The sequence below is a fragment of the Hibiscus syriacus genome, unplaced genomic scaffold, assembly GCF_006381635.1.
Source record: "Hibiscus syriacus cultivar Baekdansim isolate YM2019G1 unplaced genomic scaffold, ASM638163v2 tig00112344_pilon, whole genome shotgun sequence".
Classification (NCBI taxonomy): Eukaryota; Viridiplantae; Streptophyta; class Magnoliopsida; order Malvales; family Malvaceae; genus Hibiscus; species Hibiscus syriacus.
The window spans coordinates 2,074,885-2,146,973 of record NW_024063307.1 but is presented as its reverse complement, the minus strand read 5'-3'; the positions used below and the strand labels follow the sequence as shown (position 1 = coordinate 2,146,973).

The following is a 72,089-nucleotide window of genomic DNA, read 5'->3' as shown; positions in this document are numbered from 1 at the left end:
GCAGTTTCAAGGTTGTTTGGAGTTCGTTCTAGTGCCAAGATTTCTTCTCTTAGACATAGTTTGCACTCTCAGAGGAAAGCTGGATTGACTGTGAGTGATTATTTAGCCAAGATCAAGACAGTTTGTGATTTGTTGAATGTTGCTGGTTGTGATGTACCTGAACAAAAACAAGTAAGTGTGATTCTTGCTGGGTTGTCAATGGAATTCGAGTCCATTATTGCTATAGCGTCTCGTGATGTAGTATCCTTGGATAGTCTCACTGAAATGCTTCTGAACTGTGAGGCTAGGCAAAAAGCTTTTTTAAGCGATGGTATTGCTGCAAATATGGCTTTTTAACCAAACGGAAGTCAGCAGAAACAATTTATTCCGTGAGAGGTCAACAAGGAAGTCAGCAGGGAGGCTATCGTGGTCGAGGAAGAGGAAAGTTTAATAATTCGAATCGACCACAGTGCCAGTTGTGTGGAAAGTTGGGCACATTATTCAGCGGTGTTATCGTCGTTTTGATCGAGATTTCACTGGAGTTGCCAATGAAGATCAGTCTGCTGAGCAGTGGAAGAAACCGTCTGAACAGATTGTTCATGTGAATGGACATGCGTATAATCACACGCTGAATTCTCCTGTTTTCTACCACTATCCATCCAGCTCGATGCAGGTTATGCCCTATACTTTGACTCGTCAAGGACTGTCTTACTCCTCGAATCAGGTAATGAATACCTTTTTTGGGGACTGTGTAGCTCATCATACATTAACAGAAGGACAAGATTCGTTTGTTCATATTGCACCTACAACATTTGTATCCACTGTGCCTAGTGTCGCAACCGTCTTTGGGTTGGGTCCCGCAATTGGGCTTCGACTTGAATTAAATGGATTGGAGTCGCCACCGACCACGTTAAAACGAATTTAGGTGGGTCGGACACCATCTTATCTGATCTGCGTTTTTACCAGAAATGTGTCGAGTTCGGGAGTCGGTTACGATCAAGGAAGGATTAGCACCCTTGAACTGCCCTTTCGGTACCAATTAATTTTTCGGTTGTCTTAGTTGCGAAAATTCGAAATTAAAATTTAAAAATTAAATTCAAATTGCTTACCTTTGATCGATTGAAATTATCCCTTAAAAAGTCAAAAATGTTAAATTGTAAAAAAAAAAAAAAAACAAAAAGTATTAATATAATAATAATAATAATGAAATCGATGAAAAAAATAAATATAAAAAAAGTAAAAGTAAAAGAAATAATAAAATAATATATATATGAATAAAGGAAAAAATAGTTAAATGAAATAAAAAAACCTAAAAAATGATTATCTAAATAAAACTAAAAAATAACAACTAATAATAATATCTAACAATTTTAAAAAAGGAATAAAAATGAAAAATGAAATAAAAAAAATAAAAGAGAAAAACGAAATTACCAAATAAATAACCCACTACTTATTAAAATAATCAAACCACTACATATTAAAATAATCAAACCACTACCTATTAAAATAATCAAACCGCTACCTATTAAAATAATATATATATATATAACATAGTATTTAATAATGGAAATAAATAAAATTAAACAAAAAATAAAAAAAATAAAAAAATAAAAATGTAATATATTTAATTAGTGACCAAAATAAAATATGCACAAATATTAGGGCCAAATTCGGATATTAACCAAAATGCATAATATGTAGAAAACATGACTAAAATATAAAAAATGAAACCTAAGTGCTTGAAATAAAATAAAATAAATTTTATTAAATGTCTGAAATAAAACATTGCAAGGAAAGAAGGGCTTAAATTGCCATTTACCCCTAGCAGGAAAACACGCTGGAGATCCTTGACAGAACGACGTCGTTTCATGCGAGTTATATAAGTCCCAAACATGGCTAAAACAAGCCATTTTCTTCATTTTCCTCCATTTATGCGTTGAAAGAGAGAGAGAGAGTCAAGGAGAGAGTTTGAAGAAGCTTCCACCGGAGCTCTCGCGTCTCCAGACTTCGGTGGCAAGCCACCGTGTCGGCCGCCACTGACCGGCGGTGATCGCTTTCCGTCGACAGCGTTTGGGGACGAAATGACCACCGTTCGACGCGTCTCCTCGACCTTAGTAGGGATCTGGGGTCGGTTTCTCGAGATAGGGCTTGAATCGATGCAAATCTAGAGAAATAGGTAAAAGTTTTTCCTCCTCTTTCTCTTTTCTTTTCCTTTTTCTTTTGTTCGTTGCTTTCCGAATGCTCTCTGGCTTTTCCTTTCGTACTCCAAGGATTTTCTCCGTATTTGGCATGTAACTTTCCAATCCCCTCCTTTTCGTGAGATTACATGGTTATTTATAATCTGAAAAAAAAAACCTATTTTTAGCATCCTATTTGAACTAGGATTCTAATGCTTGTGGTTGTCCTTGTTTCATGCGTCGGATGTTACGGGGTTACTGGTGATGAGACTTGCGGCCGTGAAACTCGTTCATGGGAGGTTCCCTGCGGCGCTGGTGATGACTGCTGGAACAAGATGGGCGAGCTAGGGTTCGAAAACCCTAGCTGATCCGGGCTTGGAGGCTGGTTCGGGCCCTGAACCGTTGGGCTACCTCTTTTGTAAACAGGCTTGTTGTGTATTGGGCTTAGCACTTGTTGTAATATAGGACCTGTTACAAAACATGTAAAAACATGTGTTATACATACCATATAATATAATTATAATGAGATAAATCAATATATAAATATATTATAGTAGTATGATCGTAATAATATGAGGGCGAAATTAGGTGTCTACAGCTGCCCCTCTTTGCTCATTATCGTGTAACGAAAATAGAGCAAATATTACAAGACACAAATTTCATCCATATCGAATATCCTCTGTCGTAGAGTTGAAATCCGATATGAAGACTGATTTGTCAATTTGAACTGAAATATGAAATAACTCCATCGTCGTGAGGTCAAGTCGGAACGAAATCCTTTGTCGTGAAGTTGAAATCGAACTCGAAGCTTTGACCAGTAGTTCCTGGATCGTCTTCTGGCTCAAGATACTTCGTCGTGAAGATGAAACTTGACCTGAAGACTTTGGTGATATTGTGTTACAGATGACTCATTCGTCGTGAAGTTGGGTCAATCTGTTTGTGAAGTTGGAATCGTATAGGGCCCCTTCGTCGTGAAGTTGAGCCTAGGTATTGGATATCCTTCGTCGTGAAGTTGAAATCCAATGTAAGTTGCGTTGTTTCGAGGCCAACATCCTTCGTCGTGAAGTTGAAATTGGCTCTGGAACCAGGAAATTGTTTGTTGACAACCAGCCGTCCATTCGTTGTGAAGTTGAACTTGTGTTGTCTCGAGTCCAATATCCTTCGTTGTGAAGTTGAACTTGGCTCTGAAATTGAGAAGTTGGTTATTGACAACCAGCGGTCCCTTCGTCATGAAGTTGAACTTACGTTGTCTGGAGTCCAATATCCTTCGTTGTGAAGTTGAAATTGGCTCTGAAATTGAGAAGTTGTTTGTTGGCAACCAGCGGTCCCTTCGTTGTGAAGTTGAACTTACGTTGTCTGGAGTCCAATATCCTTCGTTGTGAAGTTGAAATTGGCTCTGAAATTGTGAAGTTGGTTATTGACAACCAGCAGTCCCTTCGTCGTGAAGTTGAACTTACGTTGTCTGGAGTCCAATATCATTCGTTGTGAAGTTGAAATTGGCTCTAAAATTGAGAAGTTATTTATTGACAACCAGCAGTCCCTTCGTCGTGAAGTTGAACTTGCGTTGTCTGGAGTCCAATATCCTTCGTTGTGAAGTTGAAATTGGCTCTGAAATTGAGAAGTTGTTTGTTGACAACCAGCGGTCCCTTCGTCGTGAAGTTGAACTTGCGTTGTCTGGAGTCCAATATCCTTCGCTGTGAAGTTGAAATTGGCTATGAAATTGGGAAGTTGTTTATTGACAACCAGCGGTCCCTTCGTCGTGAAGTTGAACTTGCGTTGTCTTGAGTCCAATATCCTTCGTTGTGAAGTTGAAATTGGCTCTGAAATTGAGAAGTTATTTATTGACAACCAGCGGTATCTTCGCCGTGAAGTTGAACTTGCGTTGTCTTGAGTGGTACGATATCCTCCGTCGTGGAGTTGCAATCGCGGGTGGCCCCTTTGTCGTGAAGTTGAGCCTTGACTTGAATATCCTTCGCCGTGAAGTTGAAATCCAAGTATTGTATGTTGCGGGTGGACACGATTCCCTTCGCCGTGAAGTTGAAACCGTTGAGACCTCTTTACTGTGAAGTTTGGCTCCGAGTTAGATATCTTCCGTCGTGAAGTTGAAATCTACTCTCGAGAAAATTGTGTTGTTTCAAGAGAAACTGTCTCAAGTGAGATAAAACTTAGTTCAAAAAGAAACTGTCTCAAGGGAGACAAACTTTGTTTCAAGGGAAACTATCTCAAGAGAGACAAAATTCATTTTAATGGAAATGTTTTTAATGTTTATGTTTCAAGAGAAACTGTCTCCAGGGAGACAAAATTTTGTTTCAAGAAAAACTGTCTCAAGAGAGACAAAACTTAGTTCCAAAAGAAACTGTCTCAAGGGAGACAAAAGAAACCGTCTCAAGGGAGACAAAATGTGTTTTAAGAAAAACAATCTTGAGTGAAATAAATCTTCTTTCGAGTGAAATGAAATGCCTTATTTATGGTGAAAACGGTCTCAAGCGAGACAAATCTTGTTTTAAGAAAAAAAAATCTCAAGTGAGATAAATTAAATGAGATTGTCTCAAGCGAGACAAAATTTATATTGGAAATAAATGTCGATCTTTCAATCTGTCGAGTTGGTTGAAGTGTAGCTTCTTGCTGCCGAGTCAAGCAACCAACATCAATCTTTAAAGGTGCTTTTGAATCGAGTATCCTTCGTCTTGAAGTCGAAACTTGATTCTAAAAGCTGCAAAAAATTATGTATGTGGAAAATGATAAATATGATGCTCTAAAATGTATGCAACATGAATGAATTATGCTTTATCTCTTGGACTAGAGTCTCGTGTTTTGTCTGCCAATCTGGTCCATGGAATCAATCGTGCCCCATTTGCTTCTCAAGCTTGGGCTTTACAGACATTTCATATCTGAGATTGTTCTGTTTGAAAATGTTTTTCTCATTTTTCTTGTTTCAGGAGAGAAAATGATAAAAATGCTGTAAAATATTATTCGCAATTGAATCAAGTTATAAACGTGAGTTCAAAGAATATCAAAGGAATCAATAGCTCTTTTAATGTTTTCAGAGTTACAGCTCTTTGACAAATGTTCAAATAGATGGGTTGGCTTTAGCTTGACCTCATTTCTAAGGTTTTGGAAAAAAATGTCATTTTTTTTTAAATATCTTGACATGCTTTGGCACTTCAATTGGGTGCGGACAAAATGACGCAACTAGCATGATCACTTACTAGACCTTTTATTTCAGTCCTCTGAAATCTTCTATTTGTTCAAGCTTTGTAGGCTCCTCTAACAAAGGCAGTGCAAAAACATCGGTCTAAAAATGAAATTCTTGAGTGCTCATGTGTAGTTGACTATAACAGGTGTTCCTTAACTCCCTTAGTCCATTTTACCGAAAATTTCTTGCTTAGATAAATTTGATTTAATTTGTCGTTATCTGACTAGCTGAATCCATAAAGCCGGGGCGTTTAACCAATTGCTTTAGAGGGACAGCTTAATATTATAATCACAATTATCAAGTTAACTGAAGGGTTCATCTCATCACAGAGTCTTCAGCCTGACAAGAGCAGTGGAGCAAACACCGAATTGCCAAGTGTCCGAGCAATGTCATGGTTTGAACGTAATCTACTCATAAGGCCAGTGCTTTCAAGTTTCCTCTATAACCAATTGCCTTAGCGGAATAGCTCAGTTTTTACGGATTTAATTTCTTAAGATTGTCAAGAAGAACCTGTCATAGTCTAGGTGTTTTTGAAAGTCAAGGAATCTCATCTTTAGAGTTCAATTTTCAAACAACTGACCTAAACTGGATTCACCTACTCGACTCTTTCATTTGTAAAGATCATCATCGTCATTGAACGTCCTAAATAAAAAGCATAGTAATGGTCATATGCAAATGATGCCCCATGTTGTTCGCACCTTATAAAAGGAAAAGGTTACATTGGTTAATTGCAAGAGCATGGTACGGTGTTTGAGTGTATATTCTGGGTAAGGTCAAGGTCATTGTTTTAAAACATGTTACTTTGTCAAAGATCCGTAACTTTGAACCACTCACAGAGTTTCTTAATTCAAATGATATTCAAAGAATTGCAAGTTTGCAAATGTGATTTATTGCTCGCCATCATTAAAGCAACATAAATTTATTTAAAAGTCCTTGCAAAAACTTGAGAAAAGAATGAAAAAACAAATCCAAACAGAATGGCTCAAATGATGAAATGATATGCCTCACTTGGATGCCCCCAAGTTGTTGAAGTCGATCCGATTCTTGTTATGTATTTTCTGTATGATTCTCTTGATGGTGGAGTAATTCTCGATAGTGCACCCTGGGACTCCGCTATGATTTTCGCAATGAGCGTTCTCATCATACTACCTGGGGTACGGGGCTTCATGGGCACCACGTGTGCATCAAACAACTGTTGGTAAAGCTCCTTATATGTCATAGGATCGGAATATTCTCATTTTTGATGAGACATGTGAATGCAATGAAAAAAAGGGAATCATAATGCGAATGTAAAGAAAAGTAACAAAATGCACAATATGTCTGAATGTATGATGCATGAAATGTTCGAGGCATTGATCCGAAAAATGTGCCTATTATTCTGAATAATCCTTATTGGGGACAAAAATGTTACGTCTGAAGAGACAAAAAACTTTTTTGATGGTATAGATCCTGCACAGCCTCTGGAAAGTTGATTCGTCTTCCGCTTTTTCACCGGTTGAATATCCTGTCAAACCATTCCGGTTCCTTTGGCTAAACTTGTGCGGGTGATAAGTTGCTTGCCCCAAAAAAGGTCTTGAATGACTGCATCTCCGGCCTTCACTCTATGCCGAGCTCGTTCCAAACGAAAGTACCATTGGAACCCTCCATCCGAAGTTTGTCGACTTGTTTTTGGAATTCATCAATGATGGTCTCCGGCTTAGCTAGGGTTTCACCATCTTGTTCTCGTAATTTTTGAAAGGACTCTCCAGGTCAGTAACCATTTCCTCGTCTTGCCCCTGCAACCCTTGCCTCTGAGTATTCTTTGATCACGGTTGGACTTCTGAGCTTTTTGTCTCTTTGTATTATAACTCCTTTGTCCATTAACGCAGATTATTTATGTTTAACAAACACATTTTTGGTGGATCAACACCTCGTTTTAAATGATGCGAATGATGAAAACAAAATGAAATAGAACAAAAAATAAAAGGGGTTAGTGAGGTAAATCAAAATAAATAAAAAATAAAAAATCCTACCCCACATGATAATCTACCCGAACATGCTTAATATTCCTACCCGGACGTGATCCATATCCCGCATGCTAATTTCAAATAAATCCTAGCCGCATATTTGTCTAGTTCGCATGCTCTGAACAGAAAATAAAGCAGGAAACAAAGCATCCTAGGGTTTGGAATGAGGTCTTGGGGTGAGCTCTAATTCCCTGCACTCTCCCGATTTAGGTTCTAAAAAGGTACTCGAGTTCTCCTTCCCGGTGCCCCCTTGGGCTTGCCAGACCCTTAGTCCTAAGCCTATTACAAGCTTGTGTGGACTAAGTTAAACTCGAGAGGACACATTCCCTTATGCCCGCACGGTGAATAAATCCACACGAAGACATAAGGTATATGAATCCCGAAGGCTACTTGCTAGGCCCGCACGGTGAATAAATTCACACGAAGGCGTCGCTTTCACCCCCACTTAAATAGGGTTTGGAGCTCGGGTATAGAGCTTGAGATGAAAACTTTGAAAAATCTCAAATCGTTAAAAAATGTTAGTACAACTATTTATTTGAAAAATAATCAAAGGTAAATAATTAGAATCGAATAAATAAATTAAAATTTAAACTTGTAATTTTCGCTAAAAAAATACAACCAGAAATTAATTTCGGCCTGACTCACTTACCTGTCCCCAGCGGAGTCGCCAAGCTATCGCAACCGTCTTTCGGTTGGGTCCCGCAATTGGGCTTCGACTTGAATTAAATGGATTGGAGTCGCCACCGACCACGTTAAAACGAATTTAGGTGGGTCAGACACCATCTTATCTGATCTGCGTTTTTACCAGAAATGTGTCGAGTTCGGGAGTCGGTTACGATCAAGGAAGGATTAGCACCCTTGAACCGCCCTTTCGGTACCAATTAATTTGTCGGTTGTCTTAGTTGCGAAAATTCGAAATTAAAATTTAAAAATTAAATTCAAATTGCTTACCTTTGATCGATTGAAATTATCCCTTAAAAAGTCAAAAATGTTAAATTGTAAAATAAAATTAAAAAAAATAAAACAAAAAGTATTAATATAATAATAATAATAATGAAATCGATGAAAAAAATAAATATAAAAAAAGTAAAAGTAAAAGAAATAATAAAATAATATATATATGAATAAAGGAAAAAATAGTTAAATGAAATAAAAAAACCTAAAAAATGATTATCTAAATAAAACTAAAAAATAACAACTAATAATAATATCTAACAATTTTAAAAAAGGAATAAAAATGAAATAAAAAAAATAAAAGAGAAAAACGAAATTACCAAATAAATAAATAAATAACCCACTACTTATTAAAATAATCAAACCACTACATATTAAAATAATCAAACCACTACCTATTAAAATAATCAAACCGCTACCTATTAAAATAATATATATATATATAACATAGTATTTAATAATGGAAATAAATAAAATTAAACAAAAAATAAAAAAAATAAAAAAAATAAAAATGTAATATATTTAATTAGTGACCAAAATAAAATATGCACAAATATTAGGGCCAAATTCGGATATTAACCAAAATGCATAATATGTAGAAAACATGACTAAAATATAAAAAATGAAACCTAAGTGCTTCAAATAAATTAAATTAAATTTTATTAAATGTCTGAAATAAAACATTGCAAGGAAAGAAGGGCTTAAATTGCCATTTACCCCTAGCAGGAAAACACGTTGGAGATCCTTGACAGAACGACGTCGTTTCATGCGAGTTATATAAGTCCCAAACATGGCTAAAACAAGCCATTTTCTTCATTTTCCTCCATTTATGCGTTGAAAGAGAGAGAGAGAGTCAAGGAGAGAGTTTGAAGAAGCTTCCACCGGAGCTCTCGCGTCTCCAGACTTCGGTGGCAAGCCACCGTGTCGGCCGCCACTGACCGGCGGCGATCGCTTTCCGTCGATAGCGTTTGGGGACGAAATGACCACCGTTCGACGCGTCTCCTCGACCTTAGTAGGGATATGGGGTCGGTTTCTCGAGATAGGGCTTGAATCGATGCAAATCTAGAGAAATAGGTAAAAGTTTTTCCTCCTCTTTCTCTTTTCTTTTCCTTTTTCTTTTGTTCGTTGATTTCCGAATGCTCTCTGGCTTTTCCTTTCGTACTCCAAGGATTTTCTCCGTATTTGGCATGTAACTTTCCAATCCCCTCCTTTTCGTGAGATTACATGGTTATTTATAATCTGAAAAAAAAACCTATTTTTAGCATCCTATTTGAACTAGGATTCTAATGCTTGTGGTTGTCCTTGTTTCATGCGTCGGATGTTACGGGGTTACTGGTGATGAGACGTGCGGCCGTGAAACTCGTTCATGGGAGGTTCCCTGCGGCGCTGGTGATGACTGCTGGAACAAGATGGGCAAGCTAGGGTTCGAAAACCCTAGCTGATCCGGGCTTGGAGGCTGGTTCGGGCCCTGAACCGTTGGGCTACCTCTTTTGTAAACAGGCTTGTTGTGTATTGGGCTTAGCACTTGTTGTAATATAGGACCTGTTACAAAACATTTAAAAACATGTGTTATACATACCATATAATATAATTATAATGAGATAAATCAATATATAAATATATTATAGTAGTATGATCGTAATAATATGAGGGCGAAATTAGGTGTCTACACCTAGTATGGCAGTAGCTCACAGTGTTCCAAAACACTCCAATGCTTTGTGGTATCCAGACACGGGTGCCACTCATCATGTATCAAATGATCTTGTACCGTTCAATTCAGGTATGACATACAAAGATAACAACACTCTTCTAATGGGAAATGGTGAAGGAATTAAAATTGATCATGTTGGTCGAGGCTTTCTGTCTTCTAGTCTCAGACCTATGGTGTTACAAAATATGCTACATGTCCCACACATTAAGAAGAAGTTATTATCAGTATCTCAATTCACTCGTGATAACAATGTATTTATTGAGTTTCACCCTTTTGAATGCTTGGTGAAGGATGCACAAACTCATACCATTCTGTTGAGAGGGAAGCTTACACGTGAAGGTTTATACCAGCTGTTACCGTATGAAGAAAAGAAATCGTGTTGCATGGTGAATAATGTGACCAAGGCTTCAAACAGTCTGGAACTTTGGCATAGGCGCTTAGGATACTCCTGTGAGAAAACTGTCAAAGATGTTGTGAAAATGTGTAATGTTTCTTCTAGTGAAAACAAATTGAACAATGTTTGTTCTGCATGTTTACAAGGCAAGGCTCACAAGCTGTCTTTTGTAATTCGTTGACTGAATACAAAGAAATTTTTCAGCTGGTTGTGTCAGATGTGTGGGGACCTGCTCCTGTAGTTTCGACTGAAGGTTACGTATATTATGTATCATTTATTGATGTGTTCAACAAACATACTTGGGTGTATCTAATTAGAAAGAAATATGAAGTCAACCAATGCTTTCTTAATCTTGTTAAAATAGTCGAGGTTCAATTTGGGAAGAAAATCAAAGCATTGCAGAGTGATGGTGGAGGTGAATATCAGGCTCTGAAGAGTTGGTTTTTTACCAATAGAGTACATCATCGAATCTCTTGTCTTAACACGTCAGAGCAGAATGGGAAGGCTGAATGTAAACATTGCCACATTGTTGAGATGTGACTAGCCATGTTAGCTCAAGCATCACTGCCAATAAAGTTCTGGAGTTATGCCTTTACTATGGCAGTGTATATCATAAACAAACTCCCATATGAGGTTATTTCAGGCAAGACCTCATTTGAGGTTCTCTATCAAAAAGCTCCTGACTACTCGGGAATAAGAGTGTTTGGGTGTGCTTGCTTTCCCTTCTTGAGACCATTTAATCAACATAAATTGGATTTTCGGTCAAGGCAGTGTGTGTTTCTTGGGCCCAACACCTCACATCATGGGTACAAATGTCTAGACAGTGATGGCAGAGTCTTTGTGTCTCGACATGTGAGGTTTGACGAGCAAGTATTTCCTTTTGATAAGAATCAACTTGTGTGCAAGTGCCATAGACAAGAAATTGTCACTACTGGACAACTGCCTATATTCTATAATAAGCGTGGAGCCACACTGCTTGGAAATCATCATAATGCACATGGGGTTGGAGCCACATCGTCTTCTGTACATGGTGATAACCTTGTGACCACACCGCTTGGACCTATACGAGACAATGCTCATGACCATGGGACCACGCCTCTTGGGGCTATGCGAGATATTGCACATGAACATGGGGCTACACCACTTGAATTAATAAACGTTCACCATGATGCGCATGATGATGCGCAAAGTCCAAGTAATAGTGCCCTTGGCGTGGTGCCCACTCATGTTGAGACTTCAACAAATGTATGCGTTTAAGAGTTAAATATTGATGCACATGGCATGGTGCCCACCCATGTTAAAGAATTAAATGTGCACGGTTCACATGGGAACCAAGGTTCGGCAAATACATGGGTCCGAGAAGAAAATGATATTGAAAGTGGTGGTGGCTCACCTGTTGAAGAATTAAATAATCATGCGCATGGTGCAGAGCAAGGTGCGACAAACACAAGGGTCCAAGAAGAAAATAATGCAAATTTAAATATTGAATGTGGTGGTGGCTCACATGGAGTCCAAAGTGCGGGAAACGTTGATAATGTGAGTAATTTTAATGGAAGAATTACACACGCACATGGGATTGATCATTATACGCGAGATTCCAATGCACACGCACATGGGACAATTGCACATGTCGTAGTCCAAGGAATAGATAGTGGTGCGGCAAATAATAATGAAAATGGGATCGACCATTATATGCGTGAATTCAATGCTCATGCATATGGGAGTAGGTGTGATGAAAGTTCACATGGGGTCCAAGAGGGAAATTATGACGGTGAGGCAAATACAAACAATAGGAGTAGTGGAAATGGCAGTTCACACGGGGTCCAAGAAACGAGTGTTGAAGTTGAACCCGGTGTGGAGATTGATGTACCACAAGCAGTCTCCAATGTACATCCCATGATGACTAGGAGTAAGCATGAAATCTAGAAGCCGAAAGTTTACAACATTGCAAGTTCAGATCGAGAACCAACAAGTATAACAGAGGCCCTGATGAGTTCTCATTGGAAAGAAGCTGCACAAGTTGAGTTTGATGCCCTGGTAAGGAATGTCATATGGACTCTAGTTCCTCTTCTTAAAGACAGGAAGGCAGTAAATTGTAAATGGATTTTTTGAATAAAGCGAAATGCTGATGGTTCAATTTCAAGGTATAAAGCACGTTTAGTGGCAAAGGGTTTCCTTCAGAAACTGGGAATTGACTTTGATGAAGTTTTCAGCTCGGTGGTCAAGCCTGCAACGGTCAGGGTAATCATTTCCTTGGCTTTGTCACGAGGATGGAAGCTGAGACAGATCGATATCAACAATGCCTTCTTGAATAGGTTGTTGACTGAAGAGGTGTACATGACTCAACCACCAGGATATGAGCAAGGAAATGGTGAGCTGATATGTAAGCTACACAAGGCGATTTATGGGCTCAAACAAGCACCGAGGGCCTGGTTTAAGCGACTGAAGGCATACCTGGAGTCTGAAGGTTTTTGCCTAGCTAAGTCGGATGCCTCTCTTTATGTTTGAAAGACCTCGGATAGTTTGGTGCACTTACTGGTGTACGTTGATGATATCATCTTAATAGGGGATAAAGAGGTGGTTGTTCAAAGTGTTATAGACAGACTGAATGCTCAGTTTTCGTTGAAAGATCTTGGATCATTGAGTTTTTTCCTAGGAGTGGAAGTCAGTTATGAAGGTTGTGATGTTGTTTTGAGTCAACAAAAGTATATTCAAGATCTTCTACAGAAGCATGGTTTTGGTGAAGTGAAAAGCCTTCCCACCCCTATGGTCTCTAACATCAAGCTGTCATCCAAGGAAGGAACACCACTTGAAGATGATGCACGATATAGAAGCATTGTAGGTTCCCTGTAGTACATTGTGATTACTCGACCTGATGTGGCGTTTGCTGTGAGCTGGGTGTGTCAATTCATGCAAGCCCCACTGGATGTTCATTTTCAAGCAGTCAAGCGAATACTTCGTTATCTACAAGGCACAGTTGACTTTGGACTACGGTTTATACCCTCATTGAGAATGGCTTTGACTGGTTTTACAGATGCAAATTGGGGCTCAGATGTTGATGATAGACGGTCAACCTCGGGGTTCTATATATATTTTTGTGGGAACTTGGTCTTGTGGAGCTCTAGAAAGCAACAGGTTGTTGCACGCTCAACTGCTGAGGCTGAATACAGAAGTGTGGCTTGTGCAGCTACTGAGATGGTGTGGCTTCGATCGTTGTTGGGGGAATCGCATGTAGTTTCACATGGTAAGTCCACATTGTGCTGTGATAATACAAATGCAGTGGCAGTATGTGCTAATACTGTACTTCATTCCAAGTTCAAACATGTTGAGTTAGATTTGTTTTTTGTTCGAGAAATGGTGGCTATGGGACAGCTACAAGTGCATGAAGTTCCTGCAGTTGAGCAGGTTGCTGATGTGCTGACCAAGCCTTTATCAACATATTTGTTTTTCAAACACACACAACGGTTACTGGTGATGCAACTTAAAAGCAGATCAATTTGAGTTCTGGAAAAGTTTTGAAGTTGAAGGTTGCAAGGGGAATGTTAGTGTAAATGAATGTATGGCATATAAGCACACGTGCAACTGCTGTGCATGATGATGGTGCAGTTGAGGATTGATACACTGTAACAGATTAGTTGAAGCAGCTAGTTTGTTGAAGTCAGTTACATCATTAGTAACAACTATAGTACTCACTATAAATTCACTCCTTAAGTCTTGTAAAACTCACCCTTTGAAGATAATAAAAATCTCAGAATGATTTCTCTTTTCTTGTTTCACATTCTTACTCTCATAGTTTAGACATCATTTGCTAATCTTTACACTCGCAACTGCTGCAAAAACCAATCTTAAGCCTGTTACATTGGAGCTTGGAGGAAAGTCGCCTTTCATTGTATGCAAGGATGCTGACGTGGACAAGGCTGTTGAGTTGGCTCACTTTGCTTTGTTCTTTAATCATGTATGTCTAGGAAAAATGCTTTTCTAACACCAAATTTAGTTTCTATATTGGGATTCTGTTTATGGATTGTAGTTATAAACCCTTTGTTTGCAGGGACAATGTTTCTGTACCGGATCCCGGACTTATGTACACGAGAGTGTGTACGATGAGTTTATAGAGAAGGCAAAGGCACGTGCGTTGAACCGTAGCGTTGGTGATCCATTCAAGGCAAGGACCGAACAAGGTCCCCAGGTAAACAGAACAATTTCTTCAATGAAGTAGATCTCATGTCATACTGACACCAATGAAAATGCAATGTTGTCATATTGATACTAATTCATACTGAAATCAGATTGATTCGACACAATTCAAAAATATCCTGAGGTACATAAGATCTGGTGTCGAAAGTGGAGCGATTCTTGTAGCCGGAGGAGAGAGGGCTGGGAACAAGGGCTACTATATTCAGCCCACTGTTTTCGCCAACGTAAAGGTATGCAATTTACAACTTCATCCGGTAACCAGATTGCAAAGAATGCTATTGAATACTATAGGTAACCGATAAAAATTTCCACCTTTTATCAAGAAGATATGTTGATTGCACAGGATGAGATATTTGGTCCAGTTCAATCAATCCTGAAGTTCAAGTAAGCAATCAACCTTGCCTTTGGCTCTACGATTAGGCTATAGTAATCTCTATCAATGTTCCCTTAATCACAAGGACATGGATGAACTTATTCGGAGGGCAAATTACACGAGATACGGACTGGCAGCCGGTGTCTTTACCAACGACTTAGAAACAACAAACACCTTGACTCGGGCACTGAGATTCGACACTGTTTGGATAAACTGCTATGATGTGTTTGATGCAACCATTCCATTTGGCGGGTACAAGATGAGTGGACATGGGAGAGAAAAGGGTGTTCACTGTCTGAGCAATTACTTGCAAGTCAAGGCAGTTGTGACTAAATTGAAGAACCCAGCTTGGATGTAGAGATCCCTTTCACCAACTTTTTATCTTTATTTGCTTACTTTATTGGATGAAGGAGGAAATTACAGGAATAATTTAGTTTATGTAGTGATTTTATCATAGAACATATGTTTATGGCAATTTTAAACAACTTGTGCCATGTTCGGTACATAAATAATAAGTGATATAAGAAAAAATAATTATTACATTAATTTAAAAATAATTATTGATGAAAAGAATGAGATTATTGTGGAGTTTGACATTTCTCCCACTTTTATTTGGACGAAGAGTCGTAGATAATAATTAGATGAAGGAAGTAGAGAGTTGTTCTCAGGAAGATGAACAATGAGGGAGACTCGTTCTCATATAAGGAAAAAAGATTATTCTTTGAACCTTATATGGTGATTTTTAGTATTAATGTCAAACATAAAGTGATGGTGACTATTTATAATTATAGGAAGAGTAATTGGAGTCCAACATGTTAGATTTTGTTATAATTTTTTGGTACCATTGTCATGTTATGAACGAGGGCGACCTAAGGGGGAGCACTCTTAGCAACCACTCAGGGTCTCCAATTTTTTATATTTATAATTAGGACCCCTAATTTTTATAATTTCATAAAAATATTTAGTTTTTGACCCTCTTTTTACATTTCTCTTATTTATTCATTCAATTTTGAATTAAATTTAATCATGTTTTTATCCTTTTTTTTTTCCAAATCTTACTCTTCAATTTATCAAATATTCTTTAATTTTTTTATCTTCTACAATCTCAATCAAACAATAAAATAATATACTATTTTATTTATTTATTTATTATTCAAAATCAAGCTATGTATCACATATGCATTCAATTTTTTTTTTATATTTATTCTCTTTTAGTTGTATTTAAGTGTTTTTTAATAAAATAATAAAGATAATATATTCTCACAAAATTTAATTATTTTTTTATGATTTATTAATCTAAGTAATGAAATATATTTTCATTTTATAAAGACACATATTTGAGTCTGAAAATGTCTGAGGCGGTTCTGTTGTGAACTTATGATGCTCATGCTTTGCCTTTTTAGCTTCATACTGAAAAGTGAAAACCCAATGTGATATGCATTGACCGTCGCACCAGTATTTACAGATGAGAAGCATGCTAATACATAAACGTTGTCAAACAATACAACAAATGGTGGTGGTTTCCGGGGGCGGGGCGGAACCTACTTCAAGATTTGCAGGGAGAAAGCGGCTTCCCGCATAAACCTCTGTTTCCTGTGAAACAGCTCTGAGGAAAGTCACTAAGTGGTTTTCCAGCAGGGATTTCCCCGACCAAAAGATTGTCCGACAAGTCCAAATACTTGAGGTTTTTGAGGTTCAAAAACTCCACCGGTATTTTACCGGTAAAACTGTTTCTCTGTAGCTTCAACGTCTCCAAATGGCTTAGATTTGCTAAGCCCTCCACCAAACCGGAACCCAACTTGTTGTGGCTCAAATCCAAGCATTTCAATGCCTTCAATTTCGCCACTGAAGTTGGCAATCGACCCTTTTGTAAATTATGTGATAAATTAAGATATTCAAGTCTTTCCAATGTCCCCACGCCAATGTGCTCGATTGCACTCGTGAAGCTGTTATCGGATACGTCAATGTAGGTCAGTGAACCACCAGGGAAACTGGTTCCCATCTTAAAAACATGTTCCAATGAGCCTGTTAGATTGTTTGAGTGAAGGTCTAACACCCCTAAGGCCTCGAGATTGGCAACTGAAGCCGGAATACTTGAACTGAGACGGTTCCTTGAAAGATTCAATGAATAGAGTTGAGTGAGGCTTCCCATCCATGTCGGTATCCCATCGGTGAGATCATTAGACGATAAGTCCAGTTCCTGTACCGGACTTGGTGTCAATCTCAATGAGTCCGGTATTCGGCCTTTGATTCCGCTTCCTGCTAAGAAGATTCTCGAAAGAGACGGTAACTCCGATATCCACATTGGAATGGAGCTTAGATTCAAGTTGTTGAAAGAAAGGTCCAGTGTCTGCAAATTCTGGAGAGCAGACATTTCATCAGGCAATGGTCCTTGAATCGAGTTACGAGAAAGGCTCAAAAGTAAGAGACGAGAAAGTAGGCCGATTGACTTCGGTATGACACCGGACAACTCGTTGCCGCCGAGATACAACTCTGTCAAAGCTTTTAGACTACCCAAACTAGAAGGAATTGCTCCTTCGAGCTTGTTGTTTTCAAGAGAAACCCTCTTGAGGGAAACCAGAAATCCAATGTTGGGCGGTATTTTCCCACTTATTTGATTGTTTTGTAGCCTTAAAAATCCAAGCATTGGCATTTGACCATAATTTGATGGAAATGGTATCTCTCCCTCTAGATGATTACAATCCAAATACATGACTGAAATGGATGTTAAATTGTTAATGGAAACTGGGATTTTCCCAGTCAAGAAATTTTCAGAAAGATCAAGCTCTTTCAAGAGCTGCAATTCACCAATATTTTCTGGTATATTACCAGTGAGGGAATTGCTATAAAGGTCGAAATGCATGAGATTTGTCAAGTTGGAGAATGAACCAGGGATACTACCAGTGAATCCATTTGAATGAAGAAGCAAAGCATTAAGATTTTTAAGACAACCAATGCCAGGAGGAAGATATCCAGATAATCTATTCTCGTGCAGGTGAAGTTCTTCGAGTTTCAAGAGCTTACCGATGCTGTCTGGCACCGGTCCTCTCAGCTTGTTCCCATAGAGATAGAGCTGTTTGAGGTTCTTGAGACGACCGATCGATGCTGGAATTCTCCCGGTAAGGCCTACGAGTCCTCCGAGATCGAGAACTTCAAGAGATGTAAGGAGTGTGATTGATGAGGACAACCAACCTTCCATCTGAGACTGAAACACGGAATCGGTCGTGGAAATGAATCCCGGGAGATGAACTCCGGTGACTCGACCGGTTAGATTGTTGCAGGCAACGCCCTGCCACCTACAACAACTACGACCGGCCCATTTCACTAGCCTACCCGAAGTGTCCGTATGGATTCCGCCCCTGAAACTGGCTAGTCCTTTAAGGTCACCAAGGTCGCATCCTCGGACAATGCTTGTTGCTGCCATCATAGTCAGTGCTAGAAGCAGCCATAACATATGGCAGCCCATCTTCGTTTCCAAATCTACGCTAGAATTTGCTCACACTATTATCAGTGGGAGTGAAAGAAGAAAGTGAGCTTGAAATTAAGAAACAAGAGCTGGTCCAGGACATTTTATCTTTTGTCCTTACTTTATGCTAAAAAAAAGCATGTGTTTAGATCATGATGTCCTTTGATTTTAGTTAAAGTGAGTTACTTTAGCAGACAGATTCGATATATAAATTATTGCAATAAAATAACAAAATGCATTTCCATTGGTCCATGTTCTTCAAAGCCGATAATGTTACAGATTGGCACACAGCACAACAGCGAGAAGAATACACAGATAGGGACGACCAACAGGACAATGTAATATGTTTTTGTAGTATCTACACTCAAACTTGGAGTTTGTGAAGCATGTTCTATAATTGAGACCTTGCAACGACAAAAATATTTTTTTTCTATAAAAATAAATTTGTTTACTTTTAAATTTAATATTTGATATCTACACAATTCATTCTCTTTTCATTCATATTAAATAAATAAGAATACCGTTATATACATTCTATTCAAACCATGATGTAAATGACTTATTTTTTTGGTCTGTCTTATTTTAGTCATTAGTTTTGAAAAAAAAATTATGTTATAATAATTTTTAATTTAGATTTATTTTATTTTGGTCACTAAATCATTAATTTTTTTTAGTTTGACGATGTAGTAAAAATGTTAAAATTTTAATTTGATTCCTAAATTTTAGATGAAATATTAATTTTACCATAAATTTTAAATAAAATACTAATTTGACTATTGAATCCTAACAAAGTCTTTTGTCATTCTCTTGTCGTGGTTTTAGTCTTAGTCTTAGTGAATTTATCCTAAATACTATTTTTTTTAACAATGACAACTGAATTTCATTAATAAAAATAGAGGAATCAAAATTACAACGTATCTAATGAGAAAATTGGAGACAGTAGTCACTAAAAACTCATACTTAAAACTAAAATATTAAGCCCAAAGATACGAAGAGAATGAAATATTCTAAACATCAAAACAATCCAGTAACTTTCATAAAACTCATTGTCTCTGTCGAACAAGACGCTTTACAATGTGATAAAAGAGTGGTGAGCGAACCAAACAATTTGGCAGACTACTTCGCTACACAATTCTGATTATATCGGCACACGACCATTTACAAAAGAGGGAATCTGACAATACATGACCACCGATAAGTCAATCAAAAAACAAATGCCGTGAGGATATTTGTGGAAGCTCCAACACGACTGCAAAAGTATGCAAAAAACTTACTGAAAATCATAAGAAACGTGCCACAAGAACAGAGAAAAGCGTGTCACAAGGACAAAGATTCTTATTAAAAAGTGAAAAACTCAAGAAAAAAAAACATAATATGAAAATGAACTAGAAAAATAAAAAAGCACCGGCAATTAGCAATTATTATTAAGATTGGTGTCGCCGTCTGCTAAATAAAAAACAAAGGAAGAAAAGAAGACGACACAAAAATATTGAGAGAAAAAATTAGGTTAAAGAAAAGAATACATCTTAAACACTCTTTTAATTTAGTCTTAGTGAATTTTTTAATTAAGAAGAATGAATAAAAGATGATACATGTTTAGAGACTCAATCATTTGACAATAAATACTCATATATCTATGTATACGTGGTGTTCAAATCTAAAACCTCAAAGAATAACAATAATTCTTTAATTGAAGTAGTTTTATTCGTGGGGTCTTAATATAATTTCTGATTCACTATAGACATATTTCGCTGTGTTAAAATTTGACCGTCGTTGTACAACAATCGACTGTGCGTAGGTAATAGAATACTTGAAAAGACAAGTAGCTAAAAAGGGCCAAGGGTGTTAAGACAGTTGTTTCTTTTTGGATGTTTTAGTATCCAAGGACCGATCACTGGTCAACCAAATGATGCAGATAAAGCTGCATCGAAACTAAAACGAAAGGAATATGAAGTTCAATCATCTAACGCAATGCGTTGTACATGAAATTGTTTTTTTCCCTGTTGTATGTGATAATGTGTAAACCTGCTGAAGACCGAGGGGACCCATTGGCGTCGGCACCTGCTCGATCTCTTCCCAAATGTTCTGATCATCGGAAAGCCAAAGGATCGGAGTCTCGGTTTGTGTCATTAATATAAGTGTAGCAAACCTTTCCCTTGCCACACACATATCGGCTGTTAGGCTTGCCATTTGTGTCAGTTTCTCAAAAAGTTCCAGAAACAAGATAAAATTATAGAGGAGAAAACGTAAACTTATGAACACGACATTTTTTTCGCCCAAGTTCTTGTTCGAATTCCATTCATCAAGCTCGAAAAGATGACATTTCTTCTTCTTCTTCTTTCAGATTGCATGCTTATGTCAGTACTAAGGAAATCAATATATTACCTGGAAAATTGGTAATGGAAACCATTTAGGTTCCTCAGTATGGCTATCATATGTAAGAGAGTGCTGAAGGAGAGCTGCTGGGCACTACGTTCATCCTCGACAACTTCAAATGAAGGGGATCAGAGGAGGCGCGGGGAGACTCAGTTGACAGCTCCTCAACATGGCTGCCATAAGTTGAACTCCGACGGGCACGGAATGCTTCGAGCGACTTTTCATCCTGCGGGGGTCATACGAACCATAAAGGTTCCTGGTAAATAGGTAATTTAAAATCAATCGGTGTATGCTCGATTATATATATAGAGTCTCCATAAAGGTCTTATCCATACGAACCTAGGCGGAAGGCAAGTAATAGCGGAAATAAATAATTTGGAGGCTCTTAGGCGACTCGAACAAGGAGGAAACTCATAGTCATCTACTTCGTTTCTCGATCATATTTTTAAGCTTCTAAATAGAGATGGAGAAGTTTCTTTGCGCCATACCTCCCGAGAAACTAAAGAAATAACTGACAAAAATGGTTAAGATTGCAAAGATGAGTGTCGTGGAGAATCAAGTCTTTATTAGACATCCGGTGGAAGTCCTATCAACCCTTTATATGAATTGCAATGTATTACACCTTTGATGTTCTAGTTTTCTAAAAGCTCTTTTCATAAAAAAATATTGAGATTTTTTTACCCAGCTGTTGAACTCAATACTCTCTCTATCCCATCAAAACAGTCTCTTTTCATTTTTAAAATTTATAATTCAAAATGTACTATCATAAAAGTCAACAAATAACAACACATATATATTTTTTACCCTTATATGTCTCACTTTTCTACACATTAAAATAAATTGATTAAATCTATCGATACCTTTTAGGGATAATTTTGACATTTCCTTAGTCAAATATATATCCTATAGTTATATGCATAGTCAATACAAGACACAAGTTATTGGACGGAAGGAATAATTGTTATTGTACAATTTTACTCATTCTCTACATATACAAATTGATAGCCTCCCTTTTCATATCATACACACTCAAATTATTATTTTTTATTTTCTCTTTGTTTTCATTGCATTTTCTTCGGAATAACATTGATTGGTTTAATATTATTTATTAATTAATACTAATTGTTCTTTTGTAATTTAATATGATTATAAGGTAATATCTGTTTAATTTTTTTAGTTTATTGATGATGCATAAACACCATGCAAAAGCAACTACTCAAACATAAATCCTTAAAGAAAAATATCATTCTCTTTTACCATTAAAACCACTTAATAAATTTTTTTACAAAGAATTCTAATTTTTTTTATATCTCTTTGTATTAGCTAATAAATAAAAATAAATATTTACTAGTTTATTAAGGTGGGTATATCCCCATAGGTGAGCTGGCATAACCAATTAGATTCTTCTAGTAGGTCTTTTGTAAAAAGGATAAAAATAGGTTTATGTGAAATGAAAAAAAAAAACCAATGCATTTTGATTGTGTATGAGAAAGTTTAACATGATGTTAGAGCATAGGTGAAGGCCATTTTGTCGTTGGTCGCAACATATGAGTGGAAGTTGCAACAAGTCACGTTAACAATGCATTTCTTAATATTGGGGAACTCAATGAGAAAGTGTTTATGGTGCAGCCCAATAATTTAAAAAATCTGTTGCCAATGGCTCTAAGTTGGTATACAAGTTAGAGAAAGCGTTGTATGGTCTCAAATAGACTCGTCGAAGTTGGTATGTCAAGTTACGAACCTTCTTAATTCGGATTGGTGTTCACGGTACTCAAGCTGATGCTCCTTATTCATTTGGCTTCTTGGTGATAAGGTGGTGTATATTCTCATATACGTTGATGATATTATCATCACGGGTCATGATGATACCAATGTTGAACAAATGGTGACACTCTTAAGTCACGAATTCTCTCTAAAAGACTTAGGGGAATTGAACTACATTTTGGGTCTGAAGGTTAAACGAAATGATCAGACACTTATCTTACGATAGAAGAAGTTCATTCTAGCTTTACTTGAAAAAATTAGCATGTGTGGTGCTCATCGAGTTCCTACCCTAATGGTGGTATCTTCCAAACTAAGTAAAAATGGTAGAAGTCTTTTACGAGATGCTCAAATGTGTAGAAGTGTCATGGAGACTCTCTTATATCTCAATCATACACGACCAGACATTGCCTTCAGTGTGAATCGTGTTGCTCATTATATGCATGTCCATTGTGAACAACATTGGATAGTCGTGAAGCGCATTCTCCGCTACCTCAGTGGGACTCTTGATTATGGGTTAACCTTCCACAAGAATAGCACTCAACGCTCGGTCTCTAGATCCACCATCGAATTTGATTATCATGGGATCGTTGAAGTTGTTGTTGATGTTGTGTGGCTTAAAACCTTACTAAAATATACGTGAATAACGTGCTCTAATCATCCTGTTATCTAGATCGACAACACAAGTTCCATAGCTATGAATGTAAACCCTGTGTTTCACTCACGTTCGAAACATGTTGAGTTGGACCTCCATTTCGTTCGAGAAAAGGTTGTCACTGGTAATGTTAGTGTTAATCATGTTCCTGCTCGACGTCAGTGTACAAATAGTCTAACCAAACCATTGTCGAGACCTTATTTTTTTTCTTCATGTTTCGCAACAAGTTGAATGTCTTTGGGGATGAAGTTGAAACCATAGAAAATAAGGAGAATGTTATCTACTAAACAAAAACAAATATTAGCTGGTTTGTTAAGATGGGTATAACGGCATAGCAAACTAGATTCTTCTAGTAAGTCTTCTGTAAAAGGATAAAAATAATTTTTTTGTTAAATAAAACAAAGCAGTGCATTTTAATTGTCTACAAAAAAAAGGTTCAACACTTTGGAACATGTATACTAGTTATCTTAAAGAAGATTATAATAATTATTATATATTTTTAATATCTCATGGCATAAAATTGAATAGCCATTTGAAAATCTAATCGTTTTTAATTGTTATTATAAAATATTAGAGTTGCTTTTGAAAAATTAGTCCCAAGTTTACAACTGGGATAATGATGTGTTATCTTAGAATTGTGTCATGTATGTAAAAATGAGTTCAATCAATTGTACATTTTTTTTTAATTTAAATGACATATGTAAAAGAGAAAATAATTTCAGAGACCGAAAATGCCTTATAATATACGATTTTAACTAACTCTTTTTTTGATTTGCGAAAATAACCAACAAATTCGCAACACAGTTTCCAAATTCACAACGCGATTCTCCAAATTCGCAACGCGATTTTCAAATTCGCAACGCTAATTATCGATAGAGGTAAACACAACTATTCGCAACTCAGTTTTCAAATTCGCAACACGAATTAGCCAATTTTGCAACTAAATTACAGATATAGGTAAACTCGGTGGAAAAAATCCGAATTCGACAATTTGAAAACTGAGTTGCGAATTTGGCAAATTCGTGTTGCGAAATGTAAAATCTCGCCTCTTAAAGAAAAAATCATGAGTCTTTGTCAAGTTTAAAAGTGAGTAACTAATCACAATTAGTTCAATATGATTAGAAGTTTTTTTAGTTAAATATGATTAGAAGATTTTTTTAGTTCAATATGGAAGTCACACGTTGAATTTTGATTAGTAAAAAATCTCGTTGCGAAAACGAAATTCGCGTTGGGAATTTGAAAACTGAGTTGTAAATTTGAAAACTGAGTTGTGAATAGTTGTGTTTACATATATCGATAATTAGCATTGCGAATTTGAAAATTGCGATGCGAATTTGGAGAATCGCGTTGCAAATTTAGAAATTGTGTTGCGAAATTAGAGATCGTGTTGCGAATTTGTTGGTTATTTTCGTAAATCCAAAAAAAGTTGATTAAAATCGTATATTATAAGACATTTTCGGTCAATGAAGTTATTTTCTTTATGTAAAAATATATCAAAACATCTACATTTTTTAAAAAAAAATTAATCATTAAATATCATTTTGATAAATGATTGAAAATAGATATTATTTTGATATTTAATTATAAAAAAAGTATATTTGGTTAAAAAGCCCTTTAAAATACCTGTTAAGGAAATAAAGTCTTAAAGAAATTCCACAACGTAAGATACACTCTTTGAATAATAATTTATTGTACAAGATAAAAAGAGACCACAATACAAAATAGACTGTAAATAAAAAATAAAATTAATTTTCTTTTATTTTTTTATTTTTTTAAAAAGTGAGGCTGTTGTAATTAATTCATTCAACAAAAAAGAAATTATATGGTATTTATATTTCAAGTTTTAATATCTAAACTATCCGTTTTTGTTCGCTTTAGTATCTTTTCTATTTTTTCAAAATCATACCCAAAGTTTAGTTTTTGTTTCATTTTTAATACTTATGTTCAAAATTTAACGTTAAGTTTTGGGAAAAATTGAAAGTTTAAGTACTAAAACATACCAAAATTGATAATTTAAGTACTAAACGCGTTAAGTTTTTAACATTGGGTACTAAAAGGAAACAAAAACTAAATATTAAGTATGATTTTAAAAATCAAAAGTTTAGATACTAAAACAAATCAAAACTGATAATTTAAAAAAAATTGTTGCAAAAAAAGACCACTATGCAGCAATGGTTTAGACAATACTAGAGCTTAAATGGTCGTCTCTGAGGATGGTTTGAACCCCATCTGGAGGCTGCTGAAATTGCAAGAGACCAGGCGAAATATTTCTTCCCACATGAGCTAGAGCATCGGCCAATTTGTTCGTCTCACGGTTGATATGGGAGATCTTAACATACCAACTTCTGCTAAGGAGTTCACGTATGTGACGGGTTAAAGCATCGTCGAGAGCATGGGTGGTGAAATTGATTCTTCGAACGAGCTCGACATTGTCCGACTCGACAAGAACGTGTCTGAGCCCTTTACTCCACTCAATATTCAAGCCATCGAGGACCCCCCCCCCCAAAGTTCAGTTTGATATATTGAACATCGACAAATGTTGCGAGCGTAGCCAGTGATCCAAATTCCATTGCTATCTCTAAGGGCTCTGCCACTCGCTGCTGCCATGGTTGCACGATCCACCGAAGCATCAGTGTTCAGCTTCACCAAATTAGCGTTCGAGTGTTGCCAATTGTGCTTCCGACTTTGAGGTTGTCTAGCTCTCACTCTATTGTCTTTGCGGATAACTTTTGCCCATGTCGAAGCCGATTTAATAATCTCCGGGATAGACCAGATTCGCCCCCGAAAAATAAAATTGTTCTTTTGCTTCCAGAGTCTCCAAGCGAGGATGCCAGGGAGGTGATGCCACTGGTAATCGGCGTGGTTCCAACCTGCGTTATGGTAAAGGTTAGCTAAAATGCCGACTCGTGTTCCTGCCCATGACATCTGGGTACCTGTATTTTCGGGTCACGGGTATCCGATTCATATTTTTTTTATTTTTTCTTTAAATTATATTATTTTTAATAATTTATTCTCGTTAAATAACCGGATTTGATTTATGATTAGTGAAAACCTCTGAGCACTTGTTGAAGCTATTCAAGATGGAAGATGTGAGCATGGGCATGTGGGTGGAAAAATTCAACGGTTCGAAAGCAGTCGAGTACAGGCACAGCGTGAATTTTTGCCAGTTCGGATGCATCGAGAATTATTACACCGCTCATTACCAATCTCCGAGAGAGATGATATGCCTGTGGGATAAGTTACAGAAGCATGGAAAGCCACAATGCTTCAACATGAGATGACAACATTAAAATTAAACATAGAAATCGATCATGGTTTTCACTCACAATGGGTAAGTTTGAGTAAGGTAAACAGAGATAACAAATTTTGCTGTCATGGTAGATCTCTGTATATATGGGGGCATTTCTTAATCCCCTTAAAATGAAAATTAATTCTTTACTTGGGCCATCTTATTTTTTTTGCTTTACATTTCACCCCTTTCCCTTCCAATGATGGGACATATATAAACATTAGGTTGAAAGATGAATTGGTAATTCATTTGATATAATATTACTTTTGTAACTTTTGGTTGAAATAAAGTCATTTGAACAAATAATTATCAATTTACATATACCTTATATAAATGGGGAGAGAATAATGCCATGGCATCTTTTATGACACTTTTTTTTCTGTGAAAGAGCCTTTACTGTGAAAGCGATTCCTTTCAATCGGATAGCACTGAATCATATTCCATGGACCATGAGAGAACCTTAACCTCTAATTTTATCGCTTTACATATACACTCCCTGCTCTACAGATCAAAATGCAAAGTTACTTCATCCCCAAGAATATAACAAAGGGTGAAAGTACCTGAACAGTCCCCCTACTATCATCAAGTAAGCAAATAAGTCCCGCTACTAAATAATGGACCAATCAAATCTTCGTACTTTTAAAACGGGAAGCTAGTTGATAAAACTGTGAAAATAATTTAAGATACCGACTTAGCATGTGTGTGGAAACGGAAATTCGACGTGACACTGACGATGATGACTAAGATATAACGAAGTGATAATATTTTTGTACGACATGGGTTTTAAATACAAAAAAAAATGTACACGTGGTAGTGTCGATTTTAGCAACTTAATTCCATTTTAAAAGTATGGGGACTTATTTAGATGAGGGACTTATTTGCTCACTTTATGATAGTAGAGGGACGGGTTAGATGCTTTCACTGACAAGCCAAATGTTCATATCCATTGTCAATAGACATGGTTAATTAAACCCTTTTTTTATGTTTGAAATGAAGATAAATTACAACAATTAATAAAAGCATTTCCCCTTATCATATTGCAAAAGTCCTTGAAACAACAAAGCAATGTCAAATTTGAACATTTTAATTCAATCTGGAACTTGGAATTTTGCCCTTCTCCGAGTGGTACCCTATAGCAGTACCATGGCCAGAATCCATACCAGAGGATACATCAACAAAGTTCCTGCAACCATTTAAGGTTCCGATACCAACAGTGTCATCGGTCAGTGGTAGCTAGTGATTGATATTCAACATCCGGTATCGGACTTTAAAAGAAAAGAAAAAAGATGTGGATGTTAAATATGGAACAAATACCTGTCTGCAGTGGGAGTAGCCTCAGACCATTATTGAACGATGATACAAAGTAACAAGTAGAAGTGGTGTTTACGCCATTAAGACAGTTGCAAATAAACGAATTGTAGCTTCCGGTGTATCCGCAGACTCCACCGCTTTTCTCGCAATCGGCACACGGGTTCGGATAATTGTTATACACGTTGAATTTATATTTAAGCGATATTCCGTACTTCCAGTTATCAGGGTTTGATTCTTGGCCACTGAAGCTGTAGAAAGCGGAATACGAAGAGCACTGCAACTTCTGCAAGTTGAATTCGAATGACGGGCCGAGATCGACCGGCGTGTAAACGCAGCACGAGGAAATCGGGAGATTGAGCATGCTAATTGCCCTGCAAGAGTACAAGTAACTACAAACAGGTGCACCCTGTTTATCACACAGGGGAACGGCGCTACTGTTATCGACATTGTAACTGTTGGATCGGAAAATGGGTGACGAAGTGGTCGAGCAGTCGAGGAGAGTGAAAATATTGTCGTCTGTGAAAGAAAAGGGCGCATCCCAGTCTAGGCCGAAGCCTTTGCTAGGCTGAGTGCAACTGCCACAAGTCGACATCGAAGGATCCGAGATGTATACGACTTGGTTGCTGTAGTCTATGTTGGTTATGGGATAGGTTCCGGTGTGTGTCCTCAAGGTGAGTGTTTGTTGGTCACAAGTTACGTATTGCTGAAAGCGTGGATCACCGCAACCGACGCCAGTTCCGAACGGATACTTCATCGGGACATTGCCACAGGCTCTTTGACAGGCCTGAGACGAGACAAGGGAGGGAAGAAAGATCAAAGAGATCAATGGGAGGAGAGCGAAGAAAGAGTAGTGTTTTAGCTTCATTGTTTTGACTAAACTTAGAGAATTCGAGAGGGAAACAGGGATGCCTTCATTAGCCCAGTATTGGTATATATTGTACCAATGAATGAGTGGTCCGGTTCTGGAAAAACGATAATTGGATAAATTTTATCTCGATCCCTTAACATAAAATTTTACCTACGGTCTAGATGGATGGATGGAGGAATGGAAGCATCTTGTGCTTTTTTGTCATACGGGGAACGGTTGTATGACTTTCGGTGTGAGGCTGGCAAGCTTTTAGGGTCCTTCACTTTTCCCTATTTGTTTAGATGCCTTCACTATTGCTGGCTTTGCTGTCGGATATGACTTGTTTTCTTCTTTATCTGCTTTTTAAAGCTTCTATTAGTTGATTCAAGACATCTTGGTTCGATCGCCTGCAGATCATAAAAAGTAGACCAAGTTTCACAGTCAAAATCACAACTTGGAGGAATAATCATAAATTTACAAGAGACGAGTCATTGCACAACTGCATTGTTTTTTCTTAACGTGAAAGCAAAATGGCTACGAAAACTACACATAATTCCTCGAAATAATATTCGTTTAAATTTAGGTCATGATGACTATCCGTAAATTGTCTGATAACGTGAATTATCTGTGATTATTATCAAGAGACTGGTCGGAAGGAAAGATGGCAGAAATTTCATACGGGAAATAAATGGAGTGCCGAATCTCTCTTACACACACCCTCTAACAAGGTTTAGGCTTAATTAACACTACAGTCGAGAGAATATTAAAAGTTCCAATATATTCCATTTTATTACAGCAAATTTGTCTTCTTAAAGAACCTTTTACTTCTTCGGAACAAATATATAAACTATTATTTGAGACTTACAATTAATATGATACGTACGTAGAGGTTTCTTTGATCATATATTGCTTCTACCTAACCCTCCACCCAGAAAAGAAGGGCAGCCATTGAACATAGAGATTAATAAAGGTCCATTATTCCCGCCACTTAACTGTCTTTCACTTGAAATACGCAGTCCACTCCCATTAAAAGAAGAATCTATACCACTTAGTAGCAGAAGCTTGTCAGCAGAGACAACAAAATTAAATGATTCTGAGGGTTAGATGAAGAAGGGAATCTATCTTTAATTGAGACATGGAATCGCCATATTCCACCACATGGGACCTATCAGTAATAGACTAATCAAATCTGGTCCACTGAAGCCGAAATACAATTATATGGCATAAATTATATATATATATATATATATATATATATATACATACACGATTTTTTACTTTACATTCTTTTATATATGTTAATAGTTTAAAGGAAGAGAGTGGAGACGATCTTTTGCTTTTTATTCTTTTGGATTTAACAAGAACTTTAATGGGTGTTCTCTACTGGAGTAGGGTAGCTACCGGAGATGTCAATATTTAATTAACATTATATCTCAGTTTGTACATTTGGCAATGCATGGCTGATATATGGCCCCATGCACGTGGGGTTAAATGGCCTTTGATTCTTAAGGGATTTTCATGCATGAAAGGCTAATATTTAGGGGTGTTAATGAATACACCGTTTATAAGTTATTTGTATATCGTTAGTTTATATTCATTTACTAACCTAGATAAACGAGAATAAACAAAATTTTAATGTTCATTTAATAAACAAACGAACACAAACATAAGTGTGTTTGGTTTGTTTGTAAACAAACTCGTTTATTAGCTCATTTAATTAGTTCTTTTTTCCTTTTTTTTATATTTTAAATATTGATGAAGATAGAGACTAAATTGAACATAATGTGAAATTTGGAGTTCAAATTTGTGAACTTAAAAATTAGTGCCATAATTTCACCATTTTTCTTTGGCTTATAAGAGTAAAAAGAGTGTTGGTTGTCGAACATTAAACGAATATCCTTACGAACGTTAAACAGGGCCGGCCCTGGGCATAGGCCAGGGGTGCGACCGCCTAGGGCCCCAAGCTTGAAGGGGTCCATTTTTAAAAATATTGTTAAGTTTAATAATTAAAAAAATATTTTTAAACGTATTTTTTTATTTCAAACACTCGAAAGTATGGTAATTTAGTGGGCCCTAATAATTAAAAAATATTTTTAAACATAATTTTTTATTAAAAACTCGAAAATATAGTGATTCAATGGGCTCCATTTTAATGATTCGAAAGGAAATTAAGTGTGGGCCCCCACTTATCTGCTTGTCATCACCTCCTGACCTAAGGCCCTTAAAATGTCAGGACCTGCCTTGACGTTAAACAAACGTGTTTGCGAACATTAAACGAACGAATATGAACAACTTCAAAATAAATAAATAAATATAAACACGATATTAAAAATTTAATCGAACCAAACATGAACACCTTTAAAAATAGATACAAACTTAACTTTTTTTCTCATTTAAACTCATATTCATTTACACCCCTGCTAATATCTTTGATTTTGTACAGCTTTGGCATTAATCCTCTTCTTTTAATTAGATAATTCAATTATTTGTTGGTTGAATCAGATATTTAAATCATAATTCTATAACCACTTTAGGTTTAAAGTTTAATTTATCAATACAATAATTTGGTATAATTAAAAAGATATTGAGTGACACAGCAAAAAAAAATATGACTTAAAGAATTTAAAGAGATGCAAAATTTAAAAATTTAAAAAATGAAGATTAAAATATTACAAAACAAATTTGAAAACGTATAAATCATGAAGTATTCAAAATATTTATAAATTAAAATTTTCAAAACAAGTTTATTTAAAAACAAATTAATGGGCCACTCGTTAGCTTGAAAATATTATAAAATTTAAGTGTTTTCTGTCGTCAGAAAAAATGCCACTGAAAGATGTGGAAATCTGGATGAATGAGCCTGCGTTTCGCATAAGACTTACGTGAGGTGTCGATCTTTATGGCTTTTATTACCATATGAAGTAAAGGCATCGATAGCTAAATAGATGAGGTATTAATTTTTCCCTATCTATTTCAAACCCTTTCGAGAAGCAGATTTCACATGCTTTGCTGAAAGGAGAATTTCAGGTACATTAGATTTCACTGTTTGAATGGCATTGATTTGTATGTTCTTTTTTTTTTTCATTAACTTCAAATCCATTAGATATGTTTATTGATTGTACAATTCATAGGGGTGAACTAACATTTTCCAAGTTATTTTCTGAGTAATTGGGCGATATATTGATATGCATGAAGCTCCCCTCTCCCGAAATATTCATGTTTAACCGTTTTATGTATTGTTAAACTATTGAATTTGGCTCCAAACCAATAGTGGTTTATGTACAAAGTTTAACTGAAATGAGAAGAGAATGATGAATTTGTAGAAATTGATTCAATGTGCTGCCTGGTTATGATTTTATTGGGCAATTGATCTCATTTAGCATTTAATAATGATAAAATATTGCTGAAACTATGGTTTGGCTGATTTGCTACCATACCGATATGTATTAGTCCTTATCCTATATATGCAGATTTTGCCATGATAATCTGCATTCTCTGTACGATGGTGTGATGAGAAAGTTCTTTCATTCTGTTTCTTCTGCATGGAGCGGAATTGTTGTCTTGTTGAACAAGGATCCTCAAAAGTTCTCATGATGGGTTTTTCCTGCAAAGATGAACAGGTTTGCTGTCTCCTCCCTGAGCCATTGTCTCCGGTGGTTATCTCATTGCTACCCCCAAACTTTTGCTCTGAATTCTGGTCTATTTATCTCAAAAGATATTTTGGCCAAATACTCCACTTGACAAATTCTGCCAATACCAGGCCTTTTCCCAATTATTTCCCAAAGAGACCTGCCATCAAGGACTCAGAACTTGTGTATCAAATCTCAAATTCAATAAAACTACGCCATTCTGAGGTCGTGTTTTAAAACCTTATGAGTCTAAATTTAGATCTGATCATTTGATTTGGGTTCTGATGGTCATTAAAGATGATTACAGTCTTGTTTTGGATTTCTTTAAGGGGGCATGCATGCGTAGGGACCCGACACTTGAAGCCCGTTGCATTGTGGTCCAAATTGCTGTAGCCTCAAAAGATTTGAAAATGGCTCATCGACTTATTCATGACTTCTGGTCAAAACATGATTTGGATATTAGTCTATCATTCAGTTACTTCCATGAGCGTTTAATTTACACTTACAAGGACTGGGGTTCAGATCCCAACGTGTTCGATTTTTTTTTCAAGTTCTTGTTGAAGCCGCGTTGCTTGATGAAGGGAGGAAGCTCTTCGACAAAATGTTGAATTATGGGTTGATTATCTCTGTTGATTCTTTAAATGTATATCTCGGTATATTAAAAGACCGTTTTGATGGGCTTTGGAGGGGGGAATGTCTCAGGAAAGGCGGGTTAATATACGGTTAATATACGGCGTTGCCGGATACATTAAAAGATATTTAACAAATTCGATTTAGCGCTACCGGAAATGTTGTCTAATAATAATGTAGTAAGTCTAAGTCATGAAGAAATATTAAAAAATTGTGTAACTGGCAAACTTAACTTGTCGGTTCGTGTCGATCCAAATTAAAAATGTGTTGATCCAAAACGATATAACAGGTAAAACTATGACAAAACCAGTATTGAAATGATAAAACCGGTAAAGCGCTACCGGATACATTTAAAGTGTCGGTACTTTAATATAAGGATCGACACTTCGTGAATTTAAAAGAGAAGCAGTTTTAAGTCCTATAAAGTGTCGATACTTTTAAAAAATGTATCGATCCACAACGATATACCAGGTAAAAATATGATAAAACCGGTAAGAAAATGATAAAACCGGTAAAACGTTACCGGATATATTGAAAGTGTCGATACTTTATATAAGGATCGACACTTTGTGAATTTAAAAGAGAAGCAGTTTTAGCGCCTATAATGTGTCGATACTTTAAAAAAATATATCGATCCACAACGATATAACATGTAAAAATATGATAAAACAGGTATCAAAATGATAAAACCGGTAAAATGATACCGGATATATTGAAAGTGTCGATACTTTCGTAAGTACGTGTAATAAATTATCGACACTTTCAAAGAAATAGGTAATTATCCTTTCGAAAGTATCGACACCTGACATAAAAGTATCGACACTTTTGTATTTGTATCGATTAAATATAAATAACATATCCGATGAAAATATAAGCTAAATATCCTCTGAAAATAGATAGAACGGACGAGTTTTTGAAATCGAAGCGTAATTGTTGCTGTATTTCAGAAGGCGTTTCTAAAGCGAAGTTTGTTTGTTTGTTGCTGCAGTCGAATCGAAAAGTATGTTGTCGAAACCCTAATTTTTTATTATTACAATAATCGCGATAGGGTTTTTATGTGTTGTTTGGGGTTTTGGAGTAAAGAAGCATTTGTGACCGATTGCAGGTAGAAAGTGATATTCAAGGAAAAATATAAATGTCGATACTTTTATTAAATATTATAGGTAGAAAATGATATTATAGGTTGTATAAATGTGCCGACACATTTTGGTGTGGCCATTCAAATTCTTTTGAAGAAAACCGTTTTACCACAAGAGTAGTTATCTATATTTGTATATTGAATAAAGTGTATGTAACAAAATAATTTGATTTGCGTAAACTGATATATGAAGGAAAAATGGAGTAAATGGGTTGGAAAATTGTTGGTGGAGAAGATGACTTTGAAATTGAGGCCGAGACTCGAAAGCAACCAAATATATGTACTTCTAGTAAGTATCAATGTCTTTTTGTTATTATTGTTGAAATGGTAATTGGATTAAAGTATCGATAAACTTTAAATTGATTACAAATTTTAAATGTTGACAATATGGCCGAATGCAAAAGGATGAAGGAAGATGGCACACAGAGCGGTTCGGTATGTAAAATGAAATTGACATTGAGTAGTATTTAGTGTTAATGTATTGATTAAGAAACGTTTATGTTTAATATTAGGTGACAAAAGATGTGAGGTCCAAATGGAATTCAATGAGTGATGCTGAAAAGGAACCTTACATCACACAGTCAAGGAATGATAGTAAAGAATACAAAGAACGAAGGAAATCACATGAAAATAAGGTATTCATTAAACTTGTAAATACGTTGATACAAAATATATAAGAACTATAACATTATATATTGTTAAAAAATGTAGGAAGTGTCGACAAGATGCAGCATTAAAAGGGTGAATTTATTAATTAAACACCTTAAGGAGAAGGGTCAGTTGAATGTGCTGGGAGAAATAGGTTTTGGATCGTTGGTAGGAGTAAGAGATCGACCTATTCGGAGGGAATTGTGTCAATCCTTGATGGCGCAATTTGATGTCAGACAATGTATTGCTAAGTATGGTGATTTTTCATTTCTTCTCAGGATCCCATGTGCTGCAGCCGTATTGGGGGTAGAAAATGAAGGCAAAAGTGTTGTAGAAGTCTGTAAGAGTAAGGACTGGAAAGCACTTGCCTCCAAATATGGTTTGAAGCATAAGGTGACATATGTTGAAATTGAAGAGGAAATAAAAAGTGGATCTTACGTTGGGGATGAGCTGAAGGCCAGAGTTCTATTATACCTTGTCGGTATCTTTCTTTGTCCAACGGGTAATACGTCAACGAACAAGGAACATATGAAGCTCATTTGTGATGAAGGCTTGAAGGGTGAATTCAATTGGGCTGAATATATCCATTCGAGATTGATTGAATCAATAATCACCTTTAAAAAGGGCAGCCAGAGATACCTCAAAGGGTGCATAGCAATCTTAGAGGTAAATGAGTTGAAGAACTTTTTTGTAATTTTATATAAAAATATAAATTTTATTATAAATGCAGGTTGCACTGTTCGATTTTTGGTCGGGCTGTGAGGCAGTGCCGGCTTATGAAAGAACCGGAGTGGCACGCATCCGTGCATGGGGGAAGGAAGAGGTGGTTAGAGTGATGGTGAAGTTGAAGTTGGATAGAGCGAAGAAGCAAGAAAGGGTAATAAATGTAATTAAATAATATTAAGAATATAATCAATGTCTTAATATTGTAATTTAATTTTGAAGGTTATTGGCAAGGATGTAGAGGAGGCAGTGGAGGCAGAGGAGAAGAAAGGAGGGATGGTTGTATTGGGGGACGACAGTGAGTGGGACGACGGTGAGGGAAAATATAGTAACTTCGACATTTTGATGTCTGAATTGGTTGATATAAAAAAAATCCAATTTGATATCATACAAAGACAATCAAGAGTCGAAGAGAAACTTGATAGAGTCGAAGAGAAACTTGAGAGAGTCGAAGATACACTTGAGAGGCATAAGGGGGTAGTGGAAGGAAAAATAGATGGAGTGGTGAAAGAAGTAGAGGTGTTGAGGGGTGAAGTGGTGAAAGAAGTTGGGGTGTTAAGGGGTGATATTAAAATGGTGACGGGTGAAAAATTTGAGGGAGTGGTGAAGGAGGTTGTGGAATTGAGGAGTGAACTTACGGGGGTGAAGGGGGTGGTTGATAAATACTTGAATGAAGGAGATCAATTGAAGGGTGAAATAAAATAGATGAAGAGCTATGTAGAAAAAAATACGATGAACTGAAAAAATATGAAGAAGAAAAGAGGGAGGAGGAAGAAGAAGAGATGGAAGAAATGAGGAGGAAGGAAGTCGATGTCATTTATACACCGGAGAGTGTTATAGCAGCAGATTTGGATTCGGAATGTCCTGCACCCCAGAAGAAGAAGCAAAAGGTAAGTTGAATAAAAGAAAACTTAATTTGATTTTTATTATGTTGTTGTGACAAAAATTTGTATGCAAAATTGTAGGTTGAAAAAGCGGATATTCCAAGCGGAATTGATGACATCGAAGCTGCAATTTGTGATTATTTATGGAATAGTGAGTTAGAATCGGAGTAAGTGAAATATATTGCTTTGTGAGTTATATTTAAATATTTCATGACAACATATTAATCCTAATGATTCATACAGATATTCTGTAATCTCAATGGGAAATCAATTCGCTAGTGTATACGACGTTGCAACGTTGAAGCCTACGGAATGGGTTGGTGGTGTGGTAAGTAGAAAGTAGAAAATGTTAAAACTTATTGAATATGTTTTGATTGTGTAATTAATTTTGTTAGGTTATTGATTTGCTCGCCTGGATAGTATGCTACGATTCTCAGAAGTCACTCCGGAGGATTGGCTACCTTCCATACCACTTAGCGGTGAGTTAAATTAATAAATGGAGATAAGTAGTGTTATAGACTGTAAATTAATAATGTTTGTTGCGTAATTGCAGCAGCATGCGTTGGATGCCAACATCAAAGAAAGTGTTGAGAGTATTGCTACCTTCTGGGGTCCCATACTGAATAACTATGTGAAATTCACCGACTGTGAGAAGGTAAGACACCATACCAATTGCAAATGATGTTTTCGGATATAGAATATTGAATTTTGTCAAATTGGGTGTGAAATTTGTTGCAGATCATGATCACAATAAACTACCATAATTCACATTGGTATATGTTGGTGTTGGATATGGTAGATCGTGTTGCAACAATATATGATAGTATGTTTACAACTGAAGCAGCTAAACAGAGAGTGACGGATGCTAAGAGATTGGTATGTATGTATGTATGAAAGGACATTATGTAAATTATAATGCATAATTTTTTTGGATCATAACTTCTTCTATTTTAATGCAGATTAAAATATTAGATTCTTATAATAAGAAACGCATTTGGGTTGAATCCTGTGGATCTCTAGGAAAGTATCCCTTGAAAAATTTCAAATTTGTGGAGCATAAGAAGAATAAGAAATTGAATGGGTATGAGATGTTATCACAAATAGAAAGCTTAATTTATGCAGTATTCATCATAATTGACATGTGTGGTTTTCAAATTTTGTAACAGACATGATTGCGGCATGTATGTGATGATGTGGATGGAATCGATCGGTTCTACAGGGGCAACTGGTGATTTTGTAAGTGGAAAGAAAAATTCGTTTGTGGTAAAATTGTTAAAAGTCGTAGATTGAATGCTGTAGTTTACAATACTTAACGTTCTGACAATTTGAATATAGGTTGTTGGAGAGTGGGATCGATCGTGAATATTAAACGATCTCGTAAGCCACAATCAAAATGAACGAAGACAGGAGATAACAAAAGCTGCCATGATACATAAGAATAACAAAAGGATGCAATGATGTAAATGTATGGTTAATTTTGTATAAGATTTATAATTTTGTATACGATTTATAATTTTGTATGTGAATATAATTATGAATGAGATGAGAAAAGTTAGCAGTATGTTGTTGTACATGTTTCTTATACACATTAAGGGTCATGTTGATACTTTAAAGTAAAAGGCAAATTTACAATATGGCCAACAGGGTGCAACCATAAAGTGTCGAACCATATATAAAAAATGTCGATCCCAAAAACTTCGAAAACCAAAAGTATAATGTAATATGTAATTTTTCAATCTAACCGGTACAAGTATACCGGTTTTATGAGAGAATATGTCTAACTAATGTGTCGACACTATTTGAGTTTGTGTCGATATTTTTGGTCCAGAATGAATGGAAAATAGGGTGCAACCATAAAGTGTCGATCCATATATAAAAAGTGTCGATCCCAAAAACATCGAAAACCAAAAGTATAATGTAATATGTAATTTTTCAATCTAACCGGTACAACTATATCGATTTTATGAGAGAATATGTCTAAATAATGTGTCGACACTTTTTTAGTTTGTGTCGATATTTTTGGTCCAGAATGAATGGAAAACAGGATGCAACCATAAAGTGTCAATCCATATATAAAAAGTGTCGATCCCAAAAACATCGAAAACCAAAAGTATAATGTAATATGTAATTTTTCAATCTAACCGGTACAAGTATACCGGTTTTATGAGAGAATATGTCTAAATAATATGTCGACACTTTTTTAGTTTGTGTCGATATTTTTGGTCCAGAATGAATGGAAAACAGGTGCAACCATAAAGTGTCGATCCATATATAAAAAGTGTCGATCCCAAAAACATCGAAAACCAAAAGTATAATGTAATATGTAATTTTTCAATCTAACTGGTACAAGTATACCGGTTTTATGAGAGAATATGTCTAAATAATGTGTCGACACTTTTTTAGTTTGTGTCGATATTTTTGGTCCAGAATGAATGGAAAACAGGGTGCAACCATAAAGTGTCGATCCATATATAAAAAGTGTCGATCCCAAAAACATCGAAAACCAAAAGTATAATGTAATATGTAATTTTTCAATCTAACCGGTACAAGTATACCGGTTTTATGAGAGAATATGTCTAAATAATGTGTCGACACTTTTTTAGTTTGTGTCGATATTTTTGGTCCAGAATGAATGAAAACAGGGTGCAACCATAAAGTGTCGATCTATATATAAAAAGTGTCGATCCCAAAAACATCGAAAACCAAAAGTATAATGTAATATGTAATTTTTCAATCTAACCGGTACAAGTATACCGGTTTTATGAGAGAATATGTCTAAATAATGTGTCGACACTTTTTTAGTTTGTGTCGATATTTTTGGTCCAGAATGAATGGAAAACAGGTGCAACCATAAAGTGTCGATACATATATAAAAAGTGTTGATCCCAAAAACATCGAAAACCAAAAGTATAATGTAATATGTAATATGTAATTTTTCAATCTAACCGGTACAAGTATACCGGTTTTATGAGAGAATATGTCTAAATAATGTGTCGACACTTTTTTAGTTTGTGTCGATATATTTGGTCTAGAATGAATGGAAAACAGGGTGCAACCATAAAGTGTCGATCCATATATAAAAAGTGTCGATCCCAAAAACATCGAAAACCAAAAGTATAATGTAATATGTAATTTTTCAATCTAACCGGTACAAGTATACCGGTTTTATGAGAGAATATGTCTAAATAATTTGTCGACACTTTTTTAGTTTGTGTCGATATTTTTGGTCCAGAATGAATGGAAAACATGGTGCAACCATAAAGTGTCGATCCATATATAGAAAGTGTCGATCCCAAAAACATCAAAAACCAAAAGTACAATGTAATATGTAATTTTTCAATCTAACCGGTACAAGTATACCGGTTTTATGAGAGAATATGTCTAAATAATGTGTCGACACTTTTTTAGTTTGTGTCGATATTTTTGGTCTAGAATGAATGGAAAACAGGGTGCAACCATAAAGTGTCGATCTATATATAAAAAGTGTCGATCCCAAAAACATCGAAAACCAAAAGTATAATGTAATATGTAATTTTTCAATCTAACCGGTACAAGTATACCGGTTTTATGAGAGAATATGTCTAAATAATTTGTCGACACTTTTTTAGTTTGTGTCGATATTTTTGGTCCAGAATGAATGGAAAACATGGTGCAACCATAAAGTGTCGATCCCAAAAACATCGAAAACCAAAAGTACAATGTAATATGTAATTTTTCAATCTAACCGGTACAAGTATACCGGTTTTATGAGAGAATTGGTATATAATATGTATCGACACTGTTTAATGTTTTGTCGATACTAATTTAAATATCAAGTGTTTTTCCACCGTTCACTATATATAGTACTTTAAATCGAAAAACTCTAAACATAAAGGCAAGCAGGCAGAAGATAACTCTTCCTCTTTCTTCTAGCGTTATCATAAATGACGATCAGATATTCAGGTAAATTTATCGATATTTTATGGGTTTGATTGATTTCTATATTGGAGTTTTTTTCCTGAATGTGTTTGTGTTCCATTGTAATAGCATCCAACCAAAATGGCTCCAAAACGTCAGCGTCAGAAGCGCAGTCTTTCTCAAAGCTCTTCTCAACCCAGTTCTTCTCAACCACAGCCTCCTTCTGTAACAAACGATTCTTCTGAGGAAATCATGTCCTTCGAAACTCTGAACTTTAGATCCAATATGGAGAAACAAAGATGGCAGACGAGTTTTAAAGTAAGGAAGATTCGTCCCGAACGTGTCATTGACCTGGGTTTCTTGTTTGATGATAAATATGCATTTAGTTTTAAATCCACATTTACATCTTGGGGTTGGCTTGAATTCCTTGGTGTAGAACCAAGATATTATTCCAACCTAGTTAGAGTCTTCTACAACAATGCTTCCTTACAGCACGAGCCTAATAAGACTAATATAATAGGAATTAATACACATGTCATGGGGAAGGATATATATATATCTCCAGAAACTATTGCAGAGGGTTTAGGTGTAGCGAATAAAGGGGATTCAGATGAAAATGGTGTAGATTGATCTACAATTAAACGGGTTGCTAGAAATAGCCCAATTCACCTCGATGTAGAGTCGAGAGTGTTTCACAAAATGCTCACATGATATATCCGGCCTAGTGGGGGAAAACATTCAACGCTTCGAGACAGCGATTATTGGTGGATAGCAAAGTATAAATCCAAAACGGCTCCAAACATTGCAAAACTCATATTTAATACAATTGTATATATGGTCACAAAGGGAGCAACAATTTCAACTACACTACCCTATGGATGTGTCATCACCCATCTGTTGAAGAAGAAGGAAGTTGATTTTTCGCATGACGCCCCTGTTCGATTAACCCGCAAGATTGACATGGTATTTATTAAAAAAGCGGGATATGATTTTGTTGAAAAACTCGGTTGGAAGCGTGTCAAGGAGGTCGAATTAGATCAAGAGAGGGAGGAAATGGACCCCGTTGGCCATGAAGAAGAGCAACCAAGTGGAGACGCAATGATGGAAGAAGCTCCAGTTGCAGAGGATGTCACAATTAAGACCGTGATGGAATACATGGTTAATTTTCGGGAGCATATTGATTCCCTTGTGAGTGGAATGCGATCCGATATTTCATCATTGCAACATGAAGTCTCCATGTTGCGTAACGAATTACGTCAACGACATCAAACGAGTTAGGTAATTCATTATTTATGTTTCTAAACATTTACACGTTCTGAACTGTATTTTATTTTCTTTTAACAGATGTGGATAACCAAGCGGTCAATGAAGATGAAGCTGACGATGAAGATGCGATGATGATGACGATGAAGCTGACGATGATGATGATGATGATGATGATCCAAACAAGTATATCGTGTCTGCAACGCCGCCTTCAAGAAAACTTTTAATTTTTGATCTCAATGGTGTCCTTGCCTACATCCCAAGACTGCCTGCAGGTTTTAATTATATTCTTTTGTATCCATTATTTTAACATATAGGCGTAGAACTTTAATCACATTTTCTTCATGTTGTAGATGTTGTCCTCGGAAGAGGATTATTTGAATTTATGCAATTTTGTGTCGATAATTTTGTTGTTGCCCTTTGGTCTTCAAAGATGAGGTTAGAACATTTTTGGAACAATTGAATTACTGTAGTCAAAATCGTTAATATACATTTGAATGTTAACATTCAAACTTGATTACAATCTCAGGCATAACGTCGACCGTATACTTGAGAAACTACCTATATTTTCTGAGCATTTTCTATTCGTGTGGGTAAGATGAATGTCATTACAGTTTGCTGACTTTTCGTTGTCTATGATTCCTACATATTTATGTTCGACTGTTTGTGAACAGGATCAAAAAAAATGCAAAACATACGATTCTGTTACCTACTGTAAAGATCTCAATGATGTTTGGAACGTGTGTCCAGATTTTAACGAGCTAAATACACTTTTGGTCGATGATTCAGCGGAAAAAATGATTTATAATCCGGTAAGTTGCATTTATGCAATATGTTTTTCCAGTTGAACAGGTGTTCAGACATTGATTATTTTAACAACTTATGTGTTTATATAGAAATACAATTACATATGTCCACATACCTTTAACGCTGCTTCCCATTCAAACGACAATGCTCTAGGTATGACATAAATTTATTCATGCTTATGCGAATTTAGTTTATTGTTAGTAAAATTACACCTCATTAGTTTGATAATTGAAATTATTTATGTATGTCCTCAGAAAAAGGCGGAAACATACGAGAGTATTTGGAAAATTTGTTGAAGGCCTCTAATGTTCCGGACTTCGTTAGAAATAACCCTTTTTCATCGGATTAATTTTGTTTGTCGGTACATTATTTGAACATTCTTGTGTATTTATATTTTGGTGTGATTATATTGTGTGTATATTTTCATTAATTATTCCATATTTGCTTCTATGTGTACATATACATTTGAGGATTATTGAAATATCAATACTAATGTATTTTACATCTGCTTGCAAATATATCGAAACACATGACTATAGCATTGTTTTCGATGATATCCACAACAAAGTTTTCACACTTTTTAATATTGTGTCTGTACTTTATGTCCAGAATGGAAGAAAAATGTGTCGATACCATTTAAAAAAGTGTCGATTGAAAAAACATCGAACCCAGAATTATAATGTAATAGATAATTTTGTAATATAACCGGTATAAATATACCGGTTTTATGAGCGAATAGGTCTACAACCTATATCGACACTTTTTAATATTGTGTCGGAACTTTATGTCCAGATTGGAAGAAAAATGTGTCGATACCATTTAAAAAAGTGTCGACATTTACACATCGGAACCCAGATTTATAATGTAATAGATAATTTTGTAATATAACCGGTATAAATATACCGGTTTTATGAGCGAATAGGTCTACAACCTATATCGACACTTTTTAATATTGTGTCGGAACTTTATGTCCAGATTGGAAGAAAAATGTGTCGATACCATTTAAAAAAGTGTCGACATTTACACATCGGAACCCAGATTTATAATGTAATAGATAATTTTGTAATATAACCGGTATAAATATACCGGTTTTATGAGCGAATAGGTCTACAACCTATATCGACACTTTCTAATATTGTGTCGGTACTTTATGTCCAGATTGGAAGAAAAATGTGTCGATACATTGTCAAAAAGTGTCGACATTTACAAATCGGAACCTAGAATTATAATGTAATAGATAATTTTGTAATATAACCGGTATAAATATACCGGTTTTATGAGCGAATAGGTCTTACAACCTATATCGACACGTTTTAATATTGTGTCGGTAATTTTAAGTAACGCGGTTTTTCTTCCTTCATTCAAAATATTTATATGTACATACAATAGGAGTCATGTTGATATTTACGATATATGAAGATCGTTGTCATTCCATTCCGTCTTCGAAAAAATCAGTTGATGTAGGCTGTGTGCTTGTACTCAAACTGAGCTTGACTTGAGGACATGTTAGTTTGTTATGTCCCTCACCGTTGCAGTACCCACATCGCCTAATTTTCTTCTCGACCTTGTTCTTCAGCACTTCTTTTCGCTTGCGATGTTTTCGTTGAGGGTCACGAACATTGTTTACTACAATGCTCTGGTTGACTGAATCATTCAAACCAAACGAGTTTTCTAATTCTTCTATTAGTTTTTTCATCTCATCTCTTGCGGTTTTGAAAGACTCGTCTGTCTTTGATGCAATGTAGCATAACCTACTTGACGTTGAACGTAGAGCAGCGAACCTTGCCATTTGCATCACTTCTGGAGACACATTCAAATCAACATAGCTGGGTGCAAAAGCCTTCGCATCATTAGTCCACCTACTTTGAATCAAAGTCCCGGGCAAATATGTGTAGTCCAATTGCTTCAAAATGTGAAGTTGATGGCGACACGGAAGTCTAACGGTCTCGAATTTTTTGCAGGAGCAAATTAGAGTTTTCGTACGAGAATCAAAACTAATTTCAAATTTCCTATTTTTTTCTGCGTACTTTGACAAAATATAATGTTGACATTCATCTGATAAGGACTTAATCTCTGCCTCAATCCGGTACAATGTCTCCCGTATAAGTTCATCTTGGAACACACGAAAAGATTCGCGGGTAAAAATCGCAGCGGCATGGCTTTCAAGGTCGACCAGTTTTGTGATCTGGAAGGGCTTCGTATGGGAACTTAAGTAATCCGCTTTCAACTCGTTCATACGCATTCTACTAATTCCATCTTCAATTGCACGAACAACATCTAAATATGTCTTCTTGTGTTTCAGTGCAATAGCTAGTGAAGCATTCATAGACTCGTACCTTTGTGTTGAGCGAATATTGGCAAAGAAATGACCGGTTAGATATGCTTGTGCCCATAAGTGTCGTATATTTCCCTTCTCAATCACCCATGGATGCTTTTGGACGTTGAATTTTGAAACAACCGAACGCCATTGAATATCAAATTCCTTGGTTGTCCACCAGGAAGCCATGCATTTTGAGAATGCTGTTGTAATCTTTGGGTCACCAATGTTAGCTTGTGCATTGCGAGAAAGATGCCAAGAACATAATCTGTGCTTAGCATAAGGGATAACAGATTTGATAGCCCTCTGCATTGCCCTATCCCCATCGGTTACAACGGAAATAGGTGATTTATTCATCATGGCTTCTAAAAAATTCTGTAGCACCCACTCAAAAGATTGAGACGTCTCGTCAGCGATTATGGCAGTGGCAAACACAATTGTGTTATGGTGATGATTGACACCAACAATAGGCATAATTGGTCGACCATACAAATTATCTTTGTACGTTGTGTCGAACGCAATTACATCACCGAAGCATGTGTAATCCGATCTCGATATAGAATCCAACCAAATAAGATTATACAATGCCCCCGATTCGTCTACCGAGTATGTCATAAAAAACCCGGGATCATCATGTTTCTTATAATCAAAGTAGGCAATAAGCGCATTCACATCCCCATCGACGATTTCCTTTGCTTTACCTCTTTGAAGTGCATTGTAGAGGTCTTTATGTGTAAATCCAACATTATGATAGCCCCCTGCCTGCTGCGTTAAATAGTTCATTACTTGTGACGTGCCAACACCGACCTCTTTCAATGTTGTTGCCTCATCGATATCAGCCTTACTTAAAGCTCTATTAGAACGCATAAATGGTTTCATAGCAGGTGTGCACAATGCATGATTATGTTTCTGATCAGACTTACTTATAACCCACTGATCGTTTGTATTTGTTGTTGTAACTACGACTCTAGCCTTACATCTTGTTCTTGTGACTGGCGTATGAGCACGTTGACGATCAACAGTATTGACTTTTGATACTCAAAACCCTTCTTTGGAACAACAAAAAACTTGTGTCTTCACATTCCCTTCCACGTCAAGCCGTGTTGTTCCCTTACGTGCACTAAACCCATGTTCCCGTACGAATCCCTTGTAAAAGTACCGAGCTTGATCACGTGAACAGAAGAGCTGACCAACCAATCTGTCAGATTCATCAACATTATGTACTTCATGGCATTCCTCGGTTGGCTTAACATTGTCTACATCAGTATTATCCATGGCAAAAATTTTGTTGTGCAAGTTCAGTGGTCCAAGAGTTGATGGAGATGTAAGCAAAGGTTCATTTTGAACACGTTTCAGTCGTGCTGCTTTCAATAGGATGTGGTAGTGGTAGTTAAAGGGTGGGTACAACATTAAATTCGCAGTACATATTTAGGTATGTACAATAACTACAAGTATATATTATCATTAAATTTATGTATGTACAATAACTACATATTTAGGTATGTACATCTTTTGAGTGAGTTTTAAGATATTAATTTAGTAATTATAGGCGTCTAATGATTTATTTTTTACGTTACGGTATATATTATTATTAAATTAAAAACAATAAACATATATATTACATATTTATTATTATCTTTGGTTAATATTGTTAAATTTAAATACTAAATAATATTTTATAAAATATCAAAACAATCAAATAATTTTTTGTGCAAATGAAATTATTAAATTAATATTGTAGGTGGAAAACATGAAACACTATTAAAAAAAATTGAAACATAAATTACATAACTTTAAAAAAAGTATCGATCCTTTTTATAAAAAGTATAGACACTTTCAATATAATAGGTAAAAATATGATGTAATAGGTAGCGCTTATATAATGTAATAGGCAGCGTTTATATAATGTAATAGGTAGTACTTATATTGTAAAGTATCTATCTTTTTTATAAAAGTGTCCATACTTTTTTCACTGTGGAAAACATTCATTTAAGGTTATCTTTTGAGTGAGTTTTAAGATATTAATTTAGTAATTATAGGCGTCTAATGATTTATTTTTTACGTTACGGTATATATTATTATTAAATTAAAAACAATAAACATATATATTACATATTTATTATTATCTTTGGTTAATATTGTTAAATTTAAATACTAAATAATATTTTATAAAATATCAAAACAATCAAATAATTTTTTTTGCAAATGAAATTATTAAATTAATATTGTAGGTGGAAAACATGAAACACTATTAAAAAAAATTGAAACATAAATTACATAACTTTAAAAAAAGTATCGATCCTTTTTATAAAAAGTATAGACACTTTCAATATAATAGGTAAAAATATGATGTAATAGGTAGCGCTTATATAATGTAATAGGTAGCGTTTATATAATGTAATAGGTAGTGCTTATATTGTAAAGTATCTATCCTTTTTATAAAAGTGTCCATATTTTTTTCACTGTGGAAAATATTCATTTAAGGTTATCTTTTGAGTGAGTTTTAAGATATTAATTTAGTAATTATAGGCGTCTAATGATTTATTTTTTACGTTACGGTATATATTATTATTAAATTAAAAACAATAAACATATATATTACAAATTTATTATTATCTTTGGTTAATATTGTTAAATTTAAATACTAAATAATATTTTATAAAATATCAAAACAATCAAATAATTTTTTGTGCAAATGAAATTATTAAATTAATATTGTAGGTGGAAAACTTGAAACACTATTAAAAAAAATTGAAACATAAATTACATAACTTTAAAAAAAGTATCGATCCTTTTTATAAAAAGTATAGACACTTTCAATATAATATGTAAAAATATGATGTAATAGGTAGTGTTAATATAATATAATAGGTAGCGTTTATATAATGTAATATGTAGTGCTTATATTATAAAGTATCTATCCTTTTTATAAAAGTGTCCATACTTTTTTCACTGTGGAAAACATTCATTTAAGGTTATCTTTTGAGTGAGTTTTAAGATATTAATTTAGTAATTATAGGCGTCTAATGATTTATTTTTTACGTTACGGTATTATTATTAAATTAAAAACAATAAACATATATATTACATATTTATTATTATCTTTGGTTAATATTATTAAATTTAAATACTAAATAATATTTTATAAAATATCAAAACAATCAAATAATTTTTTTTGCAAATGAAATTATTAAATTAATATTATAGGTGGAAAACATGAAACACTATTAAAAAATTGAAACATAAATTACATAACTTTAAAAAAAGTATCGATCTTTTTTATAAAAAAGTATAGACACTTTCAATATATTATAATGTAATAGGTAAATTTGCAATGCTATCGGTATAAATATATCGGTTTACTTATAAAATAGGTCAATATAAGCGATACCTATTACATTATATAAGCGTTACCTAGTATGTTATTGTACTTTATAACATTTCCGGTTAAATAATATAACATAACCGGTCTAAATTTTAACCGGTCACTTGTTTAACCGGTCACGCCGTATATTAACCGTTTTTTAGGCGTCACACCGCAGAACCACCCTTTGGAGGGCAGTAAAGGTTTTCGTTAAACTTCCTGACGGTGGCGTTTGTTGGAATACAGAATCGTACAACATTATCATTCACTCGCTCTGTCAATTAGGGAAAATAAAAGAAGCTCACCGTTTACTCTTGCAGATGGAGTTGAGGGGCTGTATTCCTGATGTTGTAACATATAGCACCATAATTAATGGATATTGTCATGCAGGTAAGCTGCAAATGGTGTTACGGCTCATTGACGAAATGCAAACTAAAGGATTAACTCCTCACCCTTACACCTATAGCAGCATAATTTATCTTCTGTGTAAGACCGGTAAGGTATCCGAAGCAGAGAAAATTTTGAGAGAGATGTTGAAGCAGGGAATACTCCCTGATAATGTAGTATATACAGCTCTTATAGATGGTTTCTGTAAGCTAGGGAATATTGCTTTCGCGTATAGGTTGTTAAATGAGATGAAGAGTCGAAATATTTTCCCTGATTTATTAACTTATACGTCTATCATCTGCGGACTTTGTCTAGCCGGAAAGATGACAAGCTCGTCCTGTGTTTAAAGAAATGCTTGGTACAGGGTTGGAACCCGATGAAGTTACATACACAGCACTTATTGACGGTTATTGCAAGGCAGGCGAAATGAAAGAGGCCTTCGCCCTCCACAATCAGATGGTGAAGATGGGGCTTATACCAAATGTTGTCACTTACACTGCACTTGCCGATGGCCTTTGTAAATGTGGGGAGGTAGATACCGCTGTTGGGAAATAAACAAGTAACGAGTAATTTCCCTATAACTAGATTAGTGAGAATGCGCAATAAAAGCGGAAAAAATAATACCCGAAAATTGATAACGGAGTTCAGCCAATTGTGCTTACGTCTCCGGACTGCTGTAGATCTTTTACTAAGAGAGAAAATTTACAAGTGTTTACAAAATACTCACTACTCACAAGAAACTCTCTAGAATTGAGAGAGAAATGATTTGAGATTTGGGATGGTTTTGAAGCTAAATGAGCTATGGTATTTATAGTTGAAACTTAAGGACTTAATCTTGTAAATACCCTAAAGCCTAGGGATTAATTGTGATTATCCCATTATCATTTTTCAACAAACATCTACGAAACTTTGAAAAACTATTTTTTAAAGAAACATTTACCAAACTTTGAAAATTATTTTCAAAGAAACATTTACCAAACTTTGAAAACCAATTTTTCAAAGTTGGTTGCCAAACTTGAAAACCATTTTTAACAATAATTTCAACAATCTCCCACTTGAAGACTGATTTTAATCTGTCTTCACACCTCGATCAATGCAACAACATTTCTGGTCTTGTTAGTCTAGCATTCCAACTGAAGTTGAACACAACTCAGTTTGTCCGTGGTTACCGTCTTTGTCAACATGTCTGCCGGATTTTGAGCTCCATTAATCTTTTCAAGTTTCAAAATCTCATCTTCCAGAAGAGACCGGATAAAATGATATCGCAATTGTATGTGCTTCGTTCTGGAATGAAAAGACGGATTCTTTGCTAGATGGATAGCACTTTGACTGTCACAATACAAGACATTGTTTTCTTGTTTCTTGCCTAACTCTTCTAAGAAACTTTGGAGCCAAACTATCTCCTTACTGGCTTCCGTAACAGCGACATATTCTGCTTCAGTTGTGGAGAGAGCAACTATCTTCTGTAGTTGAGAAACCCAACTCACTGCAGTACCTCCTAGAGTATAGACATACCCTGTAGTGCTCCTTCTGATGTCAATATTTCCAGCTAAGTCAGCATCTACATAGTCTGTCAGTATCGTATCTCCACCTTTGAAACAAAGTGCTTTGTTTATAGTACCGCGCAGATATCTGAGGATCCATTTGACTGCTTCCCAGTGTACCTTGCCTGGATTATTCATGTACCTTGTCTGGATTATTCACGTACCTGCTAACAGCTCCCACTGCATGAGCAATATATGGTCTGGTACAAACCATGGCATACATTAGACTTCCAATTGCTGAGGCATAAGGCACCTTCACCATGTGTGCACGTTCTTCCTCCGTCTTTGGTGACTGTTCTTTGGAGAGTCTAAAATGAACACCTAAAGGTGTACTTACTAGTTTAGCATCTTGCATGTTAAACCTGGAGAGTACTTTGTTGATGTACTCAGCCTGTGATAACATCAAAGTCCTCAACTTTGTGTCTCTCTTAATCCTCATCCCAAGAATCTTTTTTGCAGCGCCCATATCCTTCATAGCAAACTGCTTCGACAATTTTTACTTCAAGTTTATAATCTTTTGCATGTCTGAGCCTGCAACGAGCATGTCATCAATGTACAACAATAAAATAATGAAGCTATTGTCGAACCTCTTGATGTAGCAACAATGATCTGCTTGGCATCTGGTAAAACCACTGCTACTCATAAAGCTATCGAACTTCTTGTACCACTATCTAGGAGCATGTTTTAAACCATACAAGCTCTTCTTCAACCTGCATACTAGGTTTTTCTTGCCTACCTCTTTGAAGCCTTCTGGCTGCATCATATTGATTTCTTCCTCCAAATCACCATGAAGGAAAATTGTCTTTACATCTAACTGCTCAAGATGTAAATTCTCTGCAGCTACAATTTTCAATACCAGACTGATTGTAGACAACTTCACGACTGGAGAGAAATTTTCATTTTAGTCAATACCTTCTTTTTGTTGAAAACCTTTGACAACCAATCTCGCTTTGTAGCGTTTGCTCCCATCGTGCTCTTCCTTGATCTTATAAATCCACTTGTTGTGGAGCGCTTTCTTGCCTGGAGGTAATTCAGCTAATTCACACGTCTGATTTGACATAAGCGAGTCCATCTCATCTATCATGGAAGACTCCCACTTGACTGAATCCTCCACTTGCATTGCTTCATCATAGCACTCTGGTTCACCATTGTCAGTCAACAATAAGTAGTGCAAAGAAGGAGAATACCGTTGGGTTGGTTTAGGAATTCTGGAAGAGCGTCTCAATTCTAGTGTGCCTGGTTCTTCTTGAACTGCTTCAGGATTGATCTGAACATCATTTCTAGAAATCTCCTCGAACTCAGCAAATTCCTTTGTTTCAGCTTCGGTATTGGAGCTACTTGATTCTACAGTTGACATGTCTTTGTACATCATATTCTCATTGAAAATGACATCTCTGCTTCTGATAATCTTTCGATTTTCGTAGTCCCAAAACTGGTAACCAAACTCATCACCTCCATAACCAAAAAAGACACATTTGTTGGACTTGGCATCAAGTTTACTTCTTTCAGCAAAGTTTATGTGTATATAAGAAATACAACCAAACACTCTTAAGTGTGAAAGGTTTATTTCTTTCTTGCTCCAAACTTCATCTGGTATTCTGCCATCTAAAGGAACCGAGGGCCCACGGTTGATAAAGTAAGCTGCAGTGTTGATAGCTTCAGCCCATAGAAATTTGGGCAATCCGGCATGAATCCTCATACTTCTGGCACGTTCATTTAGAGTTTTGTTCATGCGCTCTGCTACGCTATTCTGCTACGGTGTCATGAGAACTGTTGTCTCCATCTTGATCCCATTGTTTGCGCAGAAATCTCTGAATCTACGATTTCTGTACTCTCCTCCATTGCCAGACCTCAACCGCTTGACTTTTAAACCAGTCTCATTTTCCACCATGGCCTTCCATTTTCTGAAGGTATCAAAGACTTCTGATTTCTTCTTCAGAAAATAAACCCACACATTCCTTGTAGAATCATCGATGAAGGTGACATAATATAATGAGCCTGCAAGAGATGGAACTGGAGATGGTCCCCATACATCAGTATGAACCAACTCTAACTTTTCAGCCTTGGGTGTCTTACCAATCTTTGCAAAGCTGACTTTCTTTTGTTTGCCAAAGATACAATCCTCGCATAGTCCGACATCTACATTCTTTAGATCCGGCAACTTCCCCTTTGACAAAAGTGTCTTCGTCCCTTTCTCGCTTATATGGCCAAGCCTTTGGTGCCATAGGTTTGATTTTCCATCAGCATCTGCTACTGTAATGATATTCTCTAAATTTGAGGTTATATAGAGAGTACCAGTTTTCTTACCACGAGCAATGACGAGTGCTCCTTTAGTAATCTTCCATTCACAGCCTGAAAAGGTTGTGCTAAATCCTTTACCATCAAGCTGTCCTACAGAAATCAAATTTCTTTTGAGGCAAGAATATGTCTCACTCCTTTCAGCGTCTAGGTGGTATGGTTTGGCAACTTTAATCGGATGTCTCTTTTTTCGACGATCTTCAAGGTTTCATCATCGGCTAGATGAACCTTCCCAAAATCACCACTGACATAGTTCTCCATGATTTCTCGGCATTGGGTGGAGTGGAAAGATTCCCCTGAATCTAAGATCCATGATTCAATCGGACTGTTGACGCTTAGAATCATGACATCACCTGTCTCCTCTATCACGTTGGCAGAATCCTGTGCGCCGGTATTTTTCTTCGGTGCTCGACAATCTCTTTTAAAATGACCCTTCTTGCTGCAGTTATAACAGGTAAAATCTTTCTTTCCCGTTCTGGATTTCGATCTGCCTTGGTTTGAATTTCTTTCTAAAGTTCTCCCTCTAGACTCCGTGTACAAGGCTGAGGAGGTTGATGCTTCACCCGATTCTCTTCGTCGAATTTCTTCACTCAATACCAGATCCTGAACATCGTTGAATTTTAATTTACTATTTCCTGATGAGCTGCTGACTGCTGTAACAGTAGCATTCCAACTGTCTGGTAGAGATGATAAGAGAATTAAAGCTCGAATTTCATCATCAAATTCAATTTCCACGGAACTCAGTTGGGTTATGATTGTGTTGAGCTCATTTAGGTATTGAGCCACTTATGCCCCTTCCACCATCCGCAAACTGAATAATCACCTCATCAAATGAACTTTGTTTGAGGCCGATGGCTTCTCATACATACTGGAGAGAGCCGTCATAAGACCCGCCGTGGTTTTTTCCTTTGCTATGTTGAAAGCAACATTTCGGGACAACGTCAGTCGGATAACTCCGAGGGCTTGTCTGTCGAGAAGAGCTCAGTCTTCATTCTTTATGCCCTTTGGTTGTTTTCCTGAGAGGGGTTGATATAGATTTTTCTGGTACAGAAAATCTTCAATCTGCATCTTCCAAAAACCAAAGTCCGCACCATCGAACTTTTCAATTTTCACCTTCCCTTCATCTGCAGCTATCGCTCCCACTCAAATTTGGCTTCGTTTGGATCTTTTCTGACAATTCTTGCGAACCACCGTGTATTAGAACACCTCCGTCGATAAATTCGTATCGCCGACAAAATTTTTACTATTCACATGAATAGTAATAAATAGTAACCTCGCAAAAAATTGACAAAATTCACAACCAAAAGCTCTGATGCCAGTTGTTAGGAAATAAACCGAGTACAAGTAATTTTCCTATAACCAGATTAGTGAGAATGCGAAATAAAAGCGGAAAAAATAATACCCGAAAATTGATAACAGAGTTAAGCCAATTGTGCTTACGTCTCCGGACTGCTGCAGATCTTTTACTAAGAGATAAAATTTACAAGTGTTTACAAAACACTCACTACTCACAAGAAACTCTCTAGTATTGGGAGAGAAATGATTTGGGATGGTTTTGAAGCTAAATGAGTTAGGGTATTTATAGTATGGTTTTGAAGCTAAATGAGTTAGGGTATTTATAGTTGAAACTTAATGACTTAATCTTGTAAATACCCTAAAGCCTAGGGATTAATTGTGATTATCTCATTATCATTTTTCAACAAACATCTACCAAACTTTGAAAAACTATTTTTCAAAGAAATATTTACCAAACTTTGAAAACTATTTTCAAAAAAACATTTACCAAACTTTAAAAACCAAATTTTCAAAGTTGATTGCCAAACTTGAAAACATTTTTAACAATACTTTCAACAACCGCGAATGAGCTTATTCACGAAATGTGTGGAAGGGGCCTTCAACCGAACATCTTTACGTACAACTCTCTAGTGGGCTCTGTAAATTTGGAAACATCGCACAAGCTATTAAACTGATGAAAGATATTTAGTTCGCAGGGCTTCATCCCGATGTTATTACGTACACCACTCTTATGGATGCTTACTGTAAGACGGGAGATAGATAAGGCTCATGAACTTCTGAGGAAGTTGTTGCATAGAGGAATTCAACCCACGCTCATTACATTCAACGCATTTTGCATGTCTGGACTGCTTGAAGATGGCGAGAAGTTACTGCAATGGATGTTGGAAAAAGGTATAATGCCGAATGCGACCACGTATAATTGTCTCATGAAGCAGTACTTTATGCGGAAGGATATGCGCGCCACGGCTGCATTGTGGAAAGGCATGTGCGCGCAAGGAGTGATACCTGATGCCAACTCCTATAACATTTTGATACGGGGGCATTGTAAAGCGAGGAATATGAAAGAGGCATGGTTCTTACGCAGAGAAATGATCGATAAGGTATACGATCTTACGGCGAGCTCGTACAATGTTCTGATAAAGGGTTTTATTAAGAGGAAAAAGTTGAGAGAGGCGAGGGAAATTTTCGATGAGATGAGAAGCAAAGGCTTGGCTGAAGATAAAGAGATATATAGTATTTTTGTTGATATAAACTATGAAGAAGGGAACATGGAAACCACACTTGAACTTTGCGATCAACTGATAGAGAACTGCCTTGTAACCAAGCTTAATAATGAAAACAATTAGCTTTATTATTATTATTATTTTTTTTTGGTCTCCTCTTGCTTGCTAGCTGCTGGGTTGTCAGGGATGAAATTTGTATTGTTGGGTTTACTTGTGCAACCAACATTTTTCTTGAGGTTTTTTTGGTATAATGACAAAATTAACACTCCAACCGTAACATAAATTCACTTCTGGCAATTCCAAGCTGGTGCAAACGTTAGTTGGACTATTAAACGAATTCTGAAATTGCGATCTGAAGCATCTCCCATTACCTCAACTGTTCCTATGCAATTGAAGGAAATTTGGGACATGATTCGAATCAAATTGCAGAAGGTCAATTGGCATAAATTAATTTGGTTTCCATTGCATATCCCTAAGTATAGTTTAATAGCTTGGATGACTCTTCTCAACAGGCTGTCTACTAGAGATCAGCTTTTTAAAATGGGAATTTGCTCAGAAGTTCACTGTGTAAACTGCAATTTTAACCAAGAAACAAGGGACCATCTTTTCTTGCATTGTCCTTTGGCAGCAGACCTCTGGAAATATGTTTTGATCCTTAATGGGATGAAGCCATCAATCACGTCATAGGATGATATGGTTTCAAGTGCTTCTTCTTCATGGAAAGGGAAATCTCTCCTTAACACCATTTTGAAAATTTCATGGACTACTTGCATCTACTTTCTATGGCAGGAAAGAAATCAGAGAGTCTTCTTAGGACGTCATAGAACGGTTGAATGTTTGCTCAAAGATGTCAAAGATGTTGTTGGAATTAGACTTAGGGGAACTAACATAAATAGACTAGATAGTACTAATCTAAAGCTTTGTAATGCTTGGGGTATTGTCTAACCAATCTCTTTTGTATAGGCTGTTTCTTTTTTGATTGTTTCTCTTGATTGGTTGTATCTATTTTGACATTGGGTAATAAAATTTGAATTATCCAAAAAAAATCACTTAGGCCCCTATTCTCTTTTTTAATATTTTTATCATGTAACGTTTTAATTTTTTTTATTAAAATAGTTTTTATCTATAAAATTTATTAGTTAATTAACTGTTTAATACGATATTTTTATATTTATTTAATTAGTGATGTGATATGTGTTGTAACTCAAAGTGATAATATAATTTTTGTTGTACCATAGCTACTCAAAATAATGATGTAGCATTTGTCACATCACTAATCAAGTAAATTGAAAATATTATATCATTAACGTATGTTAATAGTTGTTCAATTAATAATTTTTATTTAATATATATGTTATTTTGAAAAATAATTCAAACTTTGGAACTAAAATATTTTAAAGAATATAAGAGTTAAACTAATTATTTAGATAAACATTAATAACTAATTCCGTCGATTTTTTTAGTTTTACAAGTAAATTAAAGATTATCTTATTCTTTAGTAAAAAAAAATCCTAGGCAACCACGTAGAGACCTTTACAGGTTAACGAAACGACAACGTTTTAATTGAAATATGAAACCTACGATTAGACTCGAAAAGACGATGTTTTACAAAAAGGAACAAACACTAAGGTGGTGTTTGTTTTCACTGTGCAAGCTCTTCAAACCACTTATGTCTGCGTCGCGCAGACCACGCGCAGACATTAGACTTCGCAGACTGTTTGTTTTTTAGAAGACAGAAGCTCTTCAAACGTTTGCGCGATCTCTTCTTGGTGCAGACTTGGTTTTATGTCTTCAAATGTCTTCAAACCTCTTCAAGAACAATTATAAAATATAGTTATTTATTAAAATAATTTTAAATAATTTAATAAGGTTATTTATTTTAAAATAATTTATTTTAAAAATAATTTATTATAAAATAATTTATTATAAAATAATTTACTTTAAAATAATTTACTTTAAAATAAATTATTATAAAATATGGATTGATTTATTTTAAAATAATTTATTTTAAATAATTTATTAGTATGAATTGATTTATTTTAAAATATGGATTGATTTATTTTAAATAATTTATTAATATGAATTGATTTATTTTAAAATATGGATTGATTTATTTTAAATAATTTATTAGTATAGATTGATTTATTTTAAAATATGGATTGATTTATTATTGTAGTTGTATGGATTGATTTATTTTAAATAATTTATTAGTATGTATTGATTTATTTTAAAATATGGATTGATTTATTTTAAATAATTTATTAGTATAGATTGATTTATTTTAAAATATGGATTGATTTATTTTAAATAATTTATTAGTATGGATTGATTTATTTTAAAATATGAATTGATTTATTTTAAAATATGGATTGATTTATTTTAAATAATTTATTAGTATAGATTGATTTATTTTAAATAATTTATTTGTATAGATTGATTTATTTTAAAATATGGATTGATTTATTATTGTAGTTGTATGGATTGATTTATTTTAAATAATTTATTAGTATGAATTGATTTATTTTAAATAATTTATTAGTATGGATTGATTTATTTTAAAATATGGATTGATTTATTTTAAATAATTTATTATTGTTGTTGTATGGATTATTTAAATTTCAGTATTGTAAAACTAAAATTATTTAAATCTCAGTATTGCAAACCTCTTTTAAGTTTAAAAAGTCAGTTTATTTATATTTCAGTTCATTTTAGCAGTCTGTAGACGTTAAAAAACAAACAGTATTCTTCTTGCAGACTGCAGACTTTTGGTCCACCTCTTCTGCTGTAGATGCCTGCAGATGTGGTCCGCAGACTGCAGACCTTTTACCTCTGCAAAAACAAACACCACCTAAACGTGGATACTGACTTCACTTCCCCCTTGTAATAAACGAGGGCTAAGACCCACCTGGAACTTTCTCTTTTTAATCGTCAATCCAAACTAGAGACTTTCCTTCGCATTGTTTTGAAAACCGGATCGGATCCGTCGATTCAATCGGTTTAACCGGAAATCGTTATATAGTCCGGTTCAATTTAGACCGATTGAACCGTTATTAGTGAACCGGCTATAACCACTGAACCGTTCAAACTGGACCGGCTGAAAACTGGAAAAAACCGCCAATTTTGTTTTTAAAAAAAATTAAATTAAATCAAACGATGTCGTTTGTTAAACGAGCCAAGTCGAACTCGAATATTGCTGAGCTCGACTCGAACTTGAAAAATTCAAAAGTAAGCTCAACTCGATTCAAACTCACGAGCTAAAAATTATGAAGTTTAACTCGAACTCGAAATATAATATTGAAACTTGAACTCGAAAAGGTTTGAACTCAAAAAAAAAAATTTAGAAGCTCGATTGAAGCCTAAAATTCGAGCTTGATTGAAGTGAAAGAATAGTTCACTCAATGCTTACCAAAAGGCTCCATGATTTTGAATGCTTACCTCTATTATTTATAGAAGTTAGTTGGGATGATCTTCTATGTTTCTTAGCCATTGTTTTTAAAAAAAAAAATTAAACCAAACAATATCATTTTGTTATGATTTTTTTAGCTCCAAATTTATTTTTTAGTATTAATTATATATTTTTATATTTTTTATCTTAAATATTATGTTATAGTTAATTTGAATCATTTTATTTCACTTGATTTTATGGTTTTTAACTTATATATGTTATGACTTGCTTTGAATATGAATTGTGATGTAAAAAATTATTTTTTATTAAATATTTTTGATATTTTTATTTAATTTTTTAAATAATTATGACGTCGTCCGATTCTTCCGACCGATCGGACCGGTTAAACCAGTGAACGGGTACCATAGCCGGTTCACTAACCGGTTCTGAAAACCATGTTCCTTCGTTCGATAACTTCCGCTTCATCTTCTTCCTGATACGCTGTACCCTTCACAATCTTGCTTACTAAGAAAATTAAATAAAATTCCAACAACTTTAATCCTTACAAGAAACATCAAACAAAACAAACTTTTCCCAGACAATTACTATACTCGGAAAATCTAGAATAATCAATTTCCAATCCCATTCTAGAGAAACAAAAGTACTGCATGTCTGCTTATTTTATATTTCCCCTATAATACTTTCAGAACCCATTTTCCTTGCGTTGTTCATACATGGAGATTTTTACAAAAGCGAAGGTTTGTGAAATGAGAACCCATTTTCCTTGCGTTGTTCATACATGGAGATTTTTACAAAAGCGAAGGTTTGTGAAACTGAGGAATCACCTCGAGAAATATCTGGTTGCCGAAGACGATCAAGAAACCGTACTTCAAAGCCGTGACAGCTCCGGCAAAAGAGCTAGATGGTTTGTCGAGCTCGTCCACGATAAGCCAAACGTTATCCGCCTCAGAAGCTGCCACGGGAAGTACTTGACGGCCACCTATTTGCCCTTTCTTTTGGGAATGACGGGTAACAAGGTACTGCAAACGGTACCCGAGAACATGGACTGGAAACTCCAGTGGGAGCCTGTAAGAGACGGCTTTCGGATCAAGTTCGAGACGTGGTGAGGTAAATTTCTGCGGGCGAATGGAGGGACGCCGCCGTGGAGAAACTCGATGACTCACGACGAGCCTCGTGCCGGAGTGACGCGGAGATGAGTGTTATGGGACGCGGAGGTGGTTCAGGTGCCCGAGTCGGAGTCGGTAATGGTGTATATATCGTCGGTTTCTAGCTTTTCTTCGGTGTCCGATAAGGTTTTGGAGGCTTTGAGCGATGACGTGTTGGGGTCGGGGCCAATGTCGCCGACCTTCGTCGTGTCGTCGTTTAAGTCTCCGAGGTTTTCGATAATTTCGACGGGGTCACCAAAGTTGTCACCCAAAGAGGTACGCACTGTGCTTCGAAAAGCCTTTGTACTTAATTAATTTGTTGATCTAAAAGTTCTCTTATTAATTAAATCTAATCAAAACTAAAAGAAATTAGTTCATCATAATTTGGTGTTCTATTCAATCCCAATTATTGATGGTATGGTTTTTCTTTTGCGTGTGAAATCAATGGAAGTAACGATGACAAGTTTTGAAGAGTTTTGCGTGTGAAATCAATGTAATCCTCCCACCCTTATCTTGTTTAGTTACAAGGAAAAACAAAAACAATGTAAGTAACATCATTATTTCTTTATTTTATCTTATTGCTAGGATTTTTTTATTAAAGTTCAACTCTAAAGAGTTTTCGTCGTTTTTTTCATAAGATAATCTTCAAAATTATCTGGATTTAGTCATATTTTTTTATTTTCACCTACTATGAAACATTAGTTCAAACCAAAGCTCGCACGTAACTTAGCCCACATGGATAAGACTACGGCGTCAGAAATATTGCCACGTAATTGCCGCGTGTGAAATTTGCTTTCGACACCGGCTGGCGCATGCTGACTGGCTGAACCTTGGTGTATCCCAATTTTTAACTTTGAGACAAACGCGAAATAAATAGAAGCAAAACCAAGTTTCGATAGGAAAAAGCTTTTGTTGGTTTTTGTTCATCGCGCACTTCCTTTCTTTCTTTTCCTTATTTCAAGCAGACGAATTCTAACAAATACCGGAGGGGATGGATTTGTTCCTCAACGCCAAAGCGGTGCGTCTACGCAGTCACCACAACAAGTACTTCGTCGCCGAGGAAGACGAAGAGTCCGTTTCTCAGTACAGGAACGGCTCATCCAAGAACGCCCGATGGACCGTCGAGTTCGTACCCGGATTAGAAACCATCATCCGCTTAAAAAGCCTTTACAACAAGTACCTCACCGCCTCGAACCAACCCTTTTTACTCGGGATGACGGGTCGAAAGGTGATCCAGTCGCTGCCTACGAGGCTCGACTCGTCGGTCGAGTGGGAACCCATTAGAGAAGGGAATCAGATTAAGCTCAAGACTCGGTACGGTAACTTCTTGAGAGCCAATGGAGGGTTACCGCCTTGGAGGAACTCGGTCACCCACGATATTCCTCAGCGTACCGCCACTCAAGATTGGGTTTTGTGGGATGTGGATATTGTGGAGATTCAAATCAAGTCTCCGAGCAGCGGTGACCAGCCCTCGGCTCCTCCTCACGCTGATTCGTTGAACTTCGAATCCACTTCACCTTCTGCACTTTCGGCCCAATCCGGACGCTATTCAAGACAAGAGGTTTGATGATATAAACTTTTTTTTAATTGTGGGATATTGATTCTCTTCTTGATTTCTCATTATTGTTTTAAAATTTGCAGTCGAGTTATTCTTATGTGGGTTCACCACCTAAATCGGAAGGCAGGATGGTATACTACCATGTGGCGGATGACACTGGGGAGGTCGACGATGAGGCGGGGGAGGGCTACCCTCTTAGTTTTAGAGGAAACGATGTGGCTGAACTGACTCATAAAATAAGGGAAGAGACAGGGCTTGAAGATATTGTGGTTTGTACTCGCAGTCCTTTGAACGGAACCCTTTTTCCTCTCCGATTGCAGCTTCCCCCCAACAACACCGATGTGCATGTTGTTGTTGTTGTTCCATTAGCCTCCGAAGGTAAACCTTATCTTTCAGTCATGCTCTGTGGTGTAATTGCTGCAGCTTATAATCAGTCTCGTGATCAACTTGTCATGCTAATTTATTGTTTTTGTTGGGTGTTTTCAGCGGCGAGAAGTTTTGCGAAATGAGGAATTTACTTATGTGAGCTCCATGGAAGGAGCGTAATAGATACGGTTGAGATTGTACATTCTACTCTCCAGTCTCTTCTTTTACTTAGGTTAAAGTATTCAACGAGTCGACTACATCCCATTGCGTTTTATCAGCTATAGGTTGGACTAAAGTCCGGTGGAGAGGGTAGTTTTCTGCCATGGCAGAGGATTTGTTTTGTATATAATATTGCTTATCTATGTACTTCATTGGTTGGTTTTTTATGTATAAACATTTGTACTGAACTTATTATATTTCCTAGAATAAATTTTCTGATTTTTTTTCATTGAATAATGACTTAATTAATCATCTAAAAAGATATATCAATTATATATGGAATAACAATTGGAAATTTTAAAACTCCAATTGCCAATCCTTAGCCGCCAAAAAAAAATCTACTGTCAAATGTTGTAATAGACGGCTAACGATAACTGCAAGAATCATGTAGGCAAACGAAATACGGTTCTGCATTGCTCGAACAAAGCTTGACCCCATCCATCAAACCTGATCAACAAAGAAATGGAGAACATTGGTGCTATGCTAAGAATCCTGGTTTAATCACTAGCTGGCAGATTCAAAATATCCAGTAAACTAGTAACTGATACTCAGCAAGGCAGAACATGTAACCGAGACCCACCACTTTCAGCAATCTGGGGAATAATGGAATTGAATGAATAACACCAACGAGAGCAGATGCTAAACAGAAGACAAGCAAGGCACCACTTCCATATATGAAGAGTTATGGCCTAAATGCACAATGGACAATCAAAGACTTAACACCCAGGTTCTATAGACTGCTACCTCTAGCCAACTAGATTATTCAATAAATCGAATATTATGCATAGGGTTGCTCTAATCACGAATCCACGATCATATAAATGCAAATTGTAATAACGAATAGATTCAACTGAGAGCTCATAAATCACGATCTTGCAAACATCGAAATATTCATAGTGGCAATGTCTTGAACCAACAATGATCAAAGATGTCTACGATCTGAATTTCCATGATGGACATGATTGAAAATAGTCACAAATTTGGCTATGGTAGTACTCGAATCAACTTTAGGAGTCTCAATGGCTTGGATGAACGACTGGATCGACTAACCAGATTTAGAACCCAACAGTAGTGATGATTGATCGATGGAAAAAAATATAGCGAAAATGGTGCTTAGTAGATGACCGTAAAATGAGGCGACAGAGAAAGAGGCTTCAAGACTATCAACTGTAATGAAACAGAATGAGAAACGGAATCGTAACGAAAGAATTGTCTATGGCTCCCCGAAAAATAGAGGCGTGGTGACCGGACGATTGGAAAACCAAGGACTGAAGTCGTTTGAAAAACAGCATACGAAACAATGGATGAAAAAGAGTATGGCTAGAAAACCTATCAATTGATGAGCCAAATCTGTAAAACAATAGTAGTTGCGCCGACAATCAAATCAAAGATTGAGCAATAGACTAGTTGATGAATGGAACGGCAGCGACGACAGTGATGACCTGAATCTGAATCTGATTATGATATCATGTGAAAATAGTGGCATCGATGTCGGCGACCGGCAACGGAGGGAATTAATGAAAAAGGCGAGCAGTGGTTGATGAGTTTTTTTTCTTCTAAAAACATTGTGTTCCCCCCTAAAAGCAAAGAGCCCAAGAGAGTGAAATGGGGGTTGACTACTACAACGTTCTGAAAGTCAGACGTAGCGCGACGGAGGAGAACCTGAAGAAGTTCTACAAGCGGCTGGCCATGAGGTGGCACCCGGACAAGAACCCCGTCAATAAGAAAGAAGCGGAGGCTAAATTCAAGCAGATTTCTGAAGCCTATGACGTCCTCAGCGACCCGCAGAAGCGTCAGATCTATGACATATACGGTTCGCTTCAGTCGGCTGAATTATCGAGCCCCAATGGGTTTAGTGGCGGCGGCGGTGTCGGTAGGGCCTACAGGTTTAATCCGAGGAATCCTGAGGATATATTTGCTGAGTTTTTAGAGGGTCGGAGAAGAGGTTTAGTGGAGACGGTGGGGTTGGGAGTCAAGGGAACAAGAAGGCGGCGCCGGTTGAAAGCAAATTGGTTTGCATTTTGGAGGAGCTTTATAAAGGTGGTAGGCGCAAAATGCGGATCTCCCGCACTATTGCTGGTGAATTTGGGTCAGTATATGCACTTTTCTCTGGGTTTATTGTTTCGTCATGAAAGCTTTGAACCATTTTTTCAAATCTGGATAGGATAAATTTGCATGTTGATTTTGTTATTTAATCTGTATTTATTTGTTGCTTATGTGATCTGGGTTTTGGGGAAGAAACAATCTGAGAATGGGTGTCGATAGTTCTTCAATTCTCTGGACAGTCAAGGTAAATTCCTTAGACAATTAAAGAGATTAATTTCTTTAAAAAAATGAGGGGGTGACTTATACTCATGTTTCGTTCTTTTTGAAGTTGAATTCTGGATTTTTGTTACCAATTCTTTTTCGAGTTGATATTTTGTGCATCCACTGTAAATTGATGGTAATTTGGGAATATCCTCAATCCAAAAGCTTTATATGGGCTGAGTCAAAGTTCTCCCATTTCCTGTTTTGTTAAAATTCGTGTTGACAACATCAGAATCTGATTGCTAAACAGATCAGTTGACTGCTGTAGAATTTGTTGCATATCGAATTATCCGTAAATGAAACCGACATCGCTTCCTCGGATTTCTTTTTCGTTGGCATATTAATAACCAGGCGATGAGGTTGTTATCTCAAATGAAGGGATGCCGATTTCGAAAGAACCCAGCAAGAAAGGACAACTCAAAATCAAATTTGATATCATCTTTCCCTCGAGGCTCAATGCAGAACAGAAGTCGGATCTGAAGAGGGCCCTGGGGAGAGCTGATAAATAGCGAAATAGTCCATGCCAGAGATCACAATCGTCTGTTTAACACCGATCGAGTCAAGTCGATGTAAATAGGTTTAATTCTCGACTACTACAAGATTAGGGATTGAAAGGGTTGCAAATATTGTGTTGATAGAGTGAGTGCCAATCTGTCACCGTGTTCTAATCGGAAAATTTTATATACACTTTGCATATAGAGCTAGCTTGGTGTTGGAAGTTGAAGGAAAGACCTTTTTGTGTTGCTAAAATGAGTAATTTTATAAAGTACATTTTGTGTTGCTGTAAGCATGACAGTATATTCTTTTTTATTTCTACAGTATGCCATCTTCTTGTTTTCCGTTTTCTGTAATTTTTCTTGATGGGATTCTGGATTTCATAGTATTTTATCATTTCATTAACAAACCTCATCAGATTAATTCGGTCTAAAAGGCTGAAACGATGGCGTTGTTCGTGGCCGGAGCAGAGCAGAGCACTCAAACGACGAATTGGTGCAAAGCTGCAGGCATGAATGGATGAAAGATGCTTTAGAGAATAAAAACATAAAGGTATTACTTTAGTATCAGGTTTATGCATAAAATAAATATATTTCGTGTTTGTTCTCAACAATAATATTTAAATTCTCCTTGTATGAAAAATGATAAAATATAGAGCTATGTCAAAACAAGTTTCACGCATTAAGAAAACATGAGTTTGTATTAAATTAAAAACATAATTTATTTTAGGGTAAAGTATAGTAATGGTCAATTTTAGGGTAAAGTATAGTAATGGTCACTGAACTTTTCAAAAGCTTGCATTTAGGTCTCCCAACTTTTAAAACTTGCAATACAGTCCTCCAACATTTAGTTTGTTTGCAATATGGTCTCCGACGTAACCGGCTGTTTGACGTTGTTACACTGCCGTTACAAGAAGATGATGTGGTCGTCCTCCAACATTTAGTCTGTTTGCAATATGATCATTGAACTTTTCAGGCGCTTGCATTTATGTCCCCCAACTTTTAAAACTTCCAACACAATCTTCAATTTCATTATAAATCCCAAATTCTAAACTAATTCAATTAAATTTTAAACCCTAAATTTTAAAATACTTCAATTTAAGGTTTAGAATATATTTGAAGTATTTTGAAATTTGGGGTTTAGAATGTAATTGAAGAGTTTTGGAATTTTGAACATGAATTTGCTATTTAACAGTGTTTACTTCAATTTAAATTTGAGGTTTATTGCATGCACATCCAACAGCTGTGATGCAAGGGGATTCGAGACAGATGATGTTGAGCTGTCAGATTGCACATTGATGGCGCTGAGATACCATGAGTTGGCAGATCAGCACACAGGCGGGAGTTGAGTGTGATATGTTACTCATTGGGGTTTTTTTTTAGTGTGTTTCAGTCTTTTGACTATAACTTTGGCTACGGGTGTCGGAATCGCGCATAAGACCCCAATTCGAAAAGCCCCTTTCGACGCGCACGCTGTCCACATCAAGCATGGCTCCGTGTGGCCTTTTTTTGACCTCAAATTCTACCATTTTCTCCTCCGAATCACTAGTTTTATTTATTTTTACTATTTATGGTAATATTTTGCTTGTCAGTTAGGAAGTCATTTTAAATCCGATTTGAACCATATTTTTTGCAGATTGCTTAATTTATTTCGAATTTTAATTTAGAGTGATTTTCGATATTTTTCTATTTTTGGCAAAATTCGGATAAATACGATTTTTGGCTATAACAGTCCGACTTGTGGATTGATTTTCGATGGTTTTGATTTTATATTATTCTATTAAACCCTAGAGACTTTTTCTCTGGTTGTTTGGGCAAATTTTCTCCTTTGAATCATCTGTTAGAACTAGCCTGTAGGATAATCGTTATTCTGTCCAGCGTCAGTTGGTATCAGAGCTTCAACATCTTCTTGGAAAATTTCACCAGTTTCAATGGTTGGAGGTCGTGGTCTTGGTCATCGTGAGCAGGTTCCGAATGAGGAATCCAAACGCCGTGATCGCAGCAATCAGGATGCGATGATTGCGGATTTACAGAGGCAAGTCGCAGAATTAACCCAGCGCCTAGCGGTACAGGATTTCGAGGATCGTGAGGTATTTGATCACGATACTAATTTCACTTTCGAAAACCCGTATCAATGTGCTATATTCCGGGAGCACCGTGATCGGGAGGAGCGTCATGGAGACCTCGATTTTCGGGTCGATCTCTCTGAGTTTTCTGGTACGTTACAGGCCGAGGGATTTGTGGATTAAATTAATGAAGTGGAACGTATTTTTGATTATAAGGAAGTCCCCGATCGTGTGAAAGTGAAACTGATCGCCATCAAACTCAAGGACATAGCATATGCGTGGTGAGAGCAGTTGCAACGTTCACGAGACATGCAAGGCAAGGCAAAGATCACTGATTGGGAGAAGATGAAGAAGAAAATGAAGGGTCACTTCCTTCCCTTCGGCTACACGTAAAACCTTGTTTCAGTGACTTCATGCGTTGAGGCAGGGCGCACGATCAGTCGATGACTACACGGAGGAGTTTTACCAATTGGTCACTCGGAACGATTTATTTGAGACGGAGGAACAGATGGTGGCGCAGTATTTGGGGGGTTTACGTCAGCCCTTGCAAGATGTCCTTAGCCTTCATTCACTATGGAGTGTTTTGGAAGCTTACCAGCGTGCACTTGCTGTTGAAAAATAGCAAAACAGGAGACCAGTGATCAGGAGTGATCACAACAGTCGGCCAGTTTGTCATTAGGATTCCCGTCTTGCTCAGCAGCCACCGCAGGGTAATTCTAACCCTACTATTAGATGTTTTCGTTGTGGTGAACAAGGGCATAGGGCGACTGATTGCAGGAAGCCTGCTAGTCAAAAGGGTAAAAATTTGTTGATTGAGGAAAACGCAGAAGACGAGATTGAGGAGATTGGCGAACCCGTGTATGACGATGATGAGACCGATGATGTGTTGTATAGAGATGGTCATGAGACTCTGGTCGTTCGCAAGAGTCTACTGACTCCCAAGGGCGATTCAGGGGACGATTGGTTGAGAACCAATATTTTCACACAACCTGTATAGTTGCAGATAAAGTCTGCAAAATGATCATTGATAGCGGCAGTTGTGAGAATGTAGTATCCGAGGAGGTTGCCCAGAAATTACAGTTGAAGACGGACCGTCATCTTAAGCCATACAAGTTGTCATGGCTAAATAAAGGAAGCGAGGTAACAGTTGATAGACGATGCCTCGTGTCTTTTTCAATTGGTAGAAAATATTTTGATAATGTCTGGTGTGATGTTGTGTCTATGGATGCGTGTCATATATTGTTGGGTCGACCTTGGTAGTATGATCGCAGTGTCATTCATGATGGACGGAAGAATACATATTCCATTAGCATCAAGGGAAAAATTATTGTGTTGGTACCCCGACGGGAAGGACTCACTCCTACCCCGGTAACCCATAATACTAACTTGCTTTCTATGTCCAAGTTTTTAGATGAGATTGAGCATGGAGGCGTGGTCTATGCCTTACTATCTTGCGAGAATAGTACAGTAGACATGGATACATATTTACCAGTAGAGGTGCAGAGGCTGCTAGCAGAATTCTCTAACTTGATGCCAGAGGATCTTCCTCCTTGACTACCGCCTATGAGGGATATTCAACATCAAATTGACCTTGTTCATGGGTCAAGTTTGCCAAATCGACCAGCATATCGCCTCAATCCCAAGGAGGCTAAAGAGTTACAGCGACAGGTGGAAGAGTTGTTGGAGAGGGGCTATATCCGAGAGAGTATGAGTCCATGTGCAGTCCCTGCTCTGCTAGTACCAAAGAAAGATGGTTCTTGGCGTATGTGTATTGACAGCCGAGCGATCAACAGAATTACAGTGAAGTATCAGTTTCTAATTCCCCGTCTAGATGATATGTTTGATCAACTATCCGATTCTAAGGTCTTCTCAAAAATTGACCTTAAAAGTGGATACCACCAAATCAGAATAAGACCTGGAAATGAGTGGAAGACGACGTTTAAAATGCCAAAAGGGTTGTATGAGTTGGGTTTTCCAATGCGCCCAGTACGTTCATGAGATTTATACATCAGGTCTTGCGACCTTTTATGGGGAAATTTATTATAGTTTACTTCGATGATATCCTCGTTTATAGTCTGACATGGGCTTCACACTTCGATCACCTCCGTGTTGTTTTTGAAATGCTGAAAAATGAGTGCTTGTTTGTCAATCAGAATAAGTGTTCTTTCTTTACTACTTCTGTGCCTTTTCTTGGTTTTGTTGTGTCTACTGATGGTGTTCATGCAGATCAGTCAAAGATAGATGCAGTCTTGGAGTGGCCCAGACCAAGAACCCTACATGACATCCGAAGTTTCCATGGATTGGCATCTTTCTACTGCCGGTTCATTAGAAATTTCAGTACTCTGATTGCCCCTATCACAGAGTGCCTCAAGGGGCGTGATTTCCAGTGGTCTGAGGAGGCAGAGGCCAGTTTTCAACTGGTCAAGCAGAAGATGACAAAGTGTTCGAATGCATCTGGCGTTGGCATTGGTGGTGTTCTTAGTCAGACAGGTCGTCCGGTTTCTTTTTTCAGTGAGAAGCTATCGGGATCAAAGAAAAATTATTCCACTTATGATATGGAGTTCTATGCCATAGTTCAGTCCCTGAAGCATTGGCGTCACTACCTAGTACAGAAGGAGTTTATTCTATTTACCGATAATAAGGCCTTGAAGTACATCAATGGCCAACACAAGCTGAGTAGACGTCATGCCAAGTGGGTGGCATACTTGCAAGAATTCACATTTATGCTGAGGCACCAAGCAAGGAGTTTGAACCGCGTCGTAGATGCCCTAAGCCGTCATACCTTACTTCTCACCACCATGAGTACCAAAGTTGCAGGCTTTGAGACGTTCACAGATATGTATTCAGTTGATCCTTCATTTGGAAGGATATTTCAGGAGGTAACTGAGGGTCACCGTCATGATTTTGTTTTGCATAATGGGTATTTGTTTCGTGGATTACAGTTGTTCATTCCAGATTGTTCATTGAGGCAGCAAATTATAAGTGAACTTCATAATGAGGGAAATTTTGGTCGAGATAAGACCTTGGCACTTATCTCTTCTGACTTTTATTAGCTCAAGTTGACTAGTGATGTGGCCCATTATGTGGACCGTTGTTATGTGTGCCAACGGTCTAAGGGAGTTCTCACCAATGCGGGCTTGTACACTCCCTTACCTGTCCCTGAAGCTCCTTGGTTCGATGTCAGAATGGATTTTGTATTAGGCTTACCCCGCACCCAAAGGGCCTCGGATTCTATCTTTGTTGCGGTTAATAGGTTTTCCAAGATGGCCCATTTTGTAGCTTGCAAAAAGACTATAGATGCTGACCGGATTGCCCATCTTTATTTCAAGGAGAATGTGCGTTTACATGGTGTTCCTCGATCCATCACTTCAAATCGTGATACTAAGTTCATCAGTCATTTCTAGAAGAGCCTTTGGGGGAAACTGGGAACGCAGTTGAATTTTAGTAGTGCCTACCACCCTGAGACGGATGGCCAGACCGAGGTGGTGAACCGAAGCTTGAGTAACCTTTTGAGGTGTTTGGCAAGAACGAAGCCGAAGCAGTGGGATTTGGCATTACCTCAAGCAGAATTTGCCTACAACAGATCAAAAAACAGAACCACAGGTTTAAGCCCATTTGAGATTGTCTATAGTCAGAACCCATCCGGGGTGCTGGACTTAGCCCCTATTCCACGTATAGAACGTTTCAGTCCTAAAGCAGATGAGATGGCAAAGTATCTTCGGGGTATCCATGAGTAGGTGAAGTAGACCATTCATGAGAGCAATACCAAGTACAAGACTCGGGTTGACAGTCATCGTCGTCAGGTACTTTTTGATGTTGGTGATTTTGTTTGGGCTGTATTAACTCGTGATCGTTTTCCTGTTGGCGAGTATAATAAGCTTAAGGATTGGAAGATTGGACCTTGTGAGGTCGTGCAGAAGATAAATGATAATGCTTACAGGTTGCGCCTTCCTAGTCATTTAAAGACTTCTGATGTCTTTAATGTGAAGCACCTAAGTCTTTGTTTTATGGATTGTGATGACACTACTCTGAACTCGAGGACGAGTTCTTTCCAACCCGGGGTGACTGATGCATGGGGATCCGAGACAGATGATGCTGAGCTGTCAGATTACACATTGATGGCGCTGAGATACCATGAGTTGGCATATCAGCGCAAAGGCGGGAGTTGAGTGTGATATGTTACTCATTGGGGCCGTTTTGAGTGTGTTTCAGTCTTTTGGCCATAACTTTGGCTACGGGTGTCGGAATCGTGCATAAGACCCCAATTCGGAAAGCCCCTTTCGATGCGTACGCTGTCCACATCAAATATAGCTCCATTTGGCCTTTTTTTCAACCTCAAATTCTTCTATTTTCCCCTCCGAATCACTAGTTTTATTTATTTTTTACTATTTATGGTAATATTTCACTTGTCAGTTAGGAAGTCATTTTAAATCCGATTTGGGCCCGATTTTTTGCAGATTGCTTAATTTATTTTGAATTTCAATTTAGAGTAATTTTTGAGATTTTTCTATTTTTGGCAAAATTTGGATAAAGACAATTTTTGGCTATAACAGTCTGGCTTATGGACTGATTTTCGATGGTTTTGATTTTATATTATTCTATTAAACCCTAGAGACTTTTTCTCTGGTTTTTTAGGCGAATTTTCTCCTTTTAATCATCTGTTGGAACTAGCCTGCAGGATAATCGTTATTCTGTCCGGCGTCAGGCTGTCGCACTTTGAACATAAAAAGTGCACATATCACGTTAATTGCATAAACCGTTGAAGTAAAAGTAATAAGACCAATTTATCTTGTTTGCAACTGCCACACTTTGGTATGACAATCCAGTAGGTTTGGATGGAACTTGAGCATGCACATCCAACGGCTGCGAAAGTAGTAAAGAGTTTTAGTTCATAGGACTACAACATACATCCAAGAAATAACTAAAATAAACCAAGAATATCAATTAATAACTAATTCAAAATGAGGACTTAATAAATAAAGGGAAAGAGGTTCGGTCATAGTCACTCCAAAAGCTAAGGCGTCAAATGAGTTGTTTAAGATAAACATTAGATGCCAAATACAACATTACTAGTTGTGAATGCATTAATGGCCTACCCTTTTAACATATAATTGCTTCTAATGCTCCATGTTTAATGTTCCTCAATAGCCAAACATGATGAGAATCTAAAGCAGATATTGAAACTAAAAACATAGGACCCAATAATTCTTGTAAATTCATGGCATGTCAACAATAAAAGACATTGTAAAACATAGATGACATTGCAACAAACATATATATGCCAGAAATGAAGGTGCAAATGTGCAATGATCGGGCAACATATCAAGTAGCTGCTCCAGATATACTACCCTGTCATGATGCATTTCGAGTTACATGCATGCAGAATTGTCATCCAAATCTATAATTCAATACAGATTCAACTATAAAATTTCCAAAACATGTAAAAAAATTCATTTCGTTCACGATATATCAGTCCCATAATCAACATGAACTTATTAAAAAGAATACGAGCTCATAGGGTGGCGAAAACCACAGGTCGAATCAATACAATTCCTAATAAACTAGTACCAACAGTCTCTCGGATTGAGTCTGACGATTTCACTATGTCGATACTCACAACCAATTCCCTGATTTAAAGAAATACCAAACAAGAAGATAAAAAAATTTAGCCTACGACCCTCTTTCACTTCTATTATGATGGACTGAATATATTTCATAAGGAGTACTAAAAGTTTTGTTTAAGAAGAAAAAAAGAAAATTAGATGGTTTTGGTTCAAAACTAACACTGAAT

The 72,089-nt window shown here is 36.4% G+C and overlaps 3 protein-coding genes and 3 pseudogenes across 4 annotated transcripts; 4 read left to right on the top strand and 2 right to left on the bottom strand.

The window, feature by feature from the left end:
* LOC120178139 overlaps positions 1 to 15,342 on the top strand; it is a 19,010-nt pseudogene extending 3,668 nt beyond the window's left edge.
* Positions 15,343 to 16,411: 1,069 nt separating this feature from the next.
* On the bottom strand, positions 16,412 to 18,524 carry LOC120178180 (LRR receptor-like serine/threonine-protein kinase FLS2). The gene has a single exon (XM_039184115.1). It carries the CDS (start codon positions 18,448 to 18,450, stop codon positions 16,531 to 16,533), a length of 1,920 nt encoding a protein of 639 aa, XP_039040046.1. The 5' UTR covers positions 18,451 to 18,524; the 3' UTR covers positions 16,412 to 16,530.
* Positions 18,525 to 27,493: 8,969 nt separating this feature from the next.
* Positions 27,494 to 28,763, bottom strand: LOC120178166 (wall-associated receptor kinase-like 15). Its single transcript, XM_039184104.1, has 2 exons — positions 27,846 to 28,763; positions 27,494 to 27,714 (listed from the first exon to the last, which is right to left on the bottom strand). Exons 1-2 carry the CDS (start codon positions 28,705 to 28,707, stop codon positions 27,662 to 27,664), a joined length of 915 nt encoding a protein of 304 aa, XP_039040035.1. The 5' UTR covers positions 28,708 to 28,763; the 3' UTR covers positions 27,494 to 27,661.
* Positions 28,764 to 32,728: 3,965 nt separating this feature from the next.
* LOC120178251 lies at positions 32,729 to 54,860 on the top strand (annotated as a pseudogene).
* A 4,546-nt stretch (positions 54,861 to 59,406) lies between these two features.
* On the top strand, positions 59,407 to 61,623 carry LOC120178134. 2 transcript variants are annotated; one of them, XM_039184080.1, is made up of 4 exons: positions 59,407 to 59,564; positions 60,254 to 60,849; positions 60,930 to 61,224; positions 61,333 to 61,623. In XM_039184080.1, exons 2-4 carry the CDS (start codon positions 60,280 to 60,282, stop codon positions 61,353 to 61,355), a joined length of 888 nt encoding a protein of 295 aa, XP_039040011.1. In that variant the 5' UTR covers positions 59,407 to 59,564; positions 60,254 to 60,279; the 3' UTR covers positions 61,356 to 61,623. The 2 variants fall into 2 exon arrangements, with proteins under 2 accessions (XP_039040011.1, XP_039040012.1); XM_039184081.1 differs by lacking the exon at positions 59,407 to 59,564 and having other exon boundaries at positions 60,201 to 60,849.
* A 1,398-nt stretch (positions 61,624 to 63,021) lies between these two features.
* LOC120178092 lies at positions 63,022 to 63,646 on the top strand (annotated as a pseudogene).
* Positions 63,647 to 72,089: the final 8,443 nt, after the last annotated feature.

Coding starts and splice junctions, on each gene's coding strand:
- LOC120178134 (XM_039184080.1), top strand. CDS start 60,280: ATGGATTTGTTCCTCAACGCCAAAGCGGTGCGTCTACGCAGTCACCAC. Junction 60,850..60,929: donor GACGCTATTCAAGACAAGAG/GTTTGATGATAT, acceptor TAAAATTTGCAG/TCGAGTTATTCTTATGTGGG. Junction 61,225..61,332: donor TGTTCCATTAGCCTCCGAAG/GTAAACCTTATC, acceptor GGGTGTTTTCAG/CGGCGAGAAGTTTTGCGAAA.
- LOC120178180 (XM_039184115.1), bottom strand. CDS start 18,450: ATGGGCTGCCATATGTTATGGCTGCTTCTAGCACTGACTATGATGGCA.
- LOC120178166 (XM_039184104.1), bottom strand. CDS start 28,707: ATGAAGCTAAAACACTACTCTTTCTTCGCTCTCCTCCCATTGATCTCT. Junction 27,715..27,845: donor GCTACTCCCACTGCAGACAG/GTATTTGTTCCA, acceptor AAATGGTTGCAG/GAACTTTGTTGATGTATCCT.